Source organism: Setaria viridis, chromosome 6, assembly GCF_005286985.2.
Source record: "Setaria viridis chromosome 6, Setaria_viridis_v4.0, whole genome shotgun sequence".
Classification (NCBI taxonomy): Eukaryota; Viridiplantae; Streptophyta; class Magnoliopsida; order Poales; family Poaceae; genus Setaria; species Setaria viridis.
Window position 1 is genome coordinate 25,218,926 of NC_048268.2, and position 71,863 is coordinate 25,290,788.

The 71,863-nt window shown below is 46.6% G+C and overlaps 1 protein-coding gene across 4 annotated transcripts; it reads left to right on the forward strand.

Annotated features, from left to right (window-relative positions):
• Positions 1-24,247: 24,247 nt before the first annotated feature.
• Positions 24,248-29,014, forward strand: LOC117862180 (uncharacterized). Of its 4 annotated transcripts, none has more exons than XM_034745710.2 (2): positions 24,248-25,501; positions 28,658-29,014. In XM_034745710.2, exons 1-2 carry the CDS (start codon positions 24,283-24,285, stop codon positions 28,675-28,677), a joined length of 1,239 nt encoding a protein of 412 aa, XP_034601601.1. In that variant the 5' UTR covers positions 24,248-24,282; the 3' UTR covers positions 28,678-29,014. The 4 variants fall into 4 exon arrangements, with proteins under 4 accessions (XP_034601601.1, XP_034601602.1, XP_034601598.1 ...); XM_034745711.2 differs by having other exon boundaries at positions 28,664-29,014; XM_034745707.2 differs by lacking the exon at positions 28,658-29,014 and adding an exon at positions 26,262-28,650.
• The last annotated feature ends 42,849 nt before the right edge of the window (positions 29,015-71,863 follow it).

A 71,863-nucleotide genomic window follows, 5' to 3' on the forward strand; every position in this document is an offset into this window, starting at 1 on the left:
TGGTAAAAAGGATATGATCAATTCTCAGAATTAAAGCAAACCAAGAGAGAGCGATCCTAATTCAATTCAAAGTGTCAAATGTTGCTTATGGTGGTATGAATAAATATTTTTAGGCATTGGGTAGGATAAATAAAAACTCTCAACCTGGTTAAAAGATATTGATCAATCTTGTTTTTGCAGAGGTTTTAAATAAAAAATAAAATTTTAAATCACCTCCAATTCAAAGCCTTACTCATAAATCATAATCAAAACTGAAGCACTTCATCATCATAAAGCATGGGTATTGCATAAACAAATCGATTACTAAACCTCCACAACTACGATTTAGAATTCAAGACAATGCTCATAATCCAAAGTTGCAAAGACAAAATAAAAGACAAGCAAGCCAAGGTAGACACTAAAAACACTTGCACGATCCTTGAATTTTATTCATGCTTCTTCTCACAAAGACGCTAAAGTAGCCATGTAGGCCTAAGTCTTCCCAAAAGCTTAAGAAGACTACTACTTTATCTACTTTTGGTTGAAATAAAAACACTAATTTAGACTCTCACATGACTCGACTCGACCAAACTAGATCCAAAAACTCATACGAGCGAAGAACTTCACTTTATTCTTCCTCATGTTGCTGAACATCCCGAAGAGCTTCCTCACGTTCCTCTGCAAGAACTTGAAGTCGTCCTCCTAACGGCGATTATTATCTTCTTCCTTTTGATCCAGAGCTTGCAAGGCTTGCATGATGTCATCGACAGCATCGAAGAGGTAGTGGATGTTCTTCCTGCAAGCTGCGGAACATGTACGATCATGCTCCTCCGATTCTGGCCCGTCGTCTTCTAGATCCTTCTCTTTGCCCTTGTCTTGACGGTGGCCATCTTGCTCCTTGCTCGCCTTCTTGCCTTCAGCCCAATCCCAGTACGTGTTGTCATCTTCTTCATCATCACGGCCTGTAGCACCCTATGATCCAGGGCTCCTATCGTCCTCCGAATTGCTATCACCTCCATAGTCAGCTGGCGTGTACTCGGGCATCTTCGCTATGTAGCTCTTATGCTTCATCATGAGGAGCCTTGCTGAATGCCTTGTGGGACCGATGACAACCTCCTTCTTCTTCTTGGGCGCTTCATCTTCGCTCGAGAGGATGATCAACATGTGATCCGCAAGCTTTCCAGATGGTGCCTTGCCTCCAACACTGATGTGAGCGTTACGAGTAGTCCTTGGCGGAGTTTTGGGACCCCACTCACACCTCTTGGCTTCCATATGAAGGGTGAAGGTGGCGGCCAAGGGAGGGGGTGGTGCCGATCGGCTTGGGGAGGTCAAGTCGATCAGCCTGGCCGCCTCCTTCGCCGGCTGCTGCCCCCTCTTGTCTCCCGAGCTCCTGGACGTCACCACTGCACTTTTTTTTAGTTTGGTGGATCTGAATTGCTTGTGTAGATGCAAAACTCAAGCTCCAATTGGCCTCATTATATACTCTTGAAGTCTTTGTCAAGGATCCACACATTTCCAAAAACTTCCTTGCCCCTTCCCGCAAAAATTCACTTCCATCTGTTGTTACCAAAGATGTGAAAGAGGGAACTGAATCGGAGGCGAAAATCTCCCAGGCCGATCGGCCTGGGGCTCTGCCTCCCAAATTTTCATGGCAGCGCGTACGTCTAAAAATATATGTAATTTTTTGAGTCTTACACAAAATTCAAATGAAAATAATAGAATTTAAGATAGAGTATGTACAGGGTACCTATTTTAGTGTCGTCAAGCTTGACTTGGCCGTTCTTCCTTCATGGTATAGACGTCAATAGAATTGATAGGCACGATGTCGGCTTCCAAGAATACCTTTAGCCGCTTTCCATTCACAATATATTGATCTCCTTTGACGTCCATGATTGTTACTGCTCTGGTAGGTGACGCAGAATACATGACGTATGGTCTACCCTACTTGCTCATCAATTTTCCCTTACCGAAGAGTTTAAACCTGGAGTTGAACAATAACACTTTATCCCCTTCTTTGAATTCCTTCTTATGAGGCCTTTTATCAAACCACCTCTTGATTCTTTCCTTGTAAATTCTTGCATTGTGGTAAGCTTTAAGCCTCATCTCTTCCAATTCACTTATTTGAATCCTTCTTTTACTCTCGCAGCATTAAAATCAAGATTCATCTCTTTTATGGCCCAATAAGCTTTATGTTCAAGTTCAATAGGAACATGACATGTTTTTCCATAGACGAATTGATACGGGGTCATACCTATAGGTGTTTTATGAGCTGTCCTATATGCCCATAACGCTCCGTCTAGTTTCTTTGACCAATCCTTCCCTCCTTTGACTATGGTCTTTTTCAATATATCTTTGAGTTGCTTGTTTGAAGTGTCTGCTTGGCCATTTGTTTGAGGATGATAGGTTGTAGACACTCTGTACTCAATCCCCAATTTCTTCAAACATTTGCCAAAATCTTTTTCTATGAAATGCAATCCTCCGTCGCTTATCAATATTCTGGGCACTCCATACCTAGGAAATATTATCTTCTTGATCATGTGAATTGATTCCTCCGTTGATGCCTTCTGATATGGGATAGCTTCTACCCATTTAGACACATAATCAACTATAACCAAGATGTGCTCATAGCCAAGTGAATTTAAGAATGGTCCCATGAAATATATACCCCAAACATCAAATAGATCCACTTGCAAACTATAGTTCAAAGGCATAGAATTTCTAAATGAAATATTTCCTTTTATTTGGCATTCTAAGCAAGTAGCAATGAACCTCTTTGCATCTTTGTGCATCTCTAGCCAATAAAATCCCCTTGCCCATACTTTTGCTTGAGTTTTGAAGTGTCCATAATGTCCTCCATATTCTGATGAATGGCATTTCCTAAGCACCGCGTCTCTTTCTTCTCTAGGAATCCATCTTCTCAATACTCCATCTACTCCATACCTATATAGAAAAGGTGCAGACCAATAGTATTTCTTACTTTCAGCAATATTTTTTCTTTTTTCATTCCTATCCAAGTGATGCAAAGGCGCCCTTTTGATTGCTCTGATAATGTCATGCATCCAATCATCCTTGTCAAGTATTCTGTATAAATGGTCATCTCTCATTCGATCTTCAATTGGCTCATTCCCATTATCTTCTTGGTACATCCTCGACAAGTGGTCAGCTACCACATTTTTTGACCCCTTTTTATCTCTAATTTCCATATCAAACTCTTGTAGTAACAATATCCAATGAATCATACCTGGTTTAGTATCTTTCTTGGACAAAAGATATTTAATTAAAGCATGGTTGGTGTGCACAATCACTTTAGAATACACAATATATGATTTGAATTTTTCCAAAGCAAATACTACGGCAAGCAGCTCCTTCTCTGTAGTTGCATAATTTATTTGAGCCTCATTTAAAGTCTTGCTAGCATAGTAAATTGCGTGTACCTTCCCTTCTGTTCTTGTCCAAGTACTACTCCAATAGTGTAATCACTTGCATCGCACATTATCTCAATAGGTAGATTCCAATCTGGAGGTTGAATGATGGATGCACTGATAAGTGATTGCTTTAAAGTTCTGAAAGCATAGAGATAGTCTTCATTGAATTCAAAGCTCACGTCTTTCTATAGAAGTTGTGTTAATGGTTTTGTTATCTTCGAGAAATCCTTAATAAATCTTCTATAGAATCCGGCATGTCCGATAAAGCTTCTCAATGACTTGATGTCTGTTCGAGGAGGTAACTTTTCCACAGTTTCAATCTTCGCTTTATCAACTTCTACCCCCCCTCTAAGATGACATGCCCTAGCACTATTCCTTGCTTCACCATAAAGTAACACTTCTCCCAGTTTAGAACTAAATCAACTTCTCCACATCATTTTAGAACTTTATCAAGATTCTCCAAGCAATTATCAAAACTAGTGCCGTGTACAGAGAAGTCATCCATAAATACCTCCATAATATTTTCAATAAAATCCGAGAATATAACCATCATGCAACGTTGAAATGATGTGGGCGCATTGCATAGACTAAAAGACATTCTTCTATAAGCAAAAGTTACATACGGACAAGTGAACATCATCTTATGTTGGTCATTCGGATGTATAGGAATTTGAAAGAACCCAGAATATCCATCAAGATAGCAAAAGTGAGAATGTTTTGCTAACCTTTCAAGCATTTCATCGATTAAAGGCAAAGGGAAGTAATTCTTCCTAGTTGCCTTGTTCAACTTCCGATAGTCAATACATATCCTTCATCCTGTCACTATCCTCTGGAGAATTAGCTCATTCTTCTCATTTGTCACAACAGTCAATCTATCCTTCTTTGGCACGCAATGCACTGGGCTTACCCATTCACTGTGTGGTACTGGATAGATTATTCCAGCATTAAGCAATTTGATTGCCTCCTTCTTTACTACATCACGCATAGCATGCTCGATCTTCTCTAGTTCTCCAGAACTAGTTTGTATTGATCTTCTAATTGTATTCAATGAGTGCAAAAGGTTCGATTGATTCCTTTCAAGACTTTGATTGTATATCCAATCACTTTCTAATGTTTTCTTAATAAATTCAGCAGCTTCTCAGTTTCTTCCTTCCTCAACTCGTTGCTGACAATGACTGGATATGTCTTGTTGTTCCCCAAATATTCATATTTTAATCCCTTGGGTAATGGCTTCTTCTCAACATCTAGTTCTTTAGTCTCTTGCTGCTCTAAATCTCCAATGTCTTCAAATTTTTTTGCTTCTAAAGTTCCATATTGCGGTGATAATGCTTCGGTTGCTTCTGCCAGTTCATCATCCTGACCACCCTCATTGTTTTCCATTGCTCTTAGTAGAGGTTCCCTGAAATTTTCAGCAAAACATACACTTTCTAATTCCTCGTTATCAGGAAGTAGAGGCAGGGTTTGTTGAGAAGCAGGCAAAAAATTATAAGTGTATTTGGCACTGTCAAGATTAATCGTTACTTTGTCCCTTCCAGCATCAACCACAGCATTAACCAACTTAAGAAAAGGTCTACCAAGGATAATAACATCATGGCAATCATCAATAACAAAGAAGTCGGTTGGTTTAACTTTTCCCGAGATAGCAACATCTAGATCTCTATGCACATCTAGAAAGACTTTCCGTATGGTTGCACGTTTCACTAGAAAGAATTTCCCGCAAGTCGGTCTTTATGTGATCGGAGTAAGCTATTGGGACAGGATCCTCTCCTGAGGCTGCCCTCTTACTCCCTTGTACTATCCTTAACAGTTTTTAACTCTTTAGTTGGTAAATTTTAGATTTATCTCAAAAACTCACACATTGTGTTTGCATATTCCTAGGGAGTTCTATCTTCTAAAATGATGCTCGATCATCGATCTAGTCATGATCGGGGTAATTTATGGGATTTTTTGCTAGAAGTGGCTTCATGTCATGGTGAGAAAGAGAACAGATGTGGGTTGCTTCTGTAGGTTTGTAAAGAGATGAAAGTCAGATTATTATCTTGGTAGATTTTAATATCTATGAATACAAGGGGTACGTGCTAGGAATTACCTTCATTAAAAGTCCTTAGCGTGATTTCCTAGGTTGACTAGAGCCCTGGCTTCTCAATCTTCGGGTCTTCTGCTTCTACTTCTTGTTGGGGTCATTGGAGCTTCCACCAGGATCTCTGGAGTCCGGATCTTCCATTTCTTGTCGCAGTTGGAGCCTAACCAAGCTAACGCATCTACGCATCTGCTGGACGGCCAAAACTTTGACTTCACATATTTTCTGGATCCTTGGCTTCCAACAAGGTCTTGGTCATGTCCTCGCCTCCAACAAGCATGCATCATACAAATAATTCTAACAATCAATTTCTTGCAATCAATATATGACTAAAGGAAATGGAAAAAGAATGGATGATGGATGCTTTAGGAATTATCAGATTTCTAAGGATAATTCTAGAATAATTGATGGATATTTTATCCATTATTTAGAAATATTTCTAAATAATTCATGGATAGGATAGTTGGATTTCTAGGATAATTTTAAGAAATTAATAATAGATTTTTGAGCAGTACGACCGCTAGGGTTTTGCTGGTATCTAGGGTTTTGATTGGGCAACATATCAACTAGGTTTGGTTAATATAGGAGGTTTGGATTGGGTACTATAACGGCTGGGTTTTGGAATGGATCCTAAGTGTGATTCAGGCGCTAGGTGTTGTGAATGGATTTCAAGGCTAGGAAACTTGCATGACAAGCTCGGCTTCGACCCTACGACGGGTGGAGCTAGTCAAGTTTACTTGGGCTTGGGTTGGCTGTCAGGCTTGAGAGTTTGCACGACGGGCATCACTTCGACCTGACCTGGTGCTAGAAGTTAGCAACCCAGCGATAGGTGGAGCCAAGCAAGACCAAGTGGAAGCTAGAGAGCTTGCACGACAAACTCACTTCGACCACTAGGGTGGAGCTCGGGCAAGATCAAGTGGATGGAAGTTAGAGCTTGCTTGACAGACTCACTTCGGCCACTAGGGCCGAGCTTGGGCAAGGTGACCAAGGATGGGCATGGGAATAGGCTTGGATGGCTCTAAGATATTTTAAGGAATTTTCCTAGGGTTTTTGGAAGTGAAATAAATGAAATGCAACTTTTGGTGTGCACTTTAAGGGGGGCTTTCTACTATGTAAGAAAAGGATATTTTGGAGAAGGGGTCATATGAGGTGATCAATGGGAAAGGAACACATGGATAGGTTTGGAATATTTTGCAGTATTTTTGGAAAAATTTTAGGAACTTTTGGAGTACATGAAGGGCTCTAAGCGAACTTGTGTGTGCATTTGGCTAGGTACGCATAGCAATTTCAGGAGCGCTGCCGCAAGAGGGCGGGGCTGCGGGTACTGTGGTGTGGAACCGTGGTCCACAGGTCGTGGACCGGGTGGCGGCTTGTGTGTGTAGTGTATCTGAACTGGGTGTACGTGGTGGCGGGACGGCAGGGTGACGGTGGGGCGAATGGGGGGTGCATCCGGGTGCCTTGGCGGCGAAGGAGTGCACGGGGTGGCCACGTAGTGCTGAGAGGATGAGAGCGACCTGGGAGGAGGTAGTGGTGGGGCGCTAGTGTAGTACGCCAGTGATGGCTTGCAGTGGGGGCTGGAACGGGACAGGAAGGGGCGAGACGGTTGCTTGGGCACCAAGGAGGGCTGAGGGGGCTGTACTGCGCAGGCACACAATGCGGCGGCGTGGCGAAATTACGGTGGCGGTGTTACTGCGATGGAGGGTGGTAGGAGTGGCACCGCTAAGCGGTGGTGCTGGGGAACGGGCGCCGGTGGCGGCGACGCTGGCATGGTGGAGGGAGTGGGCCGCATGGGCTGGCTCGTGTGGGTGGGTCACAACGAGCGAGCTGTGCGTGTGCAGTGGGTTCCTTCACCGAGGATTCCTAAATCTCCGTTGGGTTCTTCCAATAAAGCCGAGTCACTCTCAACCCTTTCCCCACTTCATATCTTGATTTCTTCCCCTACGGAGGCGAAATCAAAGCCTTCACAAACTTTTCATGGCACACCATAAGCTTGGGTACTCACCAGGTGATGCCTAGCCATCTTGGAGGCTTGACCTAGCCACTCAATCTGTCAATCTGTCAATCCAACTCATTTTTCTCTTCAAATTTGATAGGAACACTCAAGCTCTAGTAACAAAATGGAGGGGATGGAAACACACAAGCGTAGTGGTGGGTGGATTGGATAAAACTAGCTAGAATCACTTGAAGATCACTCAACAAGATCAACTAGCACCGGATATTACTCTACGGTTTTCTCAACTAGGATAACTCGGAGATTACTCGATGAGATCAATTAGCACCGGAGGTTACTCTACGGGTTTCACAAGGAAGAGCAACGCTCAATTCTCATATCATATCAATTCATCAACTCTGCACAACACATTGCATAGCATCCCTTTATATATAGAGGGAGAGACAGACACTTAATACTTTGAACTCTGAGGAAAATTAAATGGACACTTAGGAACTGACTCCCTAATTACTATTCTTAGACTCTAAGATACATATGACTCTTGGGAAACAAAGAGATAATAAAGCAACTGAAGAGTCTTGGACTTTCGCGCGGCTTCCTGGCAGCCTGCACACTTTACACTGAAATGACCATAACTCTTGACTCGGAAGTCCAAAAGATGCATCGTTTGTGGTGTTGGAAACTGTGCCAATTATTTCTCTCTTTTTCATTCTCTCTTGGCTTATAACCAAAATCATAGCAGCCGTTGTTGAACATTGAACTCAGATCCAAAAATTCCATACATGGATCCAAAAAATTTTCACTGATATGTTTGTCCTCAAAAAAGATAATACTTGTTGGCGCATAATAGATAGAAACTTCAAGATTAATGGACAGAAAAGTGTTCGTCTCATCACTTTGAAAGAAATCATCCAATATATTTTCATTAACAGACTCAATAGGATCAAAATCAATGGATATATTTTGCTCCTCATCATAGATCGGTGGCATGCAATAACACCACTTCTTGGAGACACCATACGAATCATAAGATGCCAAACCATAAATCTTGCAACAATGATAGTCCAAAACTTCCCATTTGCTGCAAACCAAGGACATCAAGTTGATCAAAATCAGTACCTTCATAACCAGTAGCGCCATGAAGAGCAGCTTAACATCCGGAAACATCACAACCAGTAGGAGCCCCACAAGCAACTTGATGGCCATAATCCTCACAGCCAGCAGTGGCACGACCAACAACCTCTTGACGAGGTACTTCACAACTAGCAGCCTCAAGACGCTCTAAGCGTTCTTGTACTTGACGATTTTCTTCTCCAAGACCTGCAAGCATCACATCATGGTGATCATGCTCTTGGTTGGCAATGTCGTTGTCGGAGTCTGCTTGATGATGTTGATGACAAGCCATCAACCTTAATCCAGATGATAGAAATCTTGAAGCATGGAACAATAGCTCTGATTACCAAATGATAGGAACACTCTCACTCTAATAACAAAATGGAGGGGATGGAAACATGGAAGCGTAGTGGTGGGTGGATTGGATAAAACTAGAATCACTCGGAGATCACCCAACAAGATCAACTAGCACCGAAGATTACTCTATGGGTTTCTAAAATAGGATAACTTTGAGATTACTTGATGAGATCAACTAGCACTAAAGGTTACTCTACGGGTTTCACAAGGAAGAGCAACGCTCAATTCTCATATCATATCAATTCATCAACTTTGTCCAACAAATTACATAGCATCCCACCCTTTATATAGAGAGGGAGAGATAGACACTTAATACTTGAACTCTTAGAAAAACTAAATGGAAATAAAGAGATAATGAAGCAACTGTAGAGTCTTGAACTTTCGCGCACCTTCCTGGCAGCCTGCATACTTTCCACTAAAATGACCATAACTCTTGACTCGGAAGTCCAAAAGATGCATCGTTTGTGGCATTGGAAACTTAACTCATAGGACTTTCTAATGATGTATCATATGAATACGGAAACCAAGTAGATCAGTACCAGAAATCCATGAAACTTAGAGATGTTGCTGCATGTTCTTCCAACTTGTGTAAACCACCACCATTTCATGTAACCGGTTGGTTTACCTTCCCATGAGGATATCAAAATATCTTGAAAATCTAGAGAGGGGAGACCTTCTTCGGTCTGTGTATATGTCTTTTTTGTGTGGGAAACCAGTAGCAGCTAATGGGAGGCGGTGAGTGGTACAAATACCTATCCCAAAAAACTAGCCGTCGGGCTGTTAAGTTCTAGAATCTCTGGAAAAAATCTCCGAAAACTCTGGAACCCTAAAACTAGCCATTAGATTCAAAAAGTTTCAAACACTACGGAAAACCGTAAATTTGCCGAGTGTTTTTTCCTTTGCCGAGTGTTTTTTTTTGGGACACTCGACAAACAAGCTCTTTGCCGAGTGCCGAGCTAAAAACAATCGGCAAAGAAAAAACACTCGGCAAAGAGGGGCTTTGCCGAGTGTCAAAAACAAAACACTCGGCAAAGAGGGGCTTTGCCGAGTGTTTTATTTTCACACCCGGCAAAGAATTTTTTTTTGAAAAAAAAGTCTTTGCCAAGTGTCCAGATTGGGACACTCGGCAAATGTCAAAAATATATCTCCCGTCCCCGACCCCCCTACCCCGCCACCCCACCCGCCCGACGCCCCCTCCTCTTCCTCCGCGCAACACCGGCCCCCCACCTCCCTCTCCCCGCCGCCGGCTAGCTGCCGCCGCCGCCGCCCCTTCCCTCCCTCCCTCGCTCTCCCACGGTGCCCCTCCCCCTCCTCTCCCCTCCCTCCTCCCTCACGCGGCTGGCCCCTCTCTCCGGTGGCATCTCCGGCCGCCGCCCCGCCCCTCCTCCCCGGATCCGGCAGGGACTTGCGTCGGGGACGTCGGATCTGGCGGGGACTCGCGTCGGGGGCCCCGGGAGCGGCGGTCTTCAAGCGGCGACGTGGAGATGTGGTGGTGGTGGTGGCTGGCAGGAGGCAGCTCGTGGTGGTCTGCGGGCTGTGGTGGTGGTGGTGGTGGCCGGCTGTGGTGGTGGCAGCGGGTGTGGATGGTGGCCGGCTGTAGTGGCGGCGGCGACGGTGTGGATGGTGGCGGCGGGTGTGGATGGTGGCGGCAGGCGTGGATGGTGGCCGGCTATGGTGGTGGCGGTGGTGGCGGTGGTGGCGTGGATGGTGGCAACGTGCTGGTGGTGCGGCCGACGGTGTTGGCGTGCCTTTTTTTTATTTTTTTCGAAAAAATTATTTGCCAAGTGTTTTCTGGGCACTCGGCGAAAGCTTTGCCAAGTGCCCGACCGAAAACACTCGGCAAATGTTACTTTGCCGAGTGCCAGACGCCGAGTGTAACACTCGGCGAATTTGTTGTCGAGAGTATTTTGGGTTTCGCCGAGTGCTCCTGGCGCTCGGCATAAAACCTGTGTCCGGTAGTGGAAATCTCCACAAAAATCTCTGGAAACTCTAAATATTTTTGTTCTCTCAAAAATCTACGAAAACTCCACAAAATTCTCCGAAATCTCCGCAACTTACAGATTCTCCGTAGAATTCTCTGGAATTTCTGCAAGTCCACTGGACAACATAAGTCACCCAAGAGAAAGGGATCTTGGACTCTAAGGAAATCTTGTTCAAAGAACTATCCAGTCCAATTGAAAACAAGCCACAAGATCACTCAGTGCAAGTGTTATGACAAGTGTTTCTCTCATGTTAAAACTTGAAAGGTTAGGTTTGAGCACTGAGGCATAGGTGAAGCTATCATTGCATCCCTCTCGATAGCACGGCATTACATATACTCAAGATCAAAAAATAGACACAATATCAACCACTTGAGCTTGAATACCTTCGCCATGCTGCTTTTCTTTAAAATCACACTTTGACGTGTTTGCAAGCATTTCTTTCTCTTTCTGTCGGTGTTTTAGACCGGCAACCCGCCTGGGGGTACCCTAGGTGGTCTTTTATGCGGTACGGGTCGTCGAGAATCAAGGAATCAATGGTGACGCAAGGAACACGATTTAGACAGGTTCAGGCCGCTAGATCGCGTAATACCCTATGTCCTGTATGCTTGTATGTATTGATCTTAGATGCACTTGGAGTTGTTATGTTTGAGGGGGGTCCCTGCCCATCCTTATATACACGGGAGGGTAGGGTTACAAGTCTGAGTCCTAGTCGAGTACAATTATAGAGTATGGCCTGAGTAGTTTTCCATATGCATACTTGACTAGTCCGAGTGGGATAAGCCTATCCCTTTGTCCTGATCATATCCGAGTACATCCCTTAGTGGGACGTCCAAGGTCTACTCGTGGGCCTAGGGTGCATGCCCGACAAGCCCCCGAGTACTTTGTAGTCGTGCGCTGCAGTCTTGAGTACTGTGGGCATTATCCGAGTAGTTCTTTTGTAGAGGTTGCGGTGTCCAAAGTGATCGAGTACTGTCACGTGGCTGGAAGGTACTCTTCTTGCTCCTTTGAGTTGCTTTTGTTCCGAGAATTTTTTATATGATAGTGCGATGACAATCGCACTCCATATGGAGTAGCTCCCGAGCCTTAGGTTGAGTCGAAGAGTCAGGCTTAGGGTCAATCCTGCTTCTTGGCTGTTTTATACTTGGTAATCTGAAAAAGAAAATTCTAACCATCAGGTACGGTACCCACAGCCCCCGAGCACTTAGGCGATTTTTTTCGTTGAAGTGGTCAAGACCCGTTGAAAAGAGTATCCGGGTGTTTAAGGAAATTAATTTGTCTAAAAACCCATCTGTTGTGTAACTAATGCTTGGAATCCGGAGGTGGCAGAGATATAACCGGAGGGCCCCCTTTCAGTTAGGTTTACACCCCACTGTAGCAGATCTGTTTCTCTTCTTCCCCCACCTTTCCGTTCCTGTTTTCCTCCACCGTGATTGTCTAGCGCCGCCGCCGCCATTGCTGCTCCTCTGAGAGAGGTCTGAGGTTGAGTGCATTTTGCTGCGGGTGAAGCCGGCGGATGCACACCAAGAAGATGGGGAAAAAACCCGAGAAGGCTCAAGGCAAGGCTCCTGCGGCGGGCAAGGTGAAGTCCAAGAAGGGGAAGGAGCTGGTGCTGCCGGCGCTGAAGGTGGGGCCGACAAACCAGACTGTGCCGCCGCCGCCTGGAGCGACGTGGCAGCATTTGGTGATGAAGGAGGCGGTTGTTCAGGCGCTTGTCGATGCCAAACTTCTGCAGTCGAAACAGGTACTCGAGTGGAGGCCTGCCTTCGCTGACGCGTGGCAATTCGAGAATCATCCAAATGAGACAGTTATGCTTGCTCACTTTGTGGAGAGGGGGTTGGCAGTGCCCACCTCCGACTTCTTCAGAGGTATTCTTGAGTACTACAAGCTTCAACTTGTACACTTGAACCCCAATGGTATACTGCACATGTCTATTTTTATGCACCTTTGCGAAGTTTACTTGGGAGTTCCTCCTAGTCTTGAGATGTTTTGGAAGGTGTTCCGTAGCAAGCCTCAGCCTAGTGCTGTTACGACGGAAGTCTTTGGGGGCGCCAGGTTCCAGCTCAGGAACTCAGGCGCGTATATTGACTATAACTTGACTGACTCCCATGGGGAGTGGAAGAAAAGGTGGTTTTATATTGGGAACCATAACCCTCGCTTGCCGGTGGTCACTGGTCATGCGCCGAAGCACGCAGAGAATTGGGTGAGCGAGCCTGAAGATAGCCTAGAGCTCGATCACTTGCTGCCCCAGATTGCTGAGTTGAAGGCACTCGGTTTGACTGGAGTCAATCTAGCAGCCAGCTTCCTCAAGAGAAGAATTTAGCCCTTGCAAAAGCGGGCGCACTTGGGTGGGGAGTACTCAGGTTTTAATGACCCGTCCCGTATGTCTCCGGATGATATTTCTGATGATGATGTTGAGGCACTGTTGGCCAAGTTCTTTAGGAACTATCAAGGAGTACTAGTTCTTCCTTCAACGCTTCGTCAGTTTGATGCTTGGTATCAGCCAGAAGTGGTATGGTCTTTCACTTTGAGTTGTACTTTTTGAACTGTTCGGGATATCGTTTGAGTGTCGACTTGTTTTTGTAGTCCCGAGTTCTTGCCGGCTACTTGGTGTAGTCAGAAGAAGAAGAATCTGTTGTTGAGGAGTCAGAGGACGAGCCCTCTCCTCCTGTGAAGAAACGTTGAGTAGTCCGCAAGATGTCTGCTCCTAAGTCTGCCACGACTTCTCCTGAGAAGTCTCAGGGTGCCAAGGTATGTAGCTGTGTACTCACTTGTAGCTGACGGATTTTAACTTGTAATCTTTGATCACTTTATCTATCTTCAAAAGGCTGACGACGCGGCGCTTGGTGATGATGAGGCTGCTTCGGATGAAGTAGTCGTGAGCGCCCAGGGCGTTGATGTTGCATCTGTTGAGAAGGTACCAGAGAAGGTGCCACCAACAGATGCTGGAGTAGCCCCTGAGCTGACAGTCCAGGCTCCATCGGCTACCGCGCTGCCGGTCCCTGACCAGGCAGTCCTGGGTTTGCCTGCTGGAGTGGCGGACAATGTTGGGAAGGGAGTATCGCCAATAGTTGCTACTAGTTCTTTGTTGTCCAATGTGATTGCTAGTGGTGAGCTTTCTTTCCCGACTGGTTTCATTAGTCTAAGTTGTATTGTAGTCTTGACCCTATGTTTCCTAGGTCTTGGCGAGAAGACAGAGCCAGCAGCTGCTCCCGTGGCGTCGAGTACTTGGCCACCTTTTGCCGAGAAGAAGCGTGTGCGATTGCCGCCACGATCAACTCGGTGAGTTGTTTATCCTTGGTGTGTATCTTCGAGTTTTCTTGAAGTCGTGTAATGACTTTGTATTTTGATGTAGGGATGTGGAGGAGACTATCCCTGTGGAGGCAGGAGTATATTCGTGTCCCCCGACTACTCTTTTTGCTCCTTTTGAGGATTTGACTGTCGACGAAGTATCCGGAGTTGATGCTAGTCATCTTGGAGCGACCATGTCTATGCTTCCAGAAGTGATCCGCTCGGTGGAAGATCCCCCTGCTGCCTCGGGTTCTGGGAATGTATCCATGTCGGCGTCTACTGGCGGAGATTTGGCTGTAATGGATGCGGGGAAATCTAAGGAACCAGCTACCCTAGGTATGTATCCGCAGTCCTGGTATTGTAGTCGTAGTATTGAGGTGGCTGATGTTAATCTCTTAGGTACTGCCTTGGGTGCAGCTCCTCATCTTGCGAAGAGTACTCAAGGTCCAGTAATCGGGCTCCCGTCTGAGTCAGAGTTCCAGAGAGCTGTCAATGTTTTTCAAAGCTTCCAGGTGTGTTTTCTTTACTTATCTAACAGTTTTAGTAACTAGGGGAGTTGACCGTTTGCTTTGCTGTGCAGGATCTGTATGACTAGATGCAAAGGAACACTCAGGCCCTTCAGGAGCTAAACGAACAATTGGAGCAGGAGTGTGTCCGGCTTGCGAAATCCTTGAGGGTTCATGAAGCTGGAGTGAAATCCTTTGCTGTGGAGTGGTCAGATCACGAAGTCTTGCAGCAGAAGCTGGAGAGCTGCTACAAGTTTTTGAATAAAAAGTATCAAGGTGAGTATTTTTCATGTTCTGGGTATATCCGACTGTAGTCGGTTGTGTTTGAACTTGGCCGTTTTTGCAGAACTCAAGAGGAAGGAGGCTACTGCAAGTAGCCAACTCCTTGATTGGAGAAACGCGCATGACCGAGTAGCGGATGAAGCTGAACATCTTCAAGCCGCGCTGACGGAGGCACAGGCTGCCTGCGAGCATCAGCGGGATAGGAAGATCCAGAATAGAGTGATGCTTGCTATGGCCATAGTGGCGTGCAGAGACCATCCAGACTCATCGATCACGGGCGCATAGTAACTCCTGGGTGGTTGATGGTTGCAGCCCTTGGCTATAAATAGACCCCGTTGGAGGTTGACCCTGAATCAAGCTTTGAGTAGCGATGGATTGCCTTTGGTTGCTGTTGTTTGAGTGTAGAGAGCCTTCAAAGAGTACACCGGTGCTAGAAGATTTCTCGTAGATTGAGGCTACCTTCCCTCCACAGACTCTAGCGCTCATAGGGATAGCTGCGATGCTAGAAGAATCCTCATAGGAGGTTTCATCACGCGCCTCATCTTGCAGCTCGTGATCCAGCGGAGTACGCGCTGGAACTCGCGGGTGATGGGTGATGAGTGCCGCGGTCTTTATCCCGCTCGCTTAGAGGTGGAGGTGTGGCCGTAGAGTGGGTTGGCTCGGCAAGGCTAGCAAAAGAGCAACCTTGGTTCCCTCTATGCGCGGCACGCGGGATTCATCGTTGCCGCTGTCAAGGCAGCGGTGGTGCAGGAGTACCTGGTGTTGCCTTGGGTAGAGGACCTGGATATGGCTGCGTTTTGCGCAGCTTCCTTGCGTGTAGGTCCCTCCCGTTGTAGTCAGCAGACCTGAGTGGCCTTGTGATATTGTAAAAGCCTAAGGCTTAAATGCAGCCCGCCAGTAGGCAGTTGCTTGCAGTCTTCTTGTATTGTATTTCGAGTACATGTACTCGTATGTAATCTTGATGTATCTTCAATCTTGAGTAAAGAATTACTCTACCGCTAAGGCTTTGTACCAGAGCTGGAATGCCTGTTAAGTAGGTAGTCTTGAGTCAAGAGTAGTATATCTTCTAGTTGGTAGTCGAGCTGTTGACTCGAGTAGTTGACGAGTTTTTGCTTGAAGCAATTACTCGAGTGCTGCTACGGGTAGTAGCGACAAAGGTGTTCTATATTCCAAGAGTTTGATACTTGTTCTCCTGAGAGCTCTTGTAGTCTGTAAGATCCGGGTCCTGTAACCTTGGATACAATGTAAGGACCTTCCCATGGTGAATTGAGTTTATGCAATCCTGACGTGTCTTGGATTCGTTTGAGGACCATGTCGCCTAAGTTGAAAGATCGTTCTTTGACGTTGGGGTCGTGGTAACACCTTAACCCATCAAGGTATCTGGCAGATTGTACTAGCACTGTGCATCTTGCTTCTTCTAGACTGTCTAGATCTGTTCACCTTGTTTCTTCTGCCATTTCTTCGTCGTATTGTTCGACTGAGGGAGATTGCCACATGATGTCTGCGGGTAATATAGCTTCTAAGCCATATACGAGGAAATAGGGAGAGGGCCCAGTAGTCTTGCATGGTTGGGTTCGTAGTCCCCATAGAGCATTGGGTAATTCCTTGAGCCATTTGCCTCCTTTTGTGTTGCCGACGTCATCTCCAAGGTTAGAGCTGTCCTTGGTTTAAAGTCCAAGGTTAGAGCTCCAAGTTCAACTACCCATTTGGAAATTCTACCCGTGGCATCTCTGTTGTGGAGGATTTCGCCGAGCGGGAAGTCAGAAATGACTGTGATACTGTGTTCTTGGAAATAATGGCGCAGTTTCCGAGAGGTGAGCAGAATTGTACATAGGAGTTTCTGTATCAGTGAGTACCGAGTTTTGGAGTCCGAGAGTACTTCACTGACAAAGTACACAGGTCTTTGGACTTTGTAAACGTGGCCTGGTTCAGACCGTTCAACTACTATCATCGTGCTGACGACATGAGTAGTAGCTGCTATGTATAGGAGCAAGTCTTCATTTGGAGATGGAGTAGTGAGTACAGGAGGCTTTGACAGGAAGTCTTTGACTTGCGTCAGTGCCTTGTCTACCTCTTCTGTCCATTTAAACTTGTTCTGTCGTTTGAGAAGCTTGAAGAAGGGTAGTCCCCATTCTCCAAATCTCGAGATGAACCGATTGAGAGTTGCCATGCAGCCTGTGAGTTTCTGCACATCCTTGATGCTAGCTGGTGCTTGCATGTTTGTGATGGCAGATATTTTCTCCGGGTTGGCCTCAATGTCGCGATGGCTGATGATGAACCCGAGTAACTTGCCAGAAGGTACTCCGAAGACGCATTTAGTGGGATTGAGTTTTCATCGGAAAGCTCGTAGACTGGAGAAAGTTTCCTCCAAGTCAGCGATGAGTTCCTCCTGGTTTCTTGTTTTGACGACTACGTCGTCCACATAAGCTTCAACATTGCGATGTAGTTGTTTTTTGAAGCACATCTGTATAGCTCGTTGATAGGTTGCTCCTGCGTTTTTTAGTCCGAAGGACATTGTCTTGTAGCAAAAAGCTCCAAATGGTGTGATGAAGGTTGTTTTAGCTTGATCTTCTTTTTGAGGCTTATCTGGTGATAGCCTGAGTAGCAATTGAGAAAACATAGTAAAGCGCACCCAGTAGTGGAGTCGACCACTTGGTCGATCCTGGGTAGCCCGAAAGGGTCTTTAGGACAGTGCTTGTTGAGGTCGGTGTAGTCGACGCACATTCTCCACTCGTTGTTTTTCTTATGAACGAGTATGGGGTTGGCTAGCCAATTAGGGTGAAAGACTTCTTTGATGAACCCTTCCGTGAGTAGCTTGGCTAGCTCTTTTTTTATTGCTTCTTGTCTATTTTGAGCGAACCTGCGGAGTCGCTGCCGTTTTGGAGTAGCTTTGGGATCAACATTTAGAGAGTGCTCGATCAGCTCCTTGGGCACACCGGGCATGTCAGCTGGTTTCCAAGCGAAGATATCGTGGTTAGCCCGAAGGAAACTGACAAGCACGAATTCCTATTTAGGATCTAGCCCTGTTCCAATCAGGGCTGTCTTGGAGGAGTCACCCGTCTGGAGATCGACTGGTTTGAAGTCTTGCTTGCTTGCGGGTTTCACCTTTGTAGACCCCGACTTGTTTTCTGGGATCTCGAGTTCGGTTGGATGGGACTAGGTGCTTGAGAAGTCGCGGCGATCTCCACGGCTTCAGTGTCGCATTCGTAGGATTGCCGTAGATCTCCCCGTAGCGTTAGTTCTCCCTCGGGACCTGGCATTTTGAGTACCAAGTAAACGTAATGTAGTATGGCCATGAATTTGGCGAGTGCTAGCCTTCCGAGTATGGTGTGGTAGGATGTCTCAAAATCGGCGACTTCAAATCTGATATATTCGGTGCGGTAGTGTTCCTTAGTTCCAAAGGTAACTGGGAGGACAACTTGTCCAAGCGGTATAGCTGCGTTTCCAGGTACGATGCCATAGAAGGGTGAATCTGTTGGGGTCAGCATTTCTGTGATGTCGAGGCACATATTTCTTAGTGTTTTGGCGAAAATGACGTTGAGTCCACTTCCACCATCGATGAGTACCTTTGTCAACTTTGACCCTGCCACAACGGGATCGAGTACTAGAGGGAATCGGCCTGGTTCTGAGAATTTCGTCCACTGGTCTTTTCTGCTGAAGGATATGGGTACTTCGGACCATTTAAGTGGTGTTGGATCTATTGGCTCGATGGCCATGATTTTCCTGAGTACGAGTTTGTTGGCTCGCTTGGATGCGGTGCCTGGGATTCCGCCAAAGATGACGTTGACTGTCTTGGAGGTGGTCTGGAAGTCGCCTTCTTCTTCTTCGTTGTTGTGGACTTTGTTCTTGCCCTTGTCCTTTTTCTTGTTGTATTCTTCAGCGGGTGGTGGTGTGGGTAAGTCTTGCATGACTCGACGCATGCTGTAGCAATCTATTGCTGAGTGCTTGCTAATCGGGTGCCATGGGCACTGCTTTTTGAGTAGCTCGGTGAAGGTTGGCCCTTCATCGTTTTTACGGGATCCCTTTTTCCCGGAGTTGGTCATGGCAGCAATGGTGTTGTCGGGCTTCTTTTATCGATTCTGATTACTCGAAAAGTTATTTCGAGTATCATTGTGTTGAGTTCTATCTTGGTCATTGTTGTTGTCGCGTCCTCAGTTGCGATGAGAGCCAAACCATTCACGCTCTTTGTCTTCTTCATCCGACCACTGTTGCACCATGACTTTGAGGTCTTTGACGTTAGCTGGTCATCGTCGACCGAAGTCTTGGTATGTTCGCCGATCATAGAGTCCGTTTTGGAAACACTCGATGACGTCTGTTTCTGAAATGTCAACTATAGTTGCCTTCTTTTCGAAGAATCGTCTCAAGTAGTCGCGTAAGCTTTCACCTTCTTTCTGCTTTATTTGACTCAAGTCGATCTTGTTGCCTGGTCTAGCCATGGAGCCGGCATAATTGTTGGTGAAAGCCTTTGTCAAATCTGCCCAAGAGTCGATTGACTTGGGTTTGAGTGACTCAAGCCACGTCAGTGGTTCGGGTTCCATGCATATGGGAAAGTGGTTGACTTTGGTGTCGTTATTACCCCCGGCTACTTGAACTGCTAGCGAGTAGCAACGTAGCCATTGAATTGGGTCTTGTTTGCCATCATACTTGGTGATTCCTGTTGGCTTGAACTTCTCGGGTAGTCTTGTCTTCATTACCCTATTTATGAAAGCAGGAAAGTGGTTGTAGTTGTTGACTTCTCGCTCACGCCGACTGTTGAGTATTTCTCGTAGATCACTGAAGTTTGACACTTCGTGGTTCTTCCGAGTAGGGTGAATATTTTTTACGAAGTTAGTGCAGCTGGTTTCTCCAACATCCTTATGGCGTATTGGGGCATTGTGTTTACTTGGGCCTTGGCTGTGTTGCCGAGGTTGGTTGACGACTTCATTGTCGTTTCTTTGAGCATCGTTATTGTTGGCTGCAACACCTCTGCTGCCTTCTTGATGAGCTGTAATGCGAGGAACAGATGGGATTGGTGATTCTTTGTCGAGTAGCTTGTAAGCTTGCTCCGCGAGTTGTGCGATTAGTCTGTTGCCGCGCTGTACGAGCTGAGTTGTGGCTTCATTGTCCCTGTCTTGAGGTATTAACGTTGTTAAAAGATTGATAGAAGCGATTGCTGCGAGTGGAGTGGTATGTTCTTGAGCCTGAACTGCGTCGAATGCTATTTCAAGGTTTGTGATGGGAATGTTTGTAGCCAGCATCTGCCATCGCTCAGCCCGAGTAGCATTGCGCATCCTTCTTTGGTTCCTTTGATCGGAAGTTTCGTCTTGTGGTGCATTAGCTGTTGACTCGTCTTCTGAGACGTTGTCGAGTCGTGCTAATTGCCTAGGGGTTCTGTTCTGGCTAGTACCCGGGTTGTTATTTTGAGTAATAACAAAGACTTCCCTATCTGGGTAATAGCTTCCAGAGCTTGATGTTGCAATTTCTGTGGAGCTTTCCTCGTGGCTTGAAGTGAGTGGGACGCCTTCTTGGTACGGGAGATTGTCTATGTGAGAGACGAGGCGTGACTCATAGTCGCGGGCAAGGGATGGTCGCATTCCTGGCCAGTGAACAAATCTGCCTTGTGATGTTGAGTTTATTACCAGACCCTGGGCTGGTCCTGATAATGGTATCTCTGGGAGATAGTCGGAGTCGGAGTCGTTGTCTTCGTCATCCCCAAGTTCGAGTTGAATTCGAGTGAGGAAACTCTGGTGGGCTTCGGCTGCAGTGCGGAGTCCGTGTGGAAACCGTTTTGGGGTCGAAGTCGATTTGGGGAGAGACTGGGACCGACTAGTCCGAACCGAAGTCGAGTCTGACTTGTAGTCGAACTTAGGGTTGTTGACTTTGAAATTTTGGTTTCTGCTGACCGAATCCTCCGATTTCTTCTCCTAGACGTCGATGATGTAGTGCCGAAACGATCCAGCACCATCGGCGATGCAGAGATAGGATCCAAAGACGAAGGTTGCGCCCGCTTCGATGGTGAAGACGGGCTTGATGACGATCGTTGCCATTGAGTTCGCGCTGAGAAACTCAACGAGCGCCCCTACCTGGCGCACTAGCTGTCGGTGTTTTAGACCGGCAACCCGCCTAGGGGTACCCTAGCTGGTCTTTTATGCGGTAAGGGTCGTCGAGAATCAAGGAATCAATGGTGACGCAAGGAACACGATTTATACAGGTTCGGGCCGCTAGATCGCGTAATACCCTACGTCCTGTATGCTTGTATGTATTGATCTTAGATACACTTGGAGTTGTTCTGTTTGAGGGGGGTCCCTGCCCACCCTTATATACACGGGAGGGCAGGGTTACAAGTCCGAGTCCTAGTCGAGTACAATTACAGAGTTCTACTCGGTATGGCCCGAGTAGTTTTCCATATGCATACTTGACTAGTCCGAGTGGGATAAGCCTATCCCTTTGTCCTGATCGTATCCGAGTACGTCCCTTAGTGGGCCGTCCAAGGTCTACTCGTGGGCCTAGGGTGCATGCCCGACACTTTCTTCAGCATTATCCTCTTTGAGCTAGTGATTTTGAGGTTCCTCAACATATATGTTGAACAATCAACTTGATATCCTCAACAATTCAACAATGATTTGATACTTTGAATTGCTTAACTCCTTATGGCTTAATTAGTTCCTCGAAGTTCTCCTAAGTACTAGCTTCTTCACCAAAGCAAAGATTCATTGGCCTAAGTCACCACTTGCCCTTCACCCTTGCTCAGTACCTTGTAGCTAAGTCCTTGTTTGACTTCTTCACCCTATCTTGCCACCTCAAATTAAGCTTTCCTTTGCATCAATGATGAATACCCATTGGAATCTATTTATTCAATAAATTGATCCATGTCCCACCTTTGTGGTCAAGCAAGCAAGCATATTCAGTTCTCTCAAAAGATTAAGCCCATGATCATATTTCTTCCTTCTTGATCAAAGTACCGATGTATTATCAATCTTTTCTCACCAGTGAGACCAAATAATAGCCATTGCAACTTTGTCTCTTTTGCCCTTTTCAATTTGAGGTATGATATGAGTTTGATATGGTCATTTACAATGAAATATATCCAAAGCTCACCGAACTCATTAGTCATTTAATTGTGTTGTCATTCAACAACTAAAGCCCATTAAGGGGTCTAGATGCGCTTTCAATAACTTGATCACTAAATCTGCTCGGATGTAAAATTTTCTGACGTTTTCGACAAATAAACATCATAAACTTTAGGATGTTTTTGACATTTTTCATAAAATTTTCCTTATAGATCAGAAGATTAGTACTTATGGTTGTTTATATAGTACATTATGGACCTGACCATAACTAATTATATAGTATAGGAAATATGGCCCTAGTTTGGGCATATTCAAGGATTTTGGGCTTTATGGCAACATGCGTAACTCCTAGTTTTCATTTTGGTAGGATTTTACAAATTTTCTAATAATTGTTAGAATTAATTAGATAGTATATAAAGTGATTTGACAATGAAGAATTATTTTGTTAGTTCATACTAACTTAACATAGCTTGTAAAGATGTAGGACGATTCATGCTGGACTACATTTGGAGTTGGGATCAGTAATTTTTTTTAATATAACGAATTGTGGAAATTTACCAAACAAGCCCACATATAGTCATTGGAAAGCAGAAGACTACAAACCCCGTGTCCGCCCACGACAGAAAAAGAAAAGAATAAATAGAAGCACGGATCATGAATCCAAGCCATCTAAGGGTCCGTTCGTTTCGGCCGGAATGGCCCAGAATGCAGCCCAATCCGGTGGATTGGAACGACTCGGAATGGAGTCAGGCCTCAATAAAAATTGTTGTTCGGTTGACCTGGCTCAGAATCAAACTTGGACTGGCTCGGTTTCACTCCTTCACTCTGAGGTCCGGAAGCAATCCCCACCTCCAACCCTCCGGAACGAATCCTCACGCGAGACGACGAGCGGCGGTGCGAGCTAGCGGCGCGTGAGGCGACGAGGCGGCGGCGCGAGGTGGCGGAACGGCACAGCCCAGACGGCGACCCTCTCCGCCACCTTCTCACCGCCGGTAAGGCGCCGCCCTATCTTCCTTCCCCTCTCCTGTCCTCGTATTCTTGTTCTTGATGTTGCCGAGTTGAGAACCGTAGCGAGTTCTTGATGGCCGCGCTTGGGTGGCCAGAGAATCGGTGGGAGGAGGAGTCCCTGCCTACGAAGGAGTAGGAGTGGCGCGACGACGCCATGGTGCCGAGCGCCGGCGTGGAGTGGACGGAGGTGGCCGTCTTCTCACGGTCGTGCGAGTCCTGCATGTAGTAGACGGGGCGCGTGCGCTCCCCGCCGTGGCGGCGAGTACAGCGCCAGGCTCGTCACCTCCGAGTCCGTCTTGGCGTGCGGCGTCAAAGATGCTAATGCTAGTATTTGCTTTAACTATGACATTATATATGTTCTTGGATAGAAGCTTTTGTTCTTTTTTTGTTAGTATACTTGATCTATAGTATACTTTCAGTTAGCAATGATCCTGTTGGACCTTTTGGGATCCAATTTTGACAGAAAAAATGTATTGACAATGTTTCTGAACTACAATTTCAGTTTCTGGGATGTGCAACTTTTTGGCCAGGAGATTTCACTTGGCTGCTGAGGATGCTATGCTGTTGAGGACATGTGCAGTCCTAATGAAGTGACATGTGCGCACAGTTCTATTTGGAGTGAGCTAAAGAAGTTAGCAGACTGCATACCTTTATGCTTCCATTTTGTTAGCGTGGATCTGTGGTGACTCATATGCTGTTGTCATTGTGTAGCTAATTTCGATTTTTGTCTTATTTTATAAAAAGGTCCTTGCTCCATATCCAAATGTCAGACACCGGCCTACTGCTAGCTCACTGGACAAATTTGATGTATTGTTTCGGTGAAATGGCTCTGTTGAATATAAACGATCAAGAATAAATTTGTTGCTGGCCAGATGGATTGATTCCTTCTCTGCCAGATGGATTGACTTGTTCGTTTTAAGTGGATCGGCAGGATTAAATTCTGACCGGATTGACTGACACGGGTGGAATCACTCAAACCAAGCTGGGATGTAAAGCTGGGATGTAATCCTGACCGGAATCAATCCGGCCTAAATCTCGGTGAAAATAAATCAAATAACCATCCGGTATTGTTCATAAATTTCCAAGCTAGAAAGTCTTATCTCTATTGAAAAAAAAATTGCTGAACCTGAAATCGCTGCCCTCTATCTCAGCCCAGCCCACCAGACCGCCGGGCCTGAAATGGAAACCCATCCCGAAACCACCAGATAACCTTCGCGAAAGCCCGTCGTCCTCTCCCTCCCCGAATCAGTCACCAACTCACCATGGCCTCCCGTTTCCTGCCACCGCCGCCGCCGGCGGAACCCCAAGCACCGCCTGACCCCACCACCATACGCGCCCTCTCCGATGACCTCCTCCGCGAGATCTTCCTCCTCCTCCCGTCCCTGCCTTCCCTCGTCCGCGCCGCCCTCGCCTGCCGCGCCTTCCTTGCCGCCGTCCGCTCCTCCCCGGCCTTCCGCCGCCGCTTCCGCTCCCTGCACCCGCCCCCTCTCCTCGGTTTCTTCTTCGACCCCAATGGCACCGAAATGCCCTCCTTCACGCCCATCCGCCGCCGCTCCGATCCGGACCTCGCCGCCGCCGTCCGCGGCATCGACGTCTTCCTCACCCGCGTCCCGTTCCACGACGACGTCTTCCCCGGGTGGCAGATAAGGGAGTGCCGCGGCGGCTGTCTCCTCCTCCTTAACTGGGAGTCCAAGCAGATCGCCTCCTACAATCCCCTCACCCGGGCTCTGGATCTCGTCCCCATGCCGCCTGACGAGATCTCTATAGGCCACCGCGGCAAGTTCATCCCCAAGAGTTACTTCTTGCTCCCATCTGACGATGAAGCCACAGACAGGTCGTCGTTCCGCGTGGTCTACACCTGCCATGACAAGTCGCGGGTGCGCGCCGCCGTCTTCTCGTCAGCCACCAAGAAGTGGCAAATTCTGCCCTGGTCAGACCCTGCGCCGGCACAGCCGGCGAGCGGCAAGTACTGGCTTCTTGGCGGGAGGCAGGTGAACGGGTTCTTGTGCTGGTCACACTCGTGGCATGCCTACAAGGTGCTTCTGGACACCGCGACTCTGCAATTCTCCTTCATCGATCTGCCCGAGGACTTAAAGGGGCAAGGCCACCTCTACATGACTGGGGACACCAAGGACGGGAAGCTCTGCATTGTCGCCGCAATTGAATTCACACTGTTTATTTGGTTCCGTAGAGCAGATGCTGATGGTGTTGACAAGTGGATGCTTGAAAGTATGGTCCAGTTGGAGGGAGAGGTTCTTCAGGCTACCGAAGGCTCACGGGATGAACATGAAGAGCTCAAAGTTTTGGCAATTCTGGATGGCATTGTGTACATGTCAACTTTTGAGACATTCAGAGATTTTACTTCACCTTGTTGGTACCTATCCTTCTGCCTGGAAACAAGGAAGCTGGAAAAGCTCTTTTATGGAAAAACTGATGGCCACTTTCATCCATACATCATGGCATGGCCTTCTTCTTTACTAGGTAACAAGTTGAGCCCTTAACTTGGAGGTGCTTCTTAAAGTGTGGAACTGGTTATGGTAATACTTACGAGGAGGAAAACTACAATTGCTAAATCTTAATTTTATTCTAACCTTATATTGAATTATTGGCATCTGTTTTGTTTCATTTAATGATGGAAATCGTTCTTAAATAAATTGCAGAGTAATATTATTGTCATACCCAGGTTCTTTCTAGCATTAGAAGTTCATTCACTTACCTTACAGCGCACCAATACCACACTTCACTATCTACATATTAGAACTATTACATTGTTTCTGCATAGTATCAGGAAAGCACCAGGGCGAGTTTGTGTAACAGGAGAAACAGAAACGAAATTGAGTATAAGAGTGTAAGAATGTATTAATTCCAGAACGGAATGGATTGTCTGTAGTCTGTACCATACAAATTTCTTACACCCTTTGGCAACTATCCTTTTTAACTTGTCCTAGCAAAAATGATATTATGTTGATGGAGCTGTAAGACTGTTATAATCCTGTGAGTGAATACTTCCACACACACTGCATACGAAGCTCAACCCCCAATATTCTTTAACAGCTTTTGAACATGTGCAAAATTATATTGCCTGTATTTTCTTTAATCCTGGTAATATCTCTGCCAGTGTGTGTGTTTTCTTTGGCATAAAGTATTTCTTAAGTCATTGAAAATCACAACAATGGATCATATTGAAACTAGAATTCAGATTTGTAATTGGCTGTATGCTTTGAATATTATATGTGACCAGAATCAGTGGCGGACCCAGGAATTAGTGAAGACTTGGGCCAAATTTAATGGACAAAACTACCACATATGTCACATATAGAAAATATATAAACGTAAGGGAACTTTTCAAATTGAGAAGGTGCTTGAACTGCAAGTTTAATGGTGCAATGAAATAGAAAAACATATATAGCATGGACCAGCAGCCAGTGGCCTAGAAGAACTGCAAGTTTTTTTGAGAGAAAGAAGAGAAGTTTGCGCGCGTGGTTGCTTCCTGCCGCATGAGCCCCAGCAACCAGCAGTCCAGCAGCCGTGGCCTGCAATTGTGCACAGGCCCCCACAAAGAGCCCTAGCGGGAAGGGTCGGAGCCACGGAGGGATGCACCGGCCTGCCTCTGCCTGTCGGACGGTAGCCTGCACCGCTCGTGAGGTCGAGAGGGATGAGCTAAGTTGCTGAGGCATGATGTGTGAGAAAATGGACGAGAGCTCCAGGCTTCGGCTGGAGGAAGGGTGGCAAAGGGCAGCCTGCAGATGCAGTGCACCAGTGGGGGGTGGCAGCCGGGTTTAGGCGGTAGCGGATGATGATGACGCGAGTTTGCGTGGACTAGAGGGGGCATGTCACAGTCTTGCATAGCGGGCTGCATGGAGAGCCTGGTGGCCTCATTCAGGTGTGCCCATTTGGTAACCGAAGGTGAGCAAGGTCCATAGTTGGAACTAATATTTAAATTACAATTTTTTCGTATACAGTTACATGATAAATATGAACCACTAGGCTCAGCATCTAATGATTTAGGTTGTCTTTTTCTTGGTTACAAGGAGATAGATGTCTAAAATTTTCCCTCCGATTTTCTGTATTAAATCATTATTGCTGTGCCTTGAATCCACTGATTGTTTTAACAAAAGCCCTGCCAAACGGGGGCTTACTCTAGAGCATCGGGCATATGCATGAACATGCGAGCCTATTTTAACATGTCAGCCTGGGCTCTGTAAACAAAGGCAAGGCACTTAAATTTCCATTTGAGAGCTAAGTTACATATCTGTCACAAGCTGCAAGTTTTTACAATCTATTTTGCAGAATTCAACTGCAAGCAGTCACCGTAAACTGAAAGATATATACTCCCTCCGTTCCAAATTGTAGATCGTTTTGGTTTTTTTAATTCATAAATATTATTATGCATCTAGACATACACTATATCTATATCTAGATACATAATAATATATATGCATCTAGAAAAGCTAAAACGATCTATGATTTAGAAATCTATATCTAGATACATAATAATATATATGCATCTAGAAAAGCTAAAACGATCTATGATTTAGAACGGAGGGAGTATGTCTGTATGTGGTGCTGACTGCTGACTTTTAGTTGTCCAACCTGCATATAGAAAAACATTAATTTCGCGCATCCATACAAGTACAAGTGTTCTTCCCAACTCAAAACAAAGTCAACAATTAGCACTTCATTCAGTCTAAGGACATAAATCAACCAACTACAGGTGACTTGACAGCATTATAATCTTTCCCATCTGCAGTAGTTATTGCCTTAATTGGGGAAAATTCCAATTTTCATTTTTTTTCTATCATCATCACAAACTAATGTGGAAGCAGGGTAATTTAGCCAAGGAAGAAGCCCATCTCCATGGCACGAAATGGTATAATAAACCCAAAAGATCTTTTTAGGCAGCATCTATCAATAGTACTCGATTTTGAGATGCTCAGTATTTCAGAAGTGTATTGACAAAATTACGACACCATCCGAAACCAAGATCAACTTGACATTTTTTTTCTGGGCGCGCAAAGGAGAATTGCTCAGACAATCCCATATAGGAACTGCCAAAATTATTTAGGAGGAAATAGTGTCTGAAAGGCAACACTGACTCCATATAAGGACCTACATCTTTAGCCATGCTGAAACTAGTTATTATTGGTTACCTACATCTTTATTTCTACCTGAATTTCTCAACTGATTACACTGAATAGAATTCCATGGTTTGCGAGGAAACTTGATTGACACCGGCTCGTTGATAGTATCCACTTACTGCATGCTGATGGTCAATGCTAGTATCTAAATTTAACTACTGCATGCTTACAGTCATACTTAATAGTATGCAAGTACTGCCTGCTAATTGCTATTTATGCGCCACTTGTAAGTCAGTCATGTATTAGGAAGTCAAATACTCCCTCTGTCCCAAATTACTATTCGTTTTGGCTTTTCTACTATGGCTTTTCTACTATTCGTTTTGACTTTTCTAGATATATAGCTTTTGCTACGGATATAGACATAATGTGCATAACAAAAGCTACGTATCTAGAAAACCCAAAACGAATAGTAATTTGGGACTGAGGGAGTATATAACAATGCAACTTGCACTGCTTTTGCAAATACATTGCTTTAGCTTAAGTTCCGAAGTCTTTCAAGATGCAGGTCAAGGGCAGTGAAAATATTTACAGTCAATGAGCTTAGGTACCGAAGTCCATGAATTTCAGGATGCAGGTCAAGGGCAGTGAAAATATTTACAGTCAATGAAGGACGAAAAATCTTGTGCCCTTAATGCATGGAAGGCAAGGAGACGCACACGCACCCGATCTGAGCATGAGCAACCCCACCACCATGCTGCTGCATATTTTTCCAGGTTCCAGCAATGCATCTGCTGCTTTTTGAGGAAACAATGCATCTGCCGTTCTGCAGGAATCTTTATGATACATAAATGGATACATCTTTATATAACTCAAGGCAAACTTGAAGTTTGCACACCCTAAAACTTTTTATTTCTCATACACTTCAATTTTGGTCATAACCTTACATATCAATTTGGCTCTATCAATTATCTGATCTAATTGAAATTAAACTTAAATTCATTTCAAATTAGTTTACCGACACTATTTCCAAAACCCATCTAAATAAAAAATTAAACCTTAAACTAGCCCCTAAGGTTCTACCCAGGCCTAAACCGGCCCGCAACTCTCTCATAGCCCGGGCCTGCTATATGCTATCTCTTGTGCTCTCTCTTTTCCCTGCCAACCAGTCCGAAATTCAGAAAAAGAAAAAAAACACTCCAGCAGTGCAGCCCAGCTCGCAGCCCACCAACGACAATGTGCTTATAAAGGTACGAATCCCTAAAAGTCTCCGCTTTGTTTGGAAGCATATGCCAGATCCCCGGGCAGATTTGACCGCACTGGATTTTTCTGGACTTTCGAATCCCTTCCCAACCCGAGCCCCCGTTCCCAGTCCGCGTTTGGGAGACTGGCCTTCAAGGCAGACATCCCGTGCTTCCACCACTGCACCATGTTTACCGTTTTTGTGCGGTCCGCACTACATAATCAACTGGATCAAGAAAATTCGAGTAAAAAAAATAAAAAATCAACAAAAGAAAAAATACGCAATCAAGTTCACTCAAATCCAAGTGCATAGTTATAATTATTCATACGTAATCAAATCAAATGCACAGTTATAATTATTCATACATAATCAAGTGGATTTGCACTCCAATGCAAAGAATAAAACATCCAAGACAAAATAGTGTTCCTCCGTCCATACATCCTGAAACTGCATTGTATGAATTGTGCATGTGGATCAAAATGGAAATACATGCATGGCAAATTACACTCCACATTCATGAGATAAATAGATGTAATTCCATCACAGAAACAGGGATAACCTTCTGGAAGCAACATGCAAATCCTAGTTTAGATCCCTCGAGCTTCTGCATCAGATAATACAAGCACTTAATTAGTACTCAACGGAAACAGATGCTACGAAGAAATAAGTACAGTAACAAACGAACTGACTTGTAACCGATGCACACAACCTGAGTCCTACAACCAATAGCTACCTCTCATTGAAATAGCAATCCATCACTAATGCATTGGTACAGAGTGAACTATGTTCATTTTGATCTATACTTGTAACTGAACTGTCAAATCCCCATCTTTTAATTCATCCATAGCATCCACTTAATCAACACACTTTTTAATAGAAAATTCTTCATCACGCCTCTTCTTTTCTTCAAGAGCTTGTCATCCTCTTCTTCCTCCCCAACAAGAACCGCCTAACTTACTACTCCCAAGAACCCATTATCTAATGTATGTATACATAGATCAGTACATTGGTTAAAATTAATCCATCATATGCTATCCTTTCAAACATCCTAAATCTTCAAAACTGTTGGGAGTAGCAGGCCAAAGAAGGGGTTATAACCAGAACAGCTATATGCATCTAGTTAATAAATTAACAAAGAAAAGGGGAATATTGATTCCACAGAGTCTAAATAAATTAACAATGAATTCCACAGAGTCTGAATAAATTAACAATGAATTCCACAGATTCTGAATAAATTAACAATGAATTCCACATATTTAGAAAACATAGCCTCTGCCGGTAAAAAAAAGGATTTTGAAATGCTTCAGCCATGTTCAACAACAGAAGGTGGCAGCACACAAAGCAATAGTGTAAGTATCCAGCATAAGTTACCAGAGAGACAATCCCGTTGCAGTTCCCTACTAGACAAGACAAGATAGAAATATGGCTTCAGCTTAATCTTAGAAATAAAACCAAACAGATTAGCTTAGCCCGCAATAATTTGTTATCACAATGCAAACACAGTCTTGCAGCAAATGTACTTGTCCAGAATTACATACACATGGGATAAACACAAAGATCTGTCACAAATAGAAAGTCCAAAGATAAAGCTTATATATTGTTGGTGATATAATTAAGCAAATACAATCATGCAACAGGCAGCTAGCTAGCTAGGGAATACAAGGGGGGGAGCTAGCTTTGTTACGCCGGTCAAATTACGTGGACCTTCTTGCTGTAGGGAGCAACAACGTAACACACATCCATATCCCCGTGTATACTCAAACCATAAAGCTTCCACACCCAAAAGCTTGGCTTTACTGATTTATGACAAAAGAGAATACATTGAGCCCAACCTCTCTACTCTACAAAAAGTAGAGCTAAACTTTGCATATTATGACAAAAAAGGATAGGCTTAGTGATAGGGCATTCACATGAATCCAACCACGGACCAGAGAACATTTCCCCAATATGACAATTAGCATGCAAACACCAGCCTATACGAATCTCAGGAACATAAGCCTACAAGTGAAGGTACACCAACCTAAAAGCAGAGCAAAAGTTAATATGATCAGAACTGCAAAGACAGCATGATGAAGCAATTTAAATGAGAAACTAAACCTGTCTAGCAAGAAGAATATGCTCCTTTGTTTGTGGCATCGGGCCATCAGGTGGTGACACGAAAAGAATACCACCATCCATTTGAGCAGCTCTAGTGATCATATTCTGGGATTTTCACAGAAAATTACTTTGGGTCATAAACAAAAGACAATGAATGTTGGACAATTACTAAATAATAAAGAGCTCTAGATGCTTGATTTGTTAGGATATTCTCAATATAACGTGCAAACAACTTTCATTTACAGGACCACAAACTATCCCATTTGAGAGATAAAACATATCTGGTATTTACCTTGACTCCAAAGTTGATATATTGAACGGTAGCCAATGCTACGAATCGATAAAAAGGAATCACGAATCACATGACTCTGAACCGAGAAACTAGCAAGCACGAACCGATCTGGGCTGAGGAGTACTCACGTGTGTAACACCTCGTGTTAATGACACCCTAAACATATGAATGAAAAGTGGTAATGATATTTGAAGCAAAAAGAAAGAAATTTGACTCAAAGTCCAATTTGAGCCGAATTTAGCCAAAATTGCAATTTGGAGATTTAAATTCAGAAAAATTTACCAAAAATATGAAGTTGAGGCTTGAGGGAGTTTAGAACTTAAGGGAATGAAATTGGACATTAAATCAAGTCCCAAACTCCTCAAGAAATGCAATTGAAAATCAAAATCAAGTGAGTACTATTCATTATCCGAAAACTGGAAAATTCAGCGAAACATTGTGAATATCGACTTTGGAAATTGAATTCTGCCCAATTTTTCAAGTAAGTGGACAAAGGCAACTGAACAGTAGTGAAGTCTGATCCTTGGACATGTTTAGTAGGGTGTTGTTGCTCAGGAATAGTGAAGGAATCAAATTCAAATTAAGGCTCAAAGTCAGCACTCTGGCCATTTTCGGCCTAACCACTGAACTGCATTTTTCCTAAGTCTGAAAACAGCAGCAAGTGGCTATGTTTGGAGCAAAATTCAGAGAAATGTAGTGCAAAAGGTATAGGTGTTCATGTGCAAATTGGAATCCCTGTTAGTTGTAGAGCATGAATGGTTAGTGGTTGCACTAATTGGAGCAAGATCTAGCTACTCAAATTAAGTCTAAAGAAGGGCAAATGACTCTGAATAGGAGCCTGTCGAACTGAAACAGGAGTTTCAGAACCTTTTTATCACCCGAGAGAAAAACTCAAAAATGTCAACCTTGGGGTGTTTATCTCGAGTGAAAGCTAATATATGAATTGGAGTGCTCGAGTTTATCCCCAAGTTTGCTTAAAGGAATTTGGAACCGTCGGATTCAAAATCGGCCGTGGGGAAAGTCTGAACTTTCGGAGTAACAGAAAGAAAGGGGGAAAGAAGAACAGAGAAGCTAGAAACGTGTCGCCGCCAGCGTTCTCGTGCGTCGCCCAGCTCAGTGCCTAGAGCCACCTCCTCACCACGCAAGCCTACAACTAGACCACGGTGTCGCCCATGCACACGGTGAAAAACTCGTATTTCTACCGCTCCTGCCGTCGTCCTTTACCGTGCTATTTTACCGCCGCTAGTCGAAGCTCCTGCCGCCGAACAAAATTTCACCGCTACATCGCCTCCCGCTTCGATTCCTTTCGCCTACATCTCCACCAATACCTTGCCAACAACCGAGCCTACTTGTTTTCCAGCTTCCTCGCCGGCGAGCCCTTAACCGCCGCCGTTTCCATCCGCCGCCGCCAAGCTCCCTGCTCACGGTGAGCTCCCCATTGCCATCGCTTTCCTTCCTTTTGGTAAGCCATAGGTAAGCTCACGGGTCACTAGGAAGAGGTGGGGGTAGTTGGAGGGCCGAGTTGTGCCGTTGCCGTACTTGGCCACGGCCGGCCGTCGGTCACGCCGCCCGCCACCGTGGAGGGGCTAGCTCCGGCCATCTCCCGGGGAGCCGTAGCCGCCCACGGGTGCTCTGCGGCTTGGGGATGCTTCCCCAGCCCGGCCCTGTCGCCGGTGGGGCGCCGGCCGTCAAGCCGCGCCGCCCCCTGCCGCGCTCTGTTTTGGCACGGGATGGAAGAAGAAGCTGACGTTGGGGGCCCGCGCATCAGTAGAAGGAGAGGAGGAGGGCTGACGGGTGAAGGGAGAGCCGGTGGGCCGATTTTCGGCTTGGGAAGGAAGTGGGCCGTGAGGCCCAGGAGGAAGTAGAGGGGAAAGAAGGGGGGTCGGTGGGTGGATAAGCAGGAGAAAGTTGGGTCGTTGGCCTGTGAGGAGGACAAGCCGGTCGTGAGGAGGCCCATTAAAGTTTGGGTGCTCGTTGGGCCGGTTCAGCAGGCCAAGCGCCGGGGTGAGAAGGGGGAAAAAGGAGTGGGCCAGTGGGCCAATTCAACAGGCCGGGTGCTGGAAGAAGAAAAGAAGAAAAAAGGTGGGCCAGTGGGCCGGCAGAGGAATAGGAGGAGGAGGGGGGGTAGCAGCAGTCCGGTGGGCCGGTGGGTAAAGAAGGAAAGAGGAAGAAGTGGACCCGAGCCGCGGGCCCAGCGCAAGTGAGAAAAGGTAGAGAGGGAGCGGGTGAGAAAAGTTGGGCTGGGGTTTAAGGATAAATTTAGGTTTTTCTTTATTAGATTAATAGATTAAATTCGTTTTTCACCATTTAAATCGCAGAAATTTCTAGGAGTGTCCAAAATTAGTGAAACCAATTTGGTTAGGATTGTTTTATTTTCCTTTATGCATTAAAATTCTTATACCCTAGGAAAAATAATAAAATTTAGGTATTTGTTTAATGCCTTTTCATTAAGGTATTCAAATAAATACTTAACCTTTATTAAATGCATAAAATATGGAATAATGTTTTCATATTCACAAAATACTATTAACCTATAAGAGTTAGGTTTTGAGATTAGAAGATATTTATAATGTTTTCTAAAAATAAAAGAAAAGGCCTAAGGTAGGATTAGTAAAGAAAATAAAAATGGTGGGTTAATCTTTTCGGGTTTTTGTGTGTTGGCTTGCAACTTTATCATGATAAATTGTGTAGTCACTTATTGGCTTGCAACTTTATCATGAAGGAAAGTTGTACAGTCTTGTATTCAAAAAAATTGCATTACTAACCCATGCATGTGCTATATCGTAGACACCGAAGCACCTGAAGGGGAATTTCTGGAAACTTCTGAAGAACCTCCGGAGTTTGAGGAAATTATTGAGTTGATCCCTTGTGAAGCCGGACCGTCGGGCAATGCTAACATTTTTATAGATCAAGGCAAGCCCCAGTGCATCTATGCCTATCTATTTTGGAGCTATTATTTCATGTGTCCAACTATTGGTTATTTCTTTATGAATGCATTAAGTCTAGAGGTTGATTGAAACCTTACTTTTATGCACAATCCAACCTTGTTATTAAGGACATCTTTGCCACTTGTTCAATAATTAGTAAGTATCCCATGCTTAGCAAAGCATAGTCGCGCTACCTTTACCATTCCTGAGAACCTATGGTACTCAGCAGCCTAAGGTAACATTGTCATACATATGTATATCAAAGAAATGACCTGTTTTGCAAGATAGTGGACGGAAGCTTGGGTGGAATCAAGAAAGGAGTCTTGAGTTCCGTAGTTCCGTCTACTCGATTAATTTGACTAAGGACCGATCATTGTTTTAACCCGTGATCAAGTGATATTACCTGGTTGCTTACTGCTATATGGGAACCAGCAAGCCCGGTAGGTTAGTTGGCTCTCTGATCGGAAATATTTTGTACCCGTGCTTGGCGTGCAGTGGAAGGGCAGGGCGTAGCCTGAAACTCACAGTGGAGATTGCCAGACGTGGGGTTCCATGTGGGGGTGCGGCCTTGGGTTCGAGTAGTCATATTTTTGATCGTTGGGTACATCTAATCCAAAGGTCGTTATGTGCAACCCGACCCGTTGTACATGGCTGGTGGTCGGGTATCTCCTGCAGGATGTAAATCGGTCCGAATCGCCGCAATTCTCGGATATGAATGCACTTGATCATTGCTTAAGCATCGTAGTGTAACAAAGAGAAGGGAACCGTTGCTTTTGAATAAATATGTTGTATGACTTAGTTCCATCTAGTTGCTAAAATATTTTTCATCATCTAGACTGGTCAGGTAACAGACTCAATCTGAAATAAAATATAAAACTAAGGTTTCACTTATAGTAAGCTTTTTCTGCAAAATGTGAGTCAGTCAGTACACATAAAGCTATCATACAGTGTGTCAAAAATATATATATTGGTTAGACAGGTCAGACTTGCTGAGTACTTCGTACTCAGGGGATCGTTTGTTGTTGTTTTCAGAAACCCAGCAGGGACCCATCGAGGAGGAAGCTCCGAAGAACTAGGGTATCTTATGAGTCTCATGATACCCTAGAATAGACTTAGACGTTTAATTACTTACCCTGGACTGTTTTATATTTTAAACTCTTAGCAATAGTTTAACTTGCACTGTTAAGTTTCTTCAATCTACGGTTTGTAATAAATCGTACCTCTGTTATGTATGTAAAAATGTAATGTTTGTCGATGCTATCCCATCGCAGAAGCGATCCTAAGGTATGGCTATGGAACACACCGTGGAGGTTTTCAAGGAGTTCTGGGAACAGAACCCTTGACGGACTACCGGACTTACACTGTTTTAAGTGCGTTTTGGATAATTGTTGTTCTGACAGCAATTAGACGCACTTAAGCCAGTTTAAGTTGGGCGGTTCCGCCACAACGTGCGGGTGAAGTTGGCCATGGACCTCGCCCAGAGGGTTCCGACCATCGGCGGCTGTTGGGCCAATGCCGCTGCAGACGCATCGAGCAGCGGAAGCCTCGCCGGTGTGAATCACACGGCCGATGCAGAAGCCACCACACAAGTAGTCTGGCGCCACCTACCCCTACTCTATCTCCCAAGCACCGGAGCAGAACCCTAGCGAAGAAAGGAAAGGGGATGAGAAGGGGACGATTCGGAGGAGGGGGGATTAGAGAAGTTGGAGGAGGTGCACCTGGACTAGGATTAGAGAAGTTGGAGGAAGTCGCGAGGCGGCTGGTGGCAAAGGCGGAGGTGGCCAGTGTCGGTGTTTAGACCCAGCAACCTACCAAGGGGATACTCGAAGTAGTGTTTTATGCGTGAGCCTCACCGAGATCATGAACTCGATGGTGAATTCGAACACAAGATTTAGACAGGTTCGGACCGCTTATGTCGCGTAATACCCTACATCCTGTGTGTTGGTTGGATTGTATTGATTGATGATGTTTGGAAGGGGGTCCCTGCCTCGCCTTATATTATCTGGGGTAGGGTTATAGGTCGATTGTTTTACAAGAGTACTAGTCGAATTTGACTAGAGATTCCTACTCTAATTGCTACAAGTAGTTTCCTAATCCTCGACTAGTTCTTGTCCTCCACATAGACCACGTCGTCCTGCACCATAGTCTCCATGTCCGACATGTCTTGGTGTATAGCCCCATATGTAAGACTGTCCAAGCCTCTCGGTGAGCCCATAGATGTATGGCCAACAAGCCCCCGACTACTTTTTAGTCAAATGTAGCAGTCCCGAGTACTTCTGTAGACGCCTCCGACTAGTTTGTGGTGCTCTTCTGAGTACTCCATTGGATTGAGTCTTCAAATGTGCTCGAGTTCTGCCATGAGGCTAGAAGGTGCTCAAGCCTCATTTAACTTGGTCTTGAATCTTGGATCTTCAATCTTGAATTTTATATGGAAGTGTGATGAAAATCGCACTCCATGTGGAGTAGCCCTTGAGCCTTAGGTTGAATCGAAGAATCAGGCTGAGGGTCAATCTTGTAATTTCACATCCTTTTCCCTTTAACACCCAAAGAAAAAACTTTTTGTCCAACAGGCACGTGGCACACAGCCCCTGAGCCATTAGACGACTAGTTTGGGTATAAGGGTCAACCACTTACCAACGTGACTATTCGCCTTAAGAAATCTTATCTCTTTCGCAAAAATTGGAAACTATTCCAGCAATAACCAAGGGCTTTAAAAATGGAATATTCCCTGTAATTCTCACCGCTCGGTTAAATGTGCCACGATTATAAATATCAGAGGGACTTATCCCTTCCATTTCAACCGAATCCTTGCGCCTGTTCATCTTTAGCACTGTTGCCCTAGTGTCGTCGCTTGCTATTCCCAAGCTCGAGCGCTGCCACCCCCCACTATCTAGCCCTCCAGCTCATGCGCCAGAAGACCATCGGGGCAATGACACCCAAGGAAGCATCCTCAAGCAAGGCGGTGGAGACCAAGAAGCGCAAGGCCGCCAAGAAGGAGAAGGAGGTCCAACTGCTAACGCCAAAGTATGGGAAGACCGACCAAACAGCGCTGCTGAATCAGGCTTGCGCCTAGAAGAAATCCAGTCTAAAAGAGGCGGATATCCAGGTACTGGTGGGTGCAAATCTTCTCTAGGAGAAGTATTTTGCCGATTGGAGAGAAGCAGCCAGCAATCCATGGCCTCCGGATACCCAACCAGATGAGATAGTCATCTTCGCGCATTTCATTCAGCGCGGGCTGGCTCTGCCATCATTTGACTTCTTCCAGGGTCTGCTGAGGTACTACAATCTGGAGCTAGTCCACCTCAACCCCAATTCCATTTTGCATGTTGCTATCTTCATGCACCTCTGCAAGGCCTTCCTGGGCATTCGGCCCCACTTCCAGTTGTTTAGCACACAGAAGTAGTCGGAGGTGTGGGGATCTAGCTTTGGGAGCAGTTCAAGAGCTAGTACATTGAGTATGAACTCATAGACTCCCATTCTGGTTGGAAGCAACGGTGGTTCTACATCAGAAATCACGAGCCCCGTCTTCCCAAGGTCACTGGCCACCGTCTAGTGTGGAACAATCATTGGTTGGATGAGCCGAGTACTGCCGACAGCTTTCAGCTGCTGGATTTGATTGCAAAGATCACCTGCCTCAAGAGGGATGGCTTGAATGGCGTTGGTGTGGCCTTCAACTTCATGAGGAGGGTACGACTACTCAGGTCCTAATGACCCGTCACGGATGATGTTAGAGGAGTTGTCCCCTAATGAAGTGATGGCGCGTCTGAAATGCTTCTTCAAACGCATCAAGGGCATCCTGGCGATCGTGCAAGAGCACTGCGCCGCTAACCCGCCAAATTCTGTAAGTACCCGTGGCCTATAGCCCCCGAGTACTATTTTTGGTGTCTGTCACCTTGCTGACTTGTCTGTTGTTTGTAGGATGAACTGAACTTGTATGTCTCCAACCCTCCTCTACCTGGTGTTGACGTCACACCCCGTACGCAATCCCTTGTGGCTGTGGCTGTGCAGAGGGTGCTCAAGGAGGAGGAGGAGAAGGAGAAGGAAGAACAAAGGGAGGATTCATCGGACTAGTCACCGGACTGAATCAGAGGCTGCTGAAAAGTATGTTGTCAAGCCCCGTCTTTCTGACAAGGTGGGGCCTGTCGGTGTTTTAGACCAGCAACTCGCCTACGGGGTACCCTAGGTGGTATTTTATGTGGTAAGGGTCGTCGAGAATCAAGGAATCAATGGTGACGCAAGGAACACAATTTTGACAGGTTCGGGCCGCTAGATCGCGTAATACCCTACGTCCTGTGTGTTGGTTTGTATTGATGTATGTTCTGGTCCTGAGGGATCCATCTTGAGGGGGGTCGCTGCCCGGCCTTATATACCCGGGAGGGCAGGGTTACAAGTCTGAGTCCTAGTCGGGTACTATTACAGAGTTCTACTCGGTATCATCCCGAGTAGTTTTCCATAAACATACAAGACTAGTCCGAGTAGGATACGCCCATCCTTGTTCTGATCACGTCCGAGTACGTCCTTTAATGGGCCGTCCAAGGCCTACTGGAGGGACTGGGGAGTAGTTCCGACAAGCCCCCGAGTACTTTGTAGTCGTGCGCCATAGTCGGGCGCTGCAGGCACTACCCGAGTTGTTTTGCGGCCTGAAGTGCCCGAGTACCGTCGCGTGGCTGGAAGGTACTCTTTCTGCAGTCTCGAGTTGTCTGTATATGGTAGTGCGATGTCAATCGCACTCCATATGGAGTAGCCCCCGAGCCTTAGGTTGAGTCGAAGACTCAGGCTTAGGGTCAAACCAGCTTTTGTCCGTTTTACCCTCGGAGATCTTGAAAAAGAAAAAACTGACCAACGGGTACGGTACCCGCAGCCCCCGAGCACTTAGGCGATTCCTAAAGTTGAAGTGGTCAGCAATCGCGTCGAATCCGGAGCCGGTGAAGATAAATCTGGAAAGCTCCCTTTTCGGTTGCTATGACGCCGCACAGGCATTTAGATCTGTTTCTTTCCTCCTCCTTTGTGCCTTCGCTCGCTGTGTCGCCGCCGCCAGTGCTGCCACCTCCGCCGAGTGGAAACCTCTGAATTTGAGGTTGAGGCTTAGCGGATGCGCTCCAAGAAGATGGGCAAGAAACCCGAGAAGATCCAAGGCAAGGCTTTGGCGACGAGCAAGGTTAGATCCAAGAAAGGGAAGGAGTTGGTGCTGCCGGCACCGAAGGTGGGGCCGACGAACCAGACAGCTCCGCCGCCGCCTGGGGCAACTTGGCAACACTCTGTGATGAAGGAAGAGGGAGTCCAAGCGCTAGTTGACGCCAATCTCCTTCAACCGAAGGAAATCGTGCAGTGGCGCCTCGCATTTCCCAATGCGTGGCAGTTTGAAGAACATCCGGCGGAAACGGTGATGCTTGCTCACTTCGTGGAAAGGGGACTGGCCGTGCCTACCTCCGACTTCTTCAGAGGTATTCTCGAGTACTACAATCTTCAGCTCATCCACTTGAATCCCAATGGAGTACTACACATGGCTATATTTGTACATCTGTGCGAAGTGTTCCTGGGAGTACCTCCAAGCCTCGAGCTATTCAGGAAATTGTTCCGTTGCAAGCCTTAGCCGAGTGCCCAGCGGACGGAGGTCTTTGGAGGCGCCAGGTTCCAACTCAGGAACTCGAGTGCATATATTGAGTACAATCTGACCGACTCCCATGGGGATTGGAAGAAAAGGTGGTTCTACATCGGGAACCATGATCCTCGCCTGCCTGTGGTGACTAGTCACGCGCCCAAGCATGCGGAAAATTGGATAAGCGAGCCTGAGGATACCCCGGAACTTGATCTTCAGATGCAGCAAATCATTGAGTTGAAAGCACTCGGTTTGACTGGTATCAACGTGGCAGCCAGTTTTCTGAAAAGAAGGGTCCAGCCACTTCAAAAACGCACTCACCCGGGAAGTGAGTACAAAGGTCTGAAAGATCCTTCACGTATGTCTGAGGAGGACATATCTGACGATGACGTGGAGGCGCTACTGGCAAAATTCTTCAGGAATTATCAGGGAGTGCCAGTAATCCCTGCGGCCCTTCGCCAGTATGAATCCTGGTACGAGCCAGAGGTGGTAAGTATTTCCTTCCTGACTTGTTTCCTTTCGACTTGTGATTCTTGTTGCTGACACCGATTTGCTATTTTAGAAGTCCCGAGTACTTGACGGCTATGTGGCGCAGTCGGAGGAAGAGTCAGAGGCCGCCGTCGAGGAGTCAGAGGACGAACCTTCTCCCCCTGTCAAGAGGCGCAGAGTAGTCCGCAAGATGGCTGCGGCTAAGTCTGTTGCAACCACTGAGAAGTCTCGGGGTACCAAGGTATGTACTCAATGACTTGTATGTTACTGATGAACTTGAGATGTTTTATTGATGTGGTGAATCATGTCTTGGTTCATGAAGGCTGTAGATGAGACTGTCTCTGAAGAGATAGCCGCGTTCGACCCTGAAGTCGGTGAGGCGGCCGTTGACACATTGCCGGAGAAAGTGATGTCAACAGCTGTGGTAGCCCCCGAGTTAACCATGCCAACTCCATCAGCTGCCATGCCGCCCACTGCTGATCAGGCGGTTCTAGGGCTGCCTGCTGGGGTGGCAAAGGAGGTGTCAGCAGTACTTGCTACTAGCACCTTGCTGTCAAATGTGATCGCCAGTGGTAAGCGCTGTCCTTGTCAATTGTAGTCATTTGAGTAGTACTGTAGTCTTGACTTTGATTTTGTAGGTCTTGGTGAGAAAACGGCGCCGACGGCTGTTCCCGCAGCTCCAAGTACTCGACCGCATGTCGCCGAGAAGAAACGTGTGCGACTGCCACCACGCTCAACCCAGTGAGCCTCCTTGTCTTGTTGGATGCCGTTGTATTTTCTAAAAGTCGTGTAGTGACACTTTGGCGATGTAGGGATGCAGAGGAGACTATCCCTGTAGAAACAGGGGTAGTGCCAGATCCTTTGACGACAACATCTGTTCCTTTTGAGGACATGATTGTTGAAGAGGTACCCGAGGTTGACCTGGGTCATCTTGGAGCTACGATGTCGATGCTTCAAGATGTGATTCGCTCAGTAGAGGAACCTGCTGCTGCATCAGGCTCGGGAAGTGCCGGTCTGTCCTCGTCTTCTAGCGGGGTGCTGGCTGTAGTTGAGAAATCCAAACAAGTGACTGCTCCAGGTAAATGCCTGTATTTTGTTATTGTAGTTGTAGTCGGTAGCTGATATGGCGAAGTTTGTAGATGCTGCTCTGGGTACAGTTCCTCTTGTGGAGAGTACCCAAAGGCCAGTACTCAGCTCGCCTTCTGATTTTGAGCTCCAGAGGGCCATGGATGTGTTTCGGGGTGTCCAGGTAGATATTGCTGATGTTACTGCAGGACCCGAGTAGTCGTGAAGCGTAAAACTTACAACGTACTCGGACCTTTTTAGGAAAGAAACCACCAGCTGGAGCAGGAGTGCGCCCGACTGAAAGAAGCGCTTCGGGTTCATGAAGTCGGGGCGAAATCCTTTGCCGTGGAGCGCGCGGATCACGCCGTTCTGCAGGAGAAACACGAGAGCCGCTATAAATCCTTGAACAAGAAGTATCAAGGTAAGCATTGTGACTACTTTGGGTGTGTCCAACTGTAGTTGGCGGTGGCCTGAGTTCTTTTTGCTTTGTAGAGCTCAAAAAATAGGAGGCGTCTGCAAGGAACCAGGTCATTGATTGGAGGAATGCTCATGACTGAGTGGCAAATGAAGCCAAACATCTTCGAGCCACGCTCGCTGAAGCAGAAGCTGCATGCGAGCACCAGCGGGACTGAAAGATGCAGAACGGCGTGATGCTTGCCATGGCCATGGTGGCGTGTAGGGATCATGCCCGGACCTTGGGACGACTTCGTGGCGAACTCCAAGAACTGTCTGGAGCGGCCGAAGATTTGGTGAACGCCATAGCCCCCGTGGAAGGCGCAGGGCCGCAATCGCTAGTGGAGAGACTAAGAGCTGCCCTGAGTAAAGTAGCAGGATTTTGCAGGACTGTTTGTAAACAAGTGCTTGCAGTTGTGAAGTCCTACTACCCGAGGGCAGATTTGGCGGCAGCCGGTGATGGCGTGGCTCGCAATTGCATAGAGGAGGCCTATGCACAGTACCTTGTGGAGGCGGAACCCATTGCAGCCAAGATGTTGGAGTTCATATCCTTAGAAGAACTTTGAGCTTTTGTGTGTGTACTCTTGTTCTTGTTCCAAGTATGTTGAAACTTTTGAATATCAAGATTTTGGAATTTGGGGTTTGTTTGCAAAAAAATGTTGTTGAATCCCAAAGTGTTGCAACTCTGCTGTGCCCGATCCTTTGAGGGAGTAGCTCCGCCTCACCTGACCCCGAGTCCTGGGGTCAGATGCGCCCGACCCTTCGTGGGTGGAACTCCGCCTCGCCCGACCTTAGATCCCAGGATCGGAGTAGTCGGAGCCCCCGTCGTGTAGGCTAAACTTGGCTCGTAGTAGTCCCAAGTATCGAGTAGTCGTAATCTTGTTTGAGTACTCGTCTTCTGAGGGACACGGGTGTACTGTACTCAGATGTCCTCTGTTGCCGTACGGATGTACTATCTTTCGTCCGTTGCGGAGGCACGGGTGTACTGTGCTTCTTTGTCTGTTGCAGCATGAGTGCAGTCACATGGGCAGAGTCAGGAGTTGCCAGACCTATTGATCACGGGTGCACAGTAACTCTTGGGCCGGTGGTAGTTGGAGCTTTTCGGCTATAAATAGGACCATCTGGTGGGCGAGCCAACTCAAGCTCCTAGCAATGGATTGCCTGCGGTTGCTTCTGTTTGAGTGTAGAGAGCCAGCAAAGAGCGCACCGGTGCTAGAAGATTCCTCGTAGATTAAGACTACCTTGCCTCCACAGGCTCTTGCGCTCGTAGGGATAGCCGCGATGCTAGAAGAATCCTCGTAGGAGGGTTCGTTGCCTGCCTCATCCCGTAGCTACTGATCTAGTGGAGTACGCGCTGGAACTCGCAGCGAGTGATGGGTGATGAGTGCCACGGTCTTCATCCCACTCTGAAAGGTGGTGGAGGTGTGGCCGTAGAGCAGATAGGCTTCGCAAGGCTAGCAAAAGAGCAGCCTTGGTCCCCTCTAGGCGCGTCTTCCCGGTTTTGACGTTGCCGCTGTCCTGATGATGGCGGTAATGGAGTACCTGGACGTGCCTTGGGTAGGATACCTGGGCATGGCTGTGTGTTACGCAGCTTCCTTGCATGTAGGCCCTTCTGGCGGTCAGTAGACCTGAGTGGCCTTGTGATATAGTAAAAGCCTGAGATTGAAATGCAGCCTGCCAGTAGGCAGTTGCTTGTAGTCTTTGTTGAGCTGAGTCCTTGTACTCGTATGTAACTTGATGTATTCTTGTTTCAATAAAGAAGAGTTTCCTTTGTTGTATTGATAGCGCGTTGAAGCGAACACCCTTTGAAGTCAATAACCGAGTAGCCGTCCCGAGTAGTCGCCTGGAAGTGAGTACTCGAGTGCTGCTACGGGTAATAGCGACAAAGGTGTTCTATATTCCAAGAGTTTGGAACCTGTTCTCCTGAGAGCTCTTGAAGTCTGTAAGATCCAGGTCCTATAACCTTTGATATGATGTAAGGGCCTTCCCATGGTGAATTGAGTTTGTGTAATCCTGATGTGTCTTGAATACGCTGAAGGACCATATCGCCCGAGTTAAAAGACCTTTCCTTGATGTTGCGATCATGATAACGCCTTAGACCATCAAGGTATCTGGCAGATTGCACCAGTGCTGCGCATCTTGCTTCTTTCAAACTGTCGATATCTGTTCGCCGTGTTTCTACGGCAAGCTCTTCGCCATATTGTTCGACGGATGGTGATTGCCACATGGTATCGGCAGGTAGTATGGCCTCCGAGCCATATACCAGGAAGTAAGGTGATAGCCCCGTAGTCTTGCATGGTTGGGTACGTAGGCCCCACAAGGCATTGGGTAACTCTTCCGTCCATTTGAACTTGTCCTGGCATTTGAGAAGCTTGAAGAAGGGTAGTCCCCGTTCTCCAAGTCTTGAGATGAACCGGTTGAGACCGGCCATGCAGCCTGTGAGTTTCTGCACATCCTTAATGCTGGCTGGAGCTTGTATGTTTGTGATGGCAGATATCTTTTCCGGGTTGGCCTCAATGCCGCGGTGGCTAATGATGAACCCGAGGAGTTTGCCGGAAGGCACTCCAAAGACGCACTTAGTGGGATTGAGTTTCCATCGGAAAGCGCGTAGACTGGAGAAAGTTTCCTCCAAATCGGCAATGAGGTCCTCCCGCTGTCTTGTTTTGACGACGATGTCATCGACATAAGCTTCGACATTGCGATGAAGCTGCTTCTCAAAGCACATCTGTATAGCCCTTTGGTAAGTTGCTCCTGCGTTCTTGAGTCCGAAGGACATTGTTTTGTAGCAGAAAGCATCAAAGGGCGTGATGAACGCTGTTTTGGCTTGATCTTCCTCTTTGAGGCTTATCTGATGATAGCCGGAGTAGCAATCAAGGAAGCAGAGCAAGGCGCACCCAGTGGTGGAGTCGACCACTTGATCGATGCTGGGTAACCCGAAAGGATCTTTCGGGCAGTGTTTGTTGAGGTCGGTGTAGTCGACACACATTCTCCATTCGTTGTTTTTCTTGCGAACAAGCACAGGATTGGCGAGCCAGTCAGGATGGAAGACTTCCTTGATGAATCCTTCCACGAGTAGCTTGGCTAACTCATTTTTGATGGCATCGCGCCTGTCCTGAGCGAACCGGCGTAGTCGTTGCCGTTTTGGAGTAGCTTTGGGATCGACGTTGAGGGAATGCTCGATCAGTTCCTTGGGCACACCTGGCATGTCGGCCGGCTTCCAAGAGAAGATATCGTGGTTAGCCCGAAGGAAACTGACGAGTGCGAATTCCTATTTAGGATCTAGCTCTGTTCCGATCAGGGCTGTCTTGGAAGGATCTCCGGTTTGGAGGTCGATCGATTTGAAGTCTTGCTCACTGGCGGGTTTCACCTTTGTGGAGCCCGACTTGTTTTCCGGGATCTCGAGTTCAGTTGGATGGAGTTTCTTTGAAGCTGTGAAGACTTGCTGCATGGGACTAGGAGATTGAGTAGTCGTGGCGATTTCCACGGCTTCGGTGTCGCATTCGTAGGATCTCCGGAGATCTCCTCATAGCGTGAGTTCGCCTTTGGGACCTGGCATCTTGAGTACCAGGTAGACATAATGTGGTATGGCCATAAATTTGGCAAGTGTTGGCCGTCCGAGTATAGCGTGATAAGAAGTCTCGAAGTCGGTGACCTCGAATCTGATGTACTCGGTGCGATAATGTTCTTTGGTTCCGAAGGTGACTGGGAGGACAACCTGCCCCAATGGTATGGCCGCGTTTCCGGGCACAATGCCGTAGAAAGGTGAATCCGTTGGAGTAAGCATGTCCGTGACGTCGAGGGACATTTTCCTTAATGTTTTGGCGAAGATAACGTTGAGACCGCTCCCGCCATTGATAAGTACTTTGGTTAACTTTGAGCCTGCCACGACTGGATCCAAGACTAGTGGGAAATGGCCGAGTTTTGAAAATTTTGTCCATTGATCCTTTCTGCTGAAAGAAATTGGAACTTCCGACCACTTTAGCGGTGTGGGGTCCGTCGGCTCGATGGCCATGATCTCCCTGAGTACGAGTTTGTTGGCTCGCTTGGATGCTGTGCCAGGGATGCCACCAAAAATGACGTTGACAGTTTTTGAGGCTGGTTGGAAATCGCCATCTTCATCTTCGTCGTTGCGGGCTTTGTTTTTGCCCTTGTCTCTGTTTTTAGCGTACTCTTCGGGAGTTGGTGGGGCTGGTAGATCTTGCATAACTCGGCGCATGCTGTAACAGTCCAATGCGGAGTGCTTGCTGGTCGGGTGCCATGGGCACTGCTTTTTGAGTAGCTCCGTGAAGATTGGTCCGTCGTCGTTTCTGCGCTGTCCCTTTTTCCTGGAGCTGGTCATGGCAGCAACAGTGTTGTCGGGCTTCCTTTTGCGATTGTGATTACCCGGATAGGAATTCCGAGCATCGTTGTGATGAGTTTTGTCTGTGTCATTGTTGTGGGTGTTGTCGCGTCCGCGGTTACGGTGGGAACCGAACCGTTCACGTTCTTTGTCTTCTTCATCAGCCCATTGTTGCACCATGAGCTTGAGTGCTTTGACATCGGCTGGCCGTCGGCGACCGAAGTCTTGGTATGTTCGTCGATCGTAGAGTCCATTTTGGAAACACTCGATGACGTCTGCTTCAGAGATGTCTACTATGGTAGCCTTCTTTTCGAAGAACCGTCGTAGATAGTCGCGCAGGGTTTCGCCCTCTCTCTGCTTAATTTGTTGTAAGTCAATCTTGTTGCCTGGTCTAGCCATGGAGCCGGCGAAGTTGTTGGTAAAAGCCTTTGTCAAGTCTGCCCAGGAGTCGATGGATTTGGGTCTGAGTGACTCGAGCCAGGTCAGTGGTGCGGGTTCCATGCATATAGGAAAATGAATGACTTTGGTATCGTTGTTCCCTCCGGCTGCTTGGATGGCTAGCGAGTAACAACGTAGCCATTGAATTGGATCTTGCTTGCCATCGTATTTGGTAATGCCGGTCGGTTTGAACTTTTCAGGTAATTTTGTTTTCATTACCCAGTTTGTGAAAGCAGGAAAGTGATTGTAGCTGTCGACTTCCCGTTCACGCCGACTGTTAAGGATTTCTCGTAGATCGCTGATGTTAGAAATCTCGCGGTTCTTCCGAGTAGGGCGAACACTTTTAACCGAGTTGGTGCAGCTGGCTTCACCTACATCCTTCTGTTGAGTAGGAGCTTTGTGCTTGCTTGGACCTTGGCTGTGCTGCCGAGGCTGGTTGAATGCCTCATCATTTCGTGGGGCGGCATTTTTATCTGCAGCCCCCCTACTTCCATCTGTAATGCGAGGAACGGACGGGATTGGTGATTCTTTGTCAAGCAGTTTGTAAGCTTGCTCTGCGAGTTGGGCAATTAGTCCATTGCCACGCTGCACGAGTTGAGCTGTGGCTGCGTTATCATTATCTTGAGGCATCAATGTCGTCAAAATGTTGATTGAAGCGATAGCCGTGAGTGGGGTATTGTGCTCCTGGGCCTGGACTGCGTTGAAAGCCCGTTCAAGATTTGTAATAGGGATATTTGTAGCCATTGACTATCGATGCTCAGCTCGAGTAGCATTGCGCGCCCTTCGTTGCTTGCGTTGTTCAGGAGTTTCATTGTCGGCTGTAGACTCATCATCAGAGATGTTGTCGATTTGTGCTAGTCACCTGGGGGTTCTGTTCTGGCTGGTACCCGGATTGTTTTTCTGAGTAATAACAAGTATCTCCCTGTCCGGGTAGTAGCTTCCGGAACTTGATGTAGCAATCTCTATGTAGCTTGCTTCGTGGTTGGACGTAAGTGGAACGCCTTCTTGATATGGCAGGTTGTCTATATGGGTGACGAGGCGCGAGTCGTAGTCACGGTCGAGAGAAGGTGGTTGCAGTCCCAGCCAATGGACGAATCTGCCTTGTGGTGTCGAAGTTATTACCAATCCTTGGGCTGGGCCGGATAATGATATTTCTGGTGAGTAGGATGAGTCAGAATCAACGTCCTCGTCATACCCGAGTTCAACTCGGGTTCGAGTAAGAAAACCTTGGTAGACTTTTGTCGCGTTGCGAAGTCTGTGCAGGAACCGCTTTGAAGTCGAAATTGATTTGGATGCTGACTGGGGCTGCCGAATCCGAGGTGAGTCCGACCCTGAGTCCAGGGGTCGGCTGAGCCCGACCCTGTGAGGGAGTAGCTCCGCCTCGCCCGACCCCGAGTGGAACTCCGCCTCGCCCGACCCCAAGTCCTGGGGTCGGGAGAGCCTGACCCTGTGGGAGGATAGCTCCGCCTTGTCCGACCCCAAGGCCTGGGGTCGGCGAAGCCCGACCCTACGGAAGGGTAGCTCCGCCTCATCTGACCTCGAGGCCCGGGGTCGGCGAGACGTTGGAGTAGTCCGAGGCGAACTCGAATCCGACGCGTAGTCAAACTTGAGCTTGTTGACTTTGAAATCTTGATTTTTTCTGGTCACTTCTTCTGGTTTCTTCTCCTGAGAGTCGACGATCTGGCGCCGGAACGATCCCGAGCCTTCGGCGACGTAGAGCCAGGATCTGAAAACGAAGGTGGCGCCGGCTTCGATGAAGAAGACGGGCCTGATGATGACTTTCGCCATTGAGTTCGCGCTGAGAAACTCGACGAGGGCCCCTACCTTGCGCGCCAGCTGTCGGTGTTTTAGACCGGCAACCCGCCTAGGGGGTACCCTAGGTGGTCTTTTATGCGGTAAGGGTCGTCGAGAATCAAGGAATCAATGGTGACGCAAGGAACACGATTTAGACAGGTTCGGGCCGCTAGATCGCGTAATACCCTACGTCCTGTGTGTTGGTTTGTATTGATGTATGTTCTAGTCCTGAGGGATCCGTCTTGAGGGGGGTCCCTGCCCGGCCTTATATACCCGGGAGGGTAGGGTTACAAGTCTGAGTCCTAGTCGGGTACTATTATAGAGTTCTACTCGGTATCGTCCCGAGTAGTTTTCCATAAACATACAAGACTAGTCCGAGTAGGATACGCCCATCCTTGTTCTGATCACGTCCGAGTACGTCCTTTAATGGGCCATCCAAGGCCTACTCGAGGGACTGGGGAGTAGTCCCGACAGGGCCATCATCTAGGTCGTCCAAGCGTGCAGCAAAGGACATTCCGGAAGTCGAAATGGCACCACCCTCGAAGAAGGCGTGCACTGTCGCTGTCAAATGGGCGGTGAAGAAGTTGTCAGCTGATGAAGTCCCATCTCAGGTAACAAAATCCTGAGGATCAAGTACCCATAATTTATTTACTTTATCACCACTCTCACCTTTGACTCTGTTATGGATGAGTTGCAGGTAGTCGAGGTGGAGATAGAGGCGGAACAAATGACTACTGTAGTCGTGCAGAAGAGGCTACCGACTATAAAAGAAGTCCCGGGGTCGTGTACCCAGAGGAAGGAGATGGCAACTAAGGCTGACGAGGATCCAACTGTGATCCGGCGAGCCGCTCCAAAGAGGCCATCGCCTACTGTCAAGGCAATGTGTTTGGGAACCGGGCCCTCCATCAAGATTAAGAGGTCCACCGAGTAAGTATCCGAGTACTGATTTTGACTTGATGTAATTGAGTAGTGTGCTATAACACTTGTCTTGTTTTTAGGAAATCCGCCAGCGTGGAAGCTGAGGGCTCGAGTCCGAAGTCTGGAGGTGATGGCAGTAGCCGCTCAGCCCAGGATATCGTTCCAGAGTCCACAAGTCCACCGCTGGAGGAACAGCCTGTGCTCGAAATTGCTCTAGGTACAGTATCTCTTGTCACAGCTCTTATGCACGACATCTTGGTATCACTTAACATTTCTGCAGTGCCAGCCCCTAAGCTGCCAGAGACCGAACCTGTCGCGGAGAGTACTTCCGCAATGGTTACGGAGGTGGTGGTTCTGATGCTTATTCTAGAAGCCAAGCCCGAGCCAGAGGCCGAGGTGGAGGTGGCAGCTGTGGACGAAGTTGAGGCTGCGCTTGTAGCCCCCAAGCTGGAGGCTGACGTTGAGGTTACCAGGGCACTGCAAGTGCTAGCCGTTGTCCCGTCGTCTAAGGCAGGGCCATCGACTAGTCACGAAGTGGCTTCCTCCCTACCATCAGAGGCTGGTTCGTCGACTAGCCAGGCGCTGGTTTCTCTCGGTGCACCGGATGTCGGGGAGCACGTGGAGTATGATGATACTCTGCTACCTCCCGTAGTGAACCTGGAGAAGATCCAGCTGCTAGCAGACCCTCTATCCACCATGGAGATGGAGGCCACGGTGATGGAGATACATCATCGCATCGGCGAATTTATGCAGGTAAGGTTTGCTTCTACCTTGTTTTTTGACTTAAGAAGTGGTACCCGATACTAACACGAGTACTTGCTCTGGTTTGTAGAAACTGATCAAGTGTTCCCATGAGAAATCAGAAATGATCCAATGGTATGGGGACACCATCCTGCAGGCTGAGGCGCTGGAGCAGAAACTAGCTGAGGAGAGGCAATATTCCTCCCGGCTACTGATGAAGTATGACGGCCAGGCTGCCGAGTACCGGAACCTTGTGCAAAAAGCTAATGAAGAAAAGGACCTGCTCCAGAAACTCAACAAAGGCCGGAGGAACCGAAATGAAGGTAGGCTATTATCCTCCATTGTCTTCGAGTACTTGTTTGGCCTTGGTGATACTGACTTGTTCTTTGCGTTTGTTCGGTAGAGCTCACCAAGGAGAATACGGATCTCCAAGGTCGTGCCATGGACTAGCACAACGCATACTACTGAGTCACAGATGAGTACGACAAGTTGACTGCGAAGTATGAAACCTTGGAGCACAAGCTCGAGAAGGAGAAAAAGCTGCACGTTGACGGAGAGTTTCAATTGGTAGACTTGATGATGAAACTCTGAGCGTAGAAGGCTGAGTTGGCGGCAAAAGATCTTGCTCTCCAGGAGTTAACAGAAACCGCTCAGCTTGTTGCTGACATGGTGGAGCCCCTGGAGGAAGGTGTGGAGCCCCATCCCTTGGCAGAAATACTCAGGAATGTACCCGACAAGATCACCAGTTATGTCAAGAAGACGGTGGAGTCCGTCTCCAAGCAACTGCTGGCGATGGTGAAGTCGTTCTGCCCACAAGCCAACTTTGCCCCTGTGGTAGAAGGCATTGCCAAGGACTGCTCTGATGAGCAGTTCCAGCAGTATCTAGAGGAGATGGCTCCTATTGCTCAAAAAGTAACCGGTCAAATAGACCTTGAGTAATATGCAAAAAATAATTATTTGTAATATAAACAAGTTATGTGTATGTAATCTAAATTATTCAAAGTCTTGTCACGATTCTTGTTTGCTTGTTGACTTGTTTGAATCTTTTCAGTTTAGTGCATCTCACGAACTACCCTTATGTTTGCTCGTGTGGTAGTCGTGAGTGTCTGTGCACAAAGCTACTCTTGTGAGCCTCTTCAGATACACAATGTTGAGTGCAATTTATACGCAACACCTTTTTGCGGAGTGCAAGTACTCTAGTATCTGGGTAGTCAAACTCTTTAGACGGGTAGACTCTTCAGGACATCGTACACTGGAGCCTACCTTTGCAACCTCTCTGGGTTGTTTGGGTGTTGTGCTCCAAAGGCCCGACATTGCAAACTTGTTGTTACAAGCCGCGACTAGACAGACTTGTCTAGAAAAGGTCTCGAGTAGTATGGATAACCCCCAAGTTGTTTAGACGACTTGTTTAATGGATAGATTTGTCCAAGGAGATGACAAGCTCATGATTGTGTGCGCAGGCTTGCTTTGTGCAAGTTGATGCTATCCAACGAGTTAAATAGCTCGAAAAATATGTGTGCAAACTTGTGAATAACAGTTGCGAGTGGGCAGAGACTAGTCTTTTGCGACAAAAAATAACTCTACTCTTACTAAATTGTATCTATACAACATATGTAACACCCAAATTTTTGAAGAATTCAAATTCACTAAAATTGGCTCAATTAGGATGTCATTTAAATTCTTAGGCATATTAATTTTCTCTTTCTCCAAATTTAATTAATTCATCATAGGAGTTTATTGTGCATTCATGCTGGTGCATTTATTTTGATTGCTTGAGTTTGAATCAAATTTGAATTTCAAATTCAATTTCCAAATTTTCAAAACCTTACTTTTCTCTCTTTTCTTTTTCTTCTCTTATCTTTCTGTTGGGCCGCATCCTTCTTTCCCCTTCTTCCTTTTCTTTCGGCCCAGCCGCACAGCAGCGTCGCCGGCCCGCTCCATTTTTCGCCGGCCCGCGAAGCTCCCCGCTCCATTTTCTCCCTCACCGGCCCAGCTCTCCTCGCCCGCTCGACCCACCGCTTTGCCTTTCCTCCGTGGCCCACGAAGCAGCGCGGCCCGCTCCCCTTCCGCCGGTCTGACGGGTGGGACCCACCCGTCATCCCCGTCCTCCGGCCGGGACTCCTTCCCCGACTCCGCCGCCTCCGCAACCACCTCGCCCCCGCTCCGATTTCCTCGGGCGTTCAAATCCGAGGCCGCCCCTATCTCCAAGCGTGGCGCCCCTATTTAAGCCGCCACCCCCTCCCGGCATCGAGCACCCGCGCCAGCACCCGAAACCCTAGCCGCCGCGAGCTCTAGCGCCGCCGCTACTTCTCTGCCGCCAAGCGCCGTCCTCCAGTGAGCCTCGGTCGTCATGGAAAGCCAAAACGAGATCGCCGTGCTTTCCTCTTGCTTCTGGTGTTCTCCGCGCACGAAACTGAGCCCCGGAGCGCCGTTTCGGCCAACTCCAGCGACCCCGCCGCCGCTCGCCGCCGCCGGCTGCTCTTTTCCGCCGCCGCCGCCGCGTCACCGCCGACGACCGCGACCGTCGGCTCACAGCGGGTCAACCGAACTGCGTACCGGTCAACCGCGCCGCGCCACTGTTCTTTTTCACTCAAGCCCTCGCCTTTTCCGCAAATCAACCCGCGGTCCAGATCGCGTTGAAAAATATTTACAGATCTGCCCTCATGTTTTTCGGTTTAAGCCCTGAGTTTTCTAAAAATGAACCCACCGTCCGTTTTGGAGTTTTTGCACGTTAAACCTTCGGTTTACATGCATAATGATGTATAAGCCCTCGGTTTTTTGTAGTTTGATCCTAGAAGTTTTGTTTTTCTCGCAGAAAAGCCCCTGAATCTTGTTTTAATCATATCTTTTGCATCGTAACTCCGTTTTTCGCGTTCTTTATATCCACGTGTTCGTTTTAAAGCATAGATCAATTTTGCAAGCATGTTTTCTCTGTTTAATTGTGATTGGTGTACTGTTTCTTACTTTTTGCCCGTGTTTGCTTGTATGTGCTCGTGTGACGCGCGTAGACGTTCAGCAGGAAAATAGTGCTACCACAAGACTAAATGGCTCTGGTCTTGGCTGAATAATTAGAAACTCTAGTTTGGGGTAATCTTACCGAAAGGGCAAGAGGGGAGGCGTTGATGGGATATAGCACTCGCTCTCGAGGGAAGTGGGCTTGGCTAAGACACTATACCCACTAGGGGACTTCTATGTTCTGCTTCAACCTGAAACCTTAGCGGGTTACCACATTGCTAGTGAATCTTTGTAAAGGCCTCGTAGCATCCCTATGCAATCACACCTCGAAAGTGTGTTCTTTTGAACTTTTACGCAACTTGCGGGTAAAGATGTGCCACCTCTGCAGAGTGTAAAACTGATCGATCAGCCGTGCTCACGGTTAAGAGCGGCCTGGACCCTCACATGATAATACTATCGGAAGATGGATTTAAATTGTTGTCATTCTATGCATATGTTGTTTACTTTATTCATGTTCATGTTTAATTTCGGGTGGTATAAACTTATACTTAGTTAATTGCTAATAAAATTTGACCAACTTAATTAAAAGCTGATGCTAATTATGCCTTAGCCATACTTTGATTTGCCTTACACTACACTATTCCCCACGACTTGTTGAGGACCAACCACAAGTGTACTCACCCTTGCAAAATCGCTGTTCAGACCAAGCTAATTTGGAGGAGTATCTGCACGACTTTGAGGAGTTTTAGGCGTACGGTTCTTCAGTCAGCTGCCTGTGGTGTCTTCGTCGTCTTTGGAGTTCTACTGCGTAATAATTTAGGCTTATGTTGTATTGAGACTTTCGGTCATGTAATAATGTTTAATACTCCCTTTATTCGCTTTAGCACTGTCTTTGTTATTCACTATTGTCGTACATGTGTGTAACTTGATCCTGGCGCACATTTATTTAATGCACTCGATTTTGTCCTTAAAATCGGGTGTGACAACATAGGCTGATGGCTAATTTACATGAGTATGTAGAGTATGGGTAGAATCGACACAAGTGTTCAATGTTCCACGAGTTGTTGACTTCTTCACCGGTGAGAGTTTGGAGCCTATATGACCCAGGTCCAGTGACCTTGGAGACGATATAAGGACCCTCCCAAGGCGAGTTTAGCTTGTGCAGCCCCTTGGTGTCTTGAATACGCTTGACGACCATGTCGCCTATGTTGAATGAATGCTCCTTGACGTTGCGATCATGATAGCGGCGAATTTTTTCAAGGTATCTTGCTGACTGGACGAGTGCTGCACAGCGAGCTTCTTCGAGGCTATCTAAGTCTAGACACCTTATTTCTTCAGCCATACCTTCCTCGTACTGCTCGACTACTAGAGATTTCCACATGACGTCGGCGGGGAGGATGATTTCTGATCTGTACACCAAAAAGTACGGTGAGTACCCTGTAGTCTTGCACGACTGTGTGTGAAGCCCTCAGAGGACATTAGGTAGCTCCTTGAGCCTCTTGCCTCCTTTGGTATTGCCAATGTCGTGTAGTCTCTTCTTGAGAGCTTCTAGTACCATCCTGTTGGCATGCTCAACCTGGTCGTTGGCCCGCAGATGAGTGACAGAGATGTACCATATGTCAATCCCACTGTTCTCGCAGTGCTCCCAGAACTTGTGATTATTGAAATTCGAGCCCAGGTCTATGATGATGCGATTGGGGAAGCCGTAGCAATGGACAATCTCGTCGAGGAAGTTGAGTACTCTATCTACCTTCGGGCAGGTTACTGGCTTCACCTTGATCCACTTGGCAAACTTGTCGATTGCCATGAGTACTCGATCAAAGCCCCCGAGCACTATAGGCAGAGGGCCAATCATGTCTGGCTCCCAGCATGCAAAGGGCTAGGAGGGCAGTATAGTGATTAGCTTGTAGGTAGGGACGTGCTGCTGCTTGGTGAAGACTTGACAACCTTGGCACCGGCGGACTAGTTCTTCGGCATTCTTGAGAGCTGTAGGCCAATAGAAGCCTGCTCTGAAAGCTTTTCCCACGTTCGTTCTTGAAGATGTGTGGTTGCCACAGATGCATTTGTGAATCTCCTCCAGTATGTCCTTGCCATCTTCGCGTGAGATGCACTTCATGAGTACTCCTGATGATGCGCCTCATCTGTAGCACTTATCCTCGACTAGAACGTAGTTCTTGCTGTGCCGTGAGACTTGCTCTGCTTCTGTCTTATCTGGAGGTAGTCGATGAAGGTTACTCTCCAATCTACGTCGACCATCATAACCTCTCGATCTGGCTCATTATTGCCTTAATCGGTGGTTTTTGAAGGTGCTGGCTCCACTATGGATGGCTTGTGTAGTTCATGGACGAAGACCCTAGCTGGGACTTGAGCACGAGTAGATCCAAGCTTGGACAAGACGTACGTGGCTATGTTGTTGTCACGAGCCACATGATGGAACTCCAAACCTGAGAACTTGTTCTCCAATTTGCGTACTTCAAGGCAGTACACATCCATGTTGTCCTTGTGGTGATCTCACTCATTATTGACTTGGTTGATGACTATCAGTGAGTCACCGTAGACCAACAACTGCTTGATTCCCAGCAAAACTGCTAGGTGGAATCCGTGCAGAAGCGCTCATACTCAGCTTCATTGTTGGATACCTCCCAGAAGATCTGCTAGATGTACTTGAGTTGTTCGCTTTTGGGAGAGAATAAGAGTACTCCTGCGCCGACGCCCTCGAGCTTGAGTGATCCATCAAAGTACATGACCCAATGCTCTAGGCATTTTGTTGGTGCGGGTACTTGATTTTCCCACCATTCTGCCATGAAATCGACTATTGCTTGCGATTTGATGGCTGTCCTTGGCTTGAATTCCAGGGACAAGGCTCCGAGTTCTACTGCCCACTTGGAGATTCTTCCTGTTGCATCTCTATTGTGCAGGATATCTCCCAAGGGAAAGTCTATGACGATAGAGATGTTGTGTTCCTGGAAGTAGTGTCGTAGCTTCCACAAGGTGAGTAGTATTGCGTATAGAAACTACTGAACCGGCGGGTACCTAGTTTTGGAGTCTGACAACACCTTGCTGTCAAAGTAGATGGGCCTATGTACTTTGTATACATGGCCTGGTTCTGGTCTTTCAACCACGATCGCCGTACTGATGACATTAGTAGTCGCGGCAATGTAGAGCAGCAAGTCTTCATTGGGAGTACGCGCTATGAGGACTGGTGGCTTTGATAGGAAGTCCTTCAACTATTGAAGGGCTTGTTCCGCCTCCTCGGTCCACTGCAATTGTCTTGCCACTTGAGTAGTTTGAAGAATGGTAGACCCCTTTCTCCAAGTCTTGAGATGAATCTGTTGAGGGCCGCCATGCATCCAGTCAGCTTCTTGACATCCTTGATGCACGATGGAGCGTGCAAGTTGGTGATGGCAGTGATCTTCTCAGGATTAGCCTCAATTCCTCGATGACTGATGATGAACCTGAGTAGTTTTCTAGAGAGTACAACAAACACACATTTTGTTGGGTTCAGTTTCCACCGATATACTCGCAAGCTTGCGGAGGTTTCTTTCAAATCCGCGATGAAGTTGTTGGGATTTCTGGTCTTTACGACCATGTCATCCATGTATGCTTCTATGTTGCAGTGTAGCTGGTTCTTGAAACAGTCCTGGATGGCTTGTTGTTATGTGGCGCCTGCGTTATCCAACTCAAAAGACATTGCGGTGTAATAGAAAGCCCCGTATGGGGTGATGAACGCTGTCTTGATTTGATCTTCTTCCTTGAGAGCTATCTGGTGATACCCCGAGTAGCAGCCAAGGAAATAGAGTAGATCACACCCAGCCGACGAGTCGATGACTTGATCAATCCTAGGGAGCCTGAAGGGATTCTTTGGACAATGCTTATTGAGGTTCATGTAGTCAACACACATTCTCCACTCGTTGTTGTTCTTTTTTTGCACCAAGACGGGGTTGGCCAGCCACTCTGGATGATAGACTTCTTTTCTGATGCTAGTCGTGAGTAGTTTGGCCAACTCTTTTTTGATGGCTTCTCTCCTGTCTTGGGCGATCGATGTAGTCGTTGTTTTGGGCGTAGCTTTGGGATCCACATTTAGTAAGTGCTCGATCAACTCCTTGGGCACCCCCGGCATAACAGATGGCTTCCATGCGAAGATGTCTTGGTTGGCCTGGAGGAAGCTGATGATCGCGTCTTCCTATTTGGGATCCAGCCCTGAGCCAATCAGAGCTGTCTTGGAACTGTTGCCGGTCTCAAGGTCGATAGCTTTGATATTGACTTGCCCCGCTGGATTGACCTTGGTTGCCCCCGACTCCTCTAGAATCTCGAGTTTTGTTGGGGACAGTTTCTTGGAGGTAGCAAAGACTTGCATCATTGAGTTTGGCACCTGAGTACTCGCTACCAATTCCACGGCTTCTATGTCGCAGTCGTAGGATTTCTTCAAGTCTTCACGCAGGGAGAGTACTTCCTTGGGTCCCGGCATTTTGAGTACTAGGTACATGTAATACAGGATGGCCATAAACTTGGCCAATGCTAGTCTTCCGAGGATGGCATGATACAAAGTTTTGAAGTCAGCCACCTCAAATCGGATGTACTCGGTTCAGTAGTGATCCATGGTCCCGAAAGTAATTGGCAAGACGACCTAACCAAGGGGTACAGCTGCGTTACCTGGGACGATCCCATAGAAAAGAGAGTTCATCGAGGTGAGCATATCTGTTACATCGAGGCCCATCTTCCTCAAAGTCTTGGCAAAGAGTACGTTGAGGCCACTGCCGCCTTCGATGAGTACTTTTGTGAGTCGAGAGCCTGTGACCACTAGGTCCAAGATGAGAGGACAGCATCCTGGGTTGGAAAAACTAGTCCACTGATCCTTTCTTGAAAAGGTGATTGGCACCTCGGACCACTTAAGGAATGTAGGCGTTGCTAGTTCAATGGATATGATTTCTTGGAGGGTTAATTTCTGGGACTAGCGATGAAAATGGACGGACAAAATCCCGTTACCGCCCGTCCATTTTATTGTTTTTGTCCCGTATTTGGAGATAAACGAAAAAGGGATGGTAAAGTCTGATAATGGTATGGGAAATGATACAGAGTAACCGGTAACGGAACGGTATACGGTTGATGGGGTATCCCGCTCGTATTTGTGGGATCCCGTTTTCAACCAAGATGGTCCTGTATTCGTCCCGTTTCCAATTAACTGGGATAGGCCCACTACCTCATTCGTCCCCCAGATCCCAATCAGCGGCCCAGGCCCAACATCAACAATCAACCAACTCTAGGTCACTCTGTTGCGGTGTTGCCTGGCCTGGCGTCTGGTCACGGAGTCACGGTCGCATGGATAGCTGCGGCGCCCTCACATCTCACTCGCGTCGCAAGTCGCATCTCATCGCCACGGCGCTGCCCACCCATTTCGCCGCCGCAGGCCCTGGCTCTGGTTGCCCCCCTGGCAGTCCCGTACCACTGGGCATCGGCGCACGCAGGCCGTGGCACGCCCTTGGCAGGCTCACCCCATGCCACCGCCGACCCCTCTGCGTCTCCGCACCTCCACCCCTGGCCCCCTGTCGTGCCCACCATGCCATTCCCATCCTTTACTGGCTACTAAAACTTCTCCTCTTCCCGTGCTCCAGGAATACGTGTACAACAGGCTTCAGTTCATGTGACTTTTGTGACTGCAGTACCTGCTGCTACGACCTGCAAAACGATCACTTGCGTTGCATTTCTGAAACTTTTTCTGTTGTATGCCGAAGGAGAAGGAGTGGAGAAGCGGGGCTACTGGGCTGACTGGTGTGTGGTGTGCCTGTAGCTTGCTGGGCTGGCTTGTGTGCGTGTGGCCGTGTGGGGCTGTGTCTCAGTGGCTGCCTGGTGTAGTGCTGGGTTGCTGGCTGCTGGGCGCGTGCCGCCTGGGAGGCTTGGAAGCTGTGCGCCTGGTCTGCAAATATGGAACCTGTCATGTGTCAAGATGTCAAGTCATCCTAGTGTACGGTCCTGGTTCCCGCCCGTTTCCGTTTTATTACCGCCCACATTTGTTCGTTTCTGTATACCCATTTATCCCGCTTCCCGTCCCGCTCCCAGCTGTCCCGCTCCCATTCCCGTTTTCGATAAAAAAAATATGGGACGGGACATGGATAAGGGGTTTTCCCGTCCGTTCCTGTCCGTTTTCATTGCTATCTGGGACCGCTTGGTAGCAGTACCCGAAGTGCCGCTGAATATGACGTTAACGGTGTTGGATAGGTTCTGGAATTTCCCATTGTCGTCCTCATCTCCGTCTTCTTTGACCTTGCCCTTATCTTTTGCTTCAGAAGGTTCCAGCAGATCTTTTATGACTCTATGAAGGCTCTAACAGTCCATCGCAGAGTGCTTGGAGTGTGGGTGCCATGGGTAATGCTTTTTAGGACCTCCTTGAACGGAGTCCTCTCTTGATTTCCGCCTCTCTTCTTGGAGGAGTGGGACATCACCGTGACAGTATTGTCTAGCTTCCTCTTGCGGTTTTGACCACCCAAGTAGTTGCCTTGGTTGTCGTTGGGGCGATCGTAGCGATTCTTGCCGTTACTTTGACCATTGCTCTGGTTGTTGTTGTTCTAGCCTCTGTTATGACTAGATTCAAACCGCTCGATCTCTTTATCTTCTCCATCTGTCTAGGCTTGTATCATGGTCTTGAGAGATTTGATATCTTCCAGGTATCTTCTGCCAAAGTCTTGGAACATTCGGCGGTCATAGAGACCATTCTAGAAGCACTCTATGGCGTCCTTCTCCGTGATATCCACGATAGTGGCCTTCTTGTCGAAGAAACAGCGTAGGTAACTATGTAGGGTTTTGTCTTGTTGCTGTTTGACTTGTGACAAGTCGATCCTATTGCCAGGGCATTGCATTACTCCAGCAAAGTTGTTTGTGAATGCCGCCTTTAGTTGACTCCACGTGTCGGTGGAGTTCCTTTGTAGAGACTCAAGCCAAGTGAGTGGCCCTGCCTCCATGCAGATTGGGGAGTAGATGACTTTGGTGTCATCGTTTCCTCCCTCTGCTTGGATTGCTAGCGAGTAGTACCTCAACCACTGGACTGGGTCCTGCTAAACGTCATACTTGTTAATACTCGGAAGTTTAAACTTGTTGGGTAGAACCGTCTTGCGTACTCGTCTTGAAACGGAGGGGAACCTGTCGGTGTCTACTCCCGAGTAGTCGACTTCCTGCTCACGTTCGTGGCGGCACCCTTCGATGATGTCACAGGCATCACAATTCTGGTTGAGCTGCTGATGGAGGTCGCGAGGTTGCTAGGCTCTTGGTGGGGCCCATGGTGGCCACGGCTTCCCGAGGGTCCTGTCCGACTACCTTATATCCTATGCTAACTTTGTCTAGGGTTCTTAATTCCAAGAACCTCATTTCTAGCAGCATCGAGATGACTTGGATGCCTGTTGCTGCTGCGATGATGGGAGGTGTGTCGAACTGAGCTGATCGGTCTCTCCCGATCGAGATGTTCGTACGCGTGCTCCACCAGTAGAGCCAGTTGCCTGGTGTACTTGTCTTGCGCCATCTCTCGAGTGAGTAGGTCAATGGAGGCGATGTTAGCAAGAATGTGATGTTGACGCGTTTGAACTACTTCAAACACATGATCCATGTTCATGATGGGTAGGTCATTTGCAAGGCAGCATTGGCGATCTGCTCGCGACGTGTTTCTTGCTCGCTGGCTTGTCCTTTGACTTTCTATCTCTTATCCTTCTACGTTGGCAGTGAGCTCATCCTGCGATACGTCATCTAGATGATGCTCACGTCACGGATGCCTTTTTGGTTGTTATGCTCCGTCGCCATTGGCCCCTTGAGGAGTGATGATGGCGAGGAGTTTCCGCTCTAGGGAAAAACTAGCCGAGCTTGACGTGATGATCTCTGTAGGGCCATCTTCTTCGTAGATAGGAGATAGAGGTGTTCCCTCCTGGTATGGGAGTTTGTCGAGGTACGCGACAAGCCGTGACTCCTCATCCTTGGCTAGAGAAGATGGTCTCATGTCAAGCTAGTGACGAATCTGCCTTGTGGAGTAGATGTGATTACCAGGCCCTGCTACGGACCTGATAAGGGAATCTCCTCGTCCGGATCCGAGTAGTAGTCAAGTTCCTTGATCGAATCCGAGTTGGATAGGGATCTAGATAGGGTGGCTTGGAAAACAGCACCCACGTTTCGGAGTCTGAATGGGAATTGAGTTCAATCGTAGACCGATTCACACGATGGCTTAAGCGCTGACTCTTGGGAACTAGTCTGACTGGTGGGAGAAATCGAGTTGTACTCGGACTCGTCCCTAGAACCTCGGAAAAGGTCAAAAATTTTGTTGAATTTTTCAACAAAATCCCCTAAAGCTTTGCAATGGAGGTTGATGTCATAGTGCTTCTCCTCCGAGGCTGGCACAATGTGGCGGTGGAAGTTTCCAGCGCCGTCAGCGATGTAGACCCAGGAGCCGAAGATGAACGTCGTGCCCACTTCGAACACAACAATGGCCTTGATGATGACTTGAGCCATCGAGTTCTCTGGTGGATCTTTGGCGAGAGCCCCTATGTAACACCCAGTGTTGATGACAACTTAAGTATGACATTAAGAGGCTAACGGTGAAACTTGGGTTAAAGGAAGGTAAATTGAGCAAAAATTGAATTTGAGCCGAATTCGACCAAATTTGCAACTTGAAGTTTCAAATTTGGTTAAATTTGGCAAAAATAAGAAAACCAGTCTTAAGAGTATTTAGAACTCAAGAGAGTGAAGTTGTGGTCTCATTCAAGTCATAAATCTCTCAGAATTATAATTGAAAATGGAATCGGTGAAGTTACTATGCATCGTCCGAAAACGCGCTAGTCTGAAAATAACATTGAGTACACAACTTTGGAGCCAATTTCTGGAGAATGTTTCTTGTAAGTGAGCAGATGTTTTTCGACATTAGTGAAATATGGACTATGGAGAAGGAAAATGAAATGTTGTTGGCCAGAGAAAGTGGAAGGCTCAAATTTAAAATGAAGCCAAAAAATAGCAAATAAGCAGATTTCAGCCTTCTCACTGAGATAATCCTAAGTCTGAAAACAGCATTGACTAGCAATGTTTGGAGTGAATTTCAGAAAAATCTAGTGTAAACGTTATGTGGGTTCTGGTGCAAAATGGAATCTTTGTTAGCTGTAGAACAAGGATGGGCAAGGGTCAAGCTGCATGGAACAAGTTTGCCTAATTTAAATCAAGCTCAAAGAAGTATAAATGGCCCTGGACCATACCTGACGAAACTCAATTGAAAGGATTCGGTTACATGAAATTTGGGGCCGAACTTTGAGCTTCAAAATCTCAGTGTTAGAGTGATCATTTCGGTTGGAGGCTAATCTATCAAATAAAGTACTTGGATTAGTCTACAAGTTTACTTAAAGGAATTTCACGAGTTGAGATAGAAAATTTTGAGTAATTGAGGCCTGAACATGTCGGATGGGAGGAGATAAAAGGAGAACACGAAGAACAAAGATGGCAGAGCCGTGCCACCACCGGCACTCCTGCCCGCCGGCCAGCGCGACAACCATAACCGCGCCACGCACACCTGCAGCTCGACGATGTGGCCTTCATGCACACGGTGGAAATTCGTATTTGTACCGCTCCCGCCCTCATCCGTTAACCCCGCCGTCCTTTTCACCACCATCGCAAGCAGAAGCAGAGCATAGTAGCGCCGCCGCCGGCCGATTCCACTGCGCCGCCGCTCCTCTCCTTGATTCCTTCCGCCCGAAGCTCCGCTAGCATCTCGCCGACACCCCACACCCCTCCGCTTCCCAGTTTTCTCACCGGCGAGCCCAGACAGCCGCATCTCCTGTCCGCCGGCCGCCACCACCGGTTCCTTCGGTGAGCCTTCCACGCCGCCCCTTCTCCATTCTTATGCTCAGGTGTAAAGGTGCTGGGGTCTTGTAGAAGTCGTAGGACGCTTTCGCTGGTTATTTCATGCCACCGCCGGACCTAGAGTCAGCCGGCCTCCGGCCATGGCCGCCGCCGCCGTGGAGGGCCCGGGTCAGGCCGCCTTCGAGGGGTCCGCCGCCTCCCGCAGGTGCGCCCAGGCCTGGGGGTGCTCCCCGGCCTGGCCCCATCGTCAGCATCGGGCAGGGAGGCCTGGCCAGCTGGCCCCACGTGTTTGTGGGAATGGGTAGGGGGGCCCGTAGAAAAAGGATTCCAGGGGGTTTTGGATAAGATTGGAGGTTTTCAATTTTAAAAATAGATTTAATATTTGCTGCACCTTTGAATTCCCCAAAATTCATATAAGTACCCAAAAATACTGAAATAAATTTTTAATGGTTTGTTTTTATCTCTTTTATACATTAAAATTGTTAAAAATTAATTGTTTATAGAAAAATTTTGGGTATTTATTTAGTGCCTTTAATAAAAGGTATTAAATAAATACTTAATAATTCCAAAATACATAAAATATGAACTAATGCTTTCCTAATTACAAATTAACCTGAATCTATGGTAATTAGGAGTTTAAGATTAGAAAATAGTTATGATGCTTTTCAAAAATAAAAGAAAAGGCTTACTTTAAAAAAAAGAGATAAAGATTTAAGTATTTATTTAATGCTTTTCCTTAAAATATTTAAGTAAATGCTTAAGCTTTATAAATAAATAAAACTCTGAATAATGTTTTGTTTAATTCCAAACAAATGTTAATCTATAGTTTTACATTTTCTTTTTACATTAGAAATTAATTCAAATGCTTTTCAAAAATAAAAGAAAAAGTGTAAAATGTGTTAAATTAAGGGAGTTTAAATCGCGAGTTAGACGTTATGGGTAGAGTTTTGTTGGCTTGCAACTTTATCATGAAGTTAAGTTGTTTAAGTCATTGTTGGCTTGCAACTTTATCATGAAGGAAGTTGTATAGTCTTATGCTTAAAAAGTTGCATCTCTGACTCATGCATGCACTTTATCGTAGACACTGAAGCTCTAGAAGCGGAATTTCTGGAAATTTCTGAAGAACCTCCGGAGTTTGAGGAGATTATTGAGCTGATCCCCTGTGAAGCCGGACCGTCGAACAACGCTAACATTTTTACAGATCAAGGCAAGCCCCGGTGCATCTATGCCTATCTATTTTGGGGTTATTATTTCATGTGTCCAACTATGAGTTATTTCTTTATGGATGCATTAACTCTAGGAGTTGATTGAAAACTTACTTTTATGCATAATCCAACCTTGTTATTAAGGACATCTTTGCCACTTGTTCAATAATTAGTAAGTATCCCATCCTTTTGAGTACCTTTATCCTTTTGAGTACCTATGGTACTCAACAACCTAAAGTAACATTGTCATACACATGTATATCAAAGAAATGACCTATTTTGGAAGATAGTGGACGGAAGCTTGGATGGAATCAAGAAAGGAGTCTTGAGTTCCGTAGTTCCGTCTACTCGGTTAATTTGATTAAGGATCGATCGTTGTTTTAACCAGTGATCAAGTGATATTACCTGGTTACCTACTGCCATATGGGAACCAGCAAGCCCGGTAGGTTAATTGGCTCTCTGATCGGAAATATTTCGTACCCGTGCTTGGCGTGCAGTGGAAGGGCAGGGGCGTAGCCTCAAACTCACATTGGAGATCAGTCCAGACATGGGGTCCCATGTGGGGGTGCGTCCCTAGGTTCGAGTAGTCATATTTCCGATCGTTGGGTGCAATTAATCGAAAGGTCATTGTGTGCAACCCGGACAGTTGTACATAGCTGGTGGTCGGGTATCTCTTGTAGGATGTAAATCGGTCCGGATATGAATGCACTTGATCATTGTTTTAGCATCGTAGTGTAACAAAGAGAAGGGAACCGTTTGCTTTGAATAAATATGTTGTATGACTTAGTTCCATCTGGTTGCTAAAATATTTTTTTTGAAATCTAGACTAGTTAGGTAACGAACTCAAATCGAAGTAAAAGATAAAACTAAGGTCTCACTTATAGTAAGCTCTTTCTGCAAAATACGAGTCAGCCAGTACATCATAAAGCTATCATACAGTATACCGGAAGTATTTATATTGGTTAGACGGGTGAAACTTGCTGAGTACTTTGTACTCAAGGGATCCTTTGTTGTTGTTTTTAGAAACCCAGCAGGGACCCACCGAGGAGGAAGCTCCGAAGAACTAGGGTATCTTATGAGTCTCATGATACCCTAGAGTAAACTTAGATGTTTAAGTACTTACCCTAGACTGGTTTATATTTTAAACTCTTAGCAATGGCTTAACATTCACTGTTAAGTTTCTTCAATCTATGGTTTGTAACAAATCGTACCTCTGTTATGTATGTAAAAATGTAATGTTTGTTGATGCTATCCCATCGTGGAAGCGATCCTAATGTATGGCTATGGAACACACTGTGGAGGTTTTCAAGGAGTTCTATGAACGGAACCCTTGACGGACTACCGGACTTACACTGTTTTAAATGCGTTTTGGATAATTGTTGTTCTGACAGCAATTAGATGCACTTATGCCAGTTTAAGTTGGGCGGTTCCGCCATAGCTGGTATCAGAGCTATAGGTTGGGATAATCAACATATATACTATTTAAAAATTGAGACTCTATTTTAAACAAAGAAAACGTGAGTCTTAGGTGGCAGTAGTGTTAATTGGTTGATTATTTTGCAGATGCTAACTGTTTGCTGCGTGTCGCTAGTATTCGGTAGCATATTATTAGGGAGAGATTGCGATGCCACCAATTTTCTTACGAGTGTGTATATGAGTCTGAAAGCACGTAGGAATCGCTGCATCATAATTGCATAGCATGTTTTAAAAACTTTTGGGTTTGGTGAGTGTCGTTAGACCTAAACCCGTTCCGTGCGTTAGAAGTTAGACATGGTCAGGACCGGTGCAAACAGAGGACCGAAGAAGAAACTACCAAGGAAGATAAATAGATCTAGAATCCTTTGATGCAACCAGCTTCACTATGATGCTATGGAAGGATATCATTTCAAGCATGCCTGAGATTTTGGTGGTTTATGATGAAGATTGAGGAATTTAGTTTCAAATGTTGTTCTAACATATACACGTATAACTTTGAATATATGACATATATATAAAGTGGATGGGAGCAAAGGTTTAATGGATTTCTGTACAATTTCTTGGCAGAATGTCGGATCCTAAGGGGCCCAATGCTTCCGGGATGAGGGTTAATGATGAAATCCCACCACGAGCTCCAACGCTGGCCAATGCCATTGCTAGCCTGGTGAACTCTGGGGCTGAGCAAGCCCGACTGCTTCAAATGATTGCCCAGAACACAGGAAATGTAGGTGGTCGGAGGGATCCAGAGCGGGGTGTGACTTACACCCAGTTCTTGGAGACTCGTCCCCCTATCTTTCAAAAAGCTGAACACCCACTGCAAGCAAATGAATGGCTCCAGACACTGGAGCAAAAGTTTCGTGTAATTCCGCATTGCACAGAAGCACAAAAGGCGGAGTTTGCCGGACTCCAACTTCAAGGTCCTGCCGGAACTTGGTGGACCAGTTATTTGGCAAGGCAACCCGTGGGAAGGGAGATCATATGGGAAGATTTCAAGAATGCTTTCCGTACTCAGTTCATACCTGAGGGAGTTCTAAGGATGAAGCTGGAGAAATTTCTAAGGCTTCAACAGGGAGGTCGAAGCGTACTGGAGTACACTCATGAGTTTGACCATTTGGCCCAATATGCCCCAGAGCATGTGAACACAGAATCTAAGAAAAGGGATTGCTATCTTCCAGGACTTAATGCAAGGATGCAGGAGAAGTTATCTACCTACACCTTCGCCGATTATGGTGCTGTGGTAAGTGTGGCAATTACCGCAGAAGAGAAAATGAGAATCTTGGATGAGACTTTAAAGAAAGAAGAATCTCTAAAGAGGAAGAATATTCCTTTCGGGGCATCTGAAGGTGCTTCGCAGAGGATGAAGGTCATCTATCGAGGTTCTCCTCGACCAGCATATTGGCCTTCATTCTAGCAGAGGCCACCCCAACCTTGGATTGCCAGGAGCCCCATGAATACTCCTCACCCAGTGAGTGCACCAGCTTCTGGGTTTCGTAACCCCACTCTTTTGGGAAATCAGCAGGTTTGCTTTAATTGTGGAAGGCTAGGGCACTTTGCCCGTGATTGCCATTTCCCCAAGGCCGGAGGAAACATGAATGTAAAGGCTCAGACTTCGGGCCAAGGTGTGGGTCAGAAATTTGCTCGGAAGAAGTTTGTGAACACCCAGACTGAAAGGGTTCATTACATGAATGTTGAGGAAAATCCGAAGGGTGAGCCTATCCTAGCAGGTATGTTCTCTATCAACGATCACCCTGCCATGGTTTTATTTGATTCTGGCGCTTCGCACCAAATGGAAGTATACACGGTCAAGACTAATTATGCTATACAAGCCACTGGGGCCACCCAAAATACAAACCAAGTTGCTCGTGATGTGGTCTTAAATTTAGAGGGATGGAAAGTGGGTGCAACTCCTTTAATTTTGGAAGGTCAGGGAATAGATATTATTTTGGGAGTTAATTGGATGAAATAGCATAAGGTTTAGATTGATGTGTTCAGTCGAACCATTAGCTTAAAAGATTCGCGAGGACATCCTTTCAAACTCCAATTACCCACATGTCCATGTTTGGACCAAATGGTTAATAAAACCAGAGCCGTGACTCTAGACTCCATCCCCGTAGTTAATGAGTATGCAGATGTGTTTCTTGAGGATCTTCCAGGTTTGCCACTTGATAGAGCGGTAGAATTCACCATTGAATTAGAACCTGGCACTGCTCCTATCTCTAGGAGGCCATACCAGATGCCACCTAAAGAACTGGCAGAATTGAAAGCTCAATTGCAAGAATTGTTAGATAAGGGTTTTATTCGGCCTAGTACTTCACCCTAGGGCTGCCCTGCACTTTTGTCAAGAAGAAAGATAATACTCTAAGACTGTGTGTGGACTACCGTCCTTTGAATGCTGTAACTGTTAAGAACAAGTATCCATTACCACGGATTGACTTATTTTTTGACCAATTAGCTGGGGCCAAGGTCTTTTCCAAAATTGACCTTCGGTCGGGATATCATCAGATTAAGATCCAACCTGAGGACATACCTAAAACAGCATTCTCGACCAGGTATGGGTTATATGAATACTTGGTCATGTCCTTCAGTTTAACAAATGCCCCAGCCCACTTCATGTATCTCATGAACTCAGTATTCATGCCAAAACTGGATAAATTTGTGGTAGTCTTTACTGATGATATCCTAGTACTTTCAAAAAGTGAGGAAGAACATGCGTGGCATCTACATGTTGTCTTGGATAGACTCCGGGAGCATCGACTATATGCCAAGTTTAGTAAGTGTGAGTTTTGGCTAAAGAAGGTTCCATTCCTTGGGCATGTTTTGTCCAAAAAAGGAATTGAAGTGGATCCTGGAAAGGTCAAGGACATATTGGATTGGAAATCTCCAACAACTGTTCATGAAGTAAGAAGTTTTCTTGGAATGGCCGGATATTACCGAAGGTTTATTCCGAACTTCTCCAAGATCTCTAAGCCAATCATCGAGTTGCTAAAGAAAGAAAAGAAATTTGAATGGACTTCTGAATGTGAAGAATCCTTCCAATTATTGAAAAAGCTATTAAGCACAGCACGAGTGTTAGCCCAACCCAATTTAGAGAAAACCTTTGATGTTTATTGTGATGCCTCAGGAACTAGGCTAGGATGTGTTCTTATGCAAGAAGGAAAAGTCATTGCTTATGCTTCACGATAATTGAAGCGTCATGAAGAGCATTATTCTACCCATGATTTAGAACTGGCTGCCGTGGTTCATGCATTGAAAATATGGATACATTATCTTTTGGGTAGTGATTGTCATATTTTTACTGATCACAAAAGTTTGAAGTACATATTTACCCAGTCAGATCTAAATGAGGTAGAGGAGATGGCTGGAACTGATCAAGGACTATAAGCTGGAGATTCACTATCATCCGGGTAAAGCTAATGTAGTAGCGGATGCCCTGAGTCGAAAAGCTCAATGTCACTACATGACGATTCAACCAAATGTTAAGACATTGTGTGAAGAGCTAGAAGATCTGAATTTAGGAATGATAATGCAAGGTACCCTGCATAATCTTATCTTATATGATACCTTAAAGGAGGAGATAGAACAAGCCCAGAAGAAGGACAAAGGAATGAGAATACTTCGGGAGCAAGTAAGTCAAGGGGATGTTACTTGTTTTACCTAGGATGAAAAAGGGGTGCTCTATTTCAAAAACCGAATAGTAGTACCCAAGAAGATGGACTTGAGAAAGAAGATCCTAGATGAAGCTCATTTGTCAAGATTCTCTATCCACCCTGGAAGTACTAAGTGTTGGAGGTATGCCCTAGAGGCAATCATAGAGATGATGATATTCCATTTGTATCCATGATTTATATTGTGTTCCTTGAATATCCATTAAAGGCTACTTGAATTGATTTGCAATTATGTGAATTGTGTGTGAAACTCTTTACTTGTATGGTTATTCTAAAGTTGTCCCTAGTCGGAGTTCATGTGAGGACACACATGAATATTAGACTAGCACATGTATTAGTTGATGACTATGTTTCACAAGTCATAGACATGGAGATGTTGAACTAATAATGTGGGCACATGTGGAGACATGTGCTAGGACTGACCCAATATGAGAAGTAGTTCTCTCTTTAAACAACATATACGCTTTTGTCCTTAGACCTGAGATTGTCGCATGTATTCAAGATGTGGATCGACCTACTTAGGGGCTATCAAACGCTACGCCGTAACAGGATAGTTATAAAGGTAGCTTTCGGGTTTGTCAAGAAGCATGCTATGAGACATGGTCAATCAAGATGGGATTTGCCCTCTCTGATTGAGAGTGATATCTCTGGGCCCCTCGAGTGATCGGATCCGAAAATGCATGGCCATGCTACGTACGGTTAAGAGTTAACCTACAAAGGGATTCCGAATCACAGGATCGAGAAAGAGCGGTCGGCTTGAAGCTAGACCAAATATCATGAGGCAAAGGGAATAGCATGTATATTATGTTGTGATGGTTCGTCTGATATGATCTTCGTGTGCATATAGGAGTTGACACGTCTTGCTAGAGGCCGCTACCGACTATTGGGCCGAGTAGGAGTACTCGGGCCATGTCTATACGTATCCGAACCCATAGGGTCACACACTTAAAGGGCTGGAAGCCCAATTCGGATGTGATTCGAGTTGGATTAGGTTTAGAAGTACTAACGGGCCTCGGACCCAGAGGCCTGTTAGGAACCTCTATAAATAGAGGGGTGGGGGCGCCCTAGGGTTCACACCTTTTTGGCGAAACTCATCTGCCGCGCCTCCCACGCCCTCGCCTGTTGCAACTCACGGATCTAGCAGTCCGACTTGCGATGCTTCCTCCCTGCACATGTGGATACCTTGGAGGTGTTGCGCCTGCAGCACTTGGACGAGCCGCAGACGAGCCACGACGAGCCGACGACGAGCCGCGGCATGAGGGCGATCTTGCTACACGTGGACGAGCTGCTGAGGAGCTGCTGGACGTCGACGTGATCGACTACGTACGACTACGCTGATCGACTTCGCTGCATTGATGCAAATCTACATCTTCCGCACCAGTAGTGCGTCGAGTGGTAATCCCGTGATCCTTATACGGCAGTTTTCCTGGTTTACGCGGTAGAAAATTTTGTTTTGCGCTAGTGTAGCCTACCTCGTATCCCAACACTAAGATGTATCAAGACTTGAAGCAACGATTTTGGTGGACAAGAATGAAGAGGGAAATAGCCAAGTATGTATCTAAATGGGATACATGCCAAAGGGTGAAAGCCACACATCAGAAATTAGCTGGCTTATTGCAACCCTTAACCATTCCAAAATTGAAATGGGAAGACATTTCCATGGATTTTATAGTAGGATTGCCTACTACCTCAAAGGGGTATGATTCCATATGGGTTATCGTAGATCGACTCACTAAGTTGGCTCATTTTATTCCTGTCAAGACCACTTACCGTATGCCAGCTTATGTGGAACTCTATATGTCTCGGGTAGTATGTTTACATGGAGTACCCGAGACAATTGTCTCTGATCGAGGTTCCCAATTTGTCTCTAGATTTTGGGAACAATTACATGAAACAATGGGAACTACTCTTATTAGGAGCTCCGCTTACCATCCACAGACTGATGGTCAGACAGAAAGGGTAAACCAAATCTTGGAAGATATGCTTCGAGCCTGTGCTCTTACCTTCTCGAAGAAATGGGATGAATGTTTGCCTCTGGCAGAATTCTCCTACAACAATAGTTACCAAGCTAGTATACAAAAGGCAGCCTATGAAGCATTATATGGCCACAGGTGTAGAACACCTTTAAATTGGTCAGAACCAGGAGAAAGAGCACATTTGGGACCAGATCTAGTCATTGAAGCTGAGGAAAAAGTTCAGAAAATTCATAAGAATTTTGAAATAGCTCAGTCCCGACAGAAAAGTTATTCGGAT

Excerpts from the sequence above, each read along its gene's own strand:
- LOC117862180 (XM_034745707.2), top strand. The coding sequence starts at position 24,283 with ATGGCCTCCCGTTTCCTGCCACCGCCGCCGCCGGCGGAACCCCAAGCA. Across the intron at positions 25,502-26,261 it reads ATGGCCTTCTTCTTTACTAG|AATCAGTGGCGGACCCAGGA; the intron begins GTAACAAGTTGA and ends ATATGTGACCAG.